This window comes from Manacus vitellinus, unplaced genomic scaffold, assembly GCF_001715985.3.
Source record: "Manacus vitellinus isolate BGI_N305 unplaced genomic scaffold, ASM171598v3 scaffold_30_pilon, whole genome shotgun sequence".
Classification (NCBI taxonomy): Eukaryota; Metazoa; Chordata; class Aves; order Passeriformes; family Pipridae; genus Manacus; species Manacus vitellinus.
Window position 1 is genome coordinate 4,882,439 of NW_021940291.1, and position 71,417 is coordinate 4,953,855.

At 40.5% G+C, this 71,417-nt stretch overlaps 2 protein-coding genes across 2 annotated transcripts; both read left to right on the forward strand.

Annotated features, from left to right (window-relative positions):
* The first annotated feature begins 1,302 nt into the window (after positions 1-1,302).
* On the forward strand, positions 1,303-9,949 carry PSMA1 (proteasome subunit alpha 1). The gene is made up of 10 exons (XM_029961067.1): positions 1,303-1,346; positions 2,317-2,361; positions 4,636-4,737; positions 5,239-5,342; positions 6,163-6,251; positions 6,501-6,571; positions 7,409-7,538; positions 8,202-8,281; positions 8,998-9,102; positions 9,597-9,949. The coding sequence occupies exons 1-10, from the start codon at positions 1,344-1,346 to the stop codon at positions 9,651-9,653; spliced, it is 786 nt and encodes a 261-aa protein (XP_029816927.1). The 5' UTR covers positions 1,303-1,343; the 3' UTR covers positions 9,654-9,949.
* A 1,924-nt stretch (positions 9,950-11,873) lies between these two features.
* COPB1 (coatomer protein complex subunit beta 1) lies at positions 11,874-32,463 on the forward strand. The gene is made up of 22 exons (XM_029961050.1): positions 11,874-11,980; positions 15,080-15,231; positions 15,945-16,174; positions 16,888-17,057; positions 17,707-17,821; positions 18,429-18,521; positions 19,027-19,164; positions 20,138-20,257; positions 20,703-20,810; positions 20,904-21,050; positions 21,474-21,619; positions 22,611-22,707; positions 23,276-23,436; positions 24,130-24,250; positions 24,612-24,839; positions 25,017-25,196; positions 26,257-26,401; positions 27,880-27,999; positions 28,442-28,587; positions 29,857-29,946; positions 30,688-30,843; positions 32,127-32,463. Exons 2-22 carry the CDS (start codon positions 15,141-15,143, stop codon positions 32,184-32,186), a joined length of 2,862 nt encoding a protein of 953 aa, XP_029816910.1. The 5' UTR covers positions 11,874-11,980; positions 15,080-15,140; the 3' UTR covers positions 32,187-32,463.
* Positions 32,464-71,417: the final 38,954 nt, after the last annotated feature.

Below are 71,417 nucleotides of genomic sequence, written 5' to 3' on the forward strand. Positions count from 1 at the left end.
TTTCACAGATCCTGCCTTTTTATCACTAAAATCATGGCTCCTAACGCCACTTGCTGTATAAATACAGCACAATACCGAGACTTGGCGTGGTTTAGTGCTCTATTAAAATTAACACGGTTTTGCCAAAATAAGAGGAAATGTCTGTCTATTGTTCTGTGGCTGTGGGCGGAGTAAACGGATCTTTAGGGAGTCCCTTATTGCTGTAGGAAGTTATTGCAGAATGGCATTGAGCACGGACTGCAGGAATATTTACTGAGGGCTCAGGGAAACTTGAAAGCTCTTCAGCTCACTTAAAACGTTTATATATCCTGTTTCAGCGCCCACCAAACAACACCAAAGAGAGGAAGTTATTTCAGATCAAATGAACTTCTATTGTTAATCAGAAAGCTTAAAATTAATAAGCTAGATAATTTAAGTCAGTCTGTTTAGTTTGGTTTTTTTTATTTTTATTTTTATTTCTTAGACAACACTGTAGCCCTTTCCAGGGAAAAGAAAGGAGAAAATTCTCCACTGACAGGAGAATTTTGCCTGCAGTAATCAAAAGGTTATATATACTAGTTATATACCAGTTATATATATATATATATAGTGTATATATTGTATATGTGTATATATATAAAACCAGTGTATTACTAGTTATATATATGTAAATAGTATATAATATAGTATATAAATTAGTATATAGTTTACATATATTTACGAGTTATACTAGTTATACACATTTATATAGTGTATAACTATATATATCATACATTATTATATATGTAAATTTATATAAACTTTACTACAGACTAATTATAATACATGAAACTACTATAGAAACTAGTTGTATATAATATTATATATAATATATATATGTGATTATATACTATATTATATAGTAGTTTTTACCAATGATATGGCTAGTTCGACTTTACTGTGACTTCACCAACTGGACACTTGTTTTAAAGAAATAAAAACACACCAGTACAGTATTAAATTCATTCTCTTTTATCTTAACGCTTGGCTCTGTTGATCCCGCGGAGGAGTTCCCGTAGTGCTTTTTAACTCACTTTTCAGTTACAACTATACAAAAACACTTCACATCGTCCAGAGCGAGAGCTAAAGTACACAGTTAATTTTCGCCGAGCACTTGTAGCGCTTCATCCTTGACGGCAAAACGACCCATTTAGAAACTTAATTAAGAAACACACGGCAGCACTTTCCTAACTCACCGGTGGGGGCGCCACTGCGCATGCGCTCGCCATCGATGACTCGGAGGAGCGGCTGGCCCGCTTGCCTGGCGCTCCCGCCCCGCTGCCCCATTCGCTTCCAGAGCCGCCCGGTGCCGGGAGAAGCGGAGGATGGTGAGGGACGGCGCGTGGGGGGGATAAGCGCACAGCGGATAGCGGGGGGAGAGGGGTAGGGAACCCTCGGCCGGGCTGCGGGGCCGGCGCGGGGAGGCGGGAGGCGGGCGGGCGGGGCGGGAGGAGCAGTGAGTAAGCAGTTCCCGGGCCACGCGGGGCCGCGGGCGCGGGCCGGGGCCTGGAAAGGAGTGGGGCTGGAGAGCGGGGCCTGCTGCGGTCCGGGGACTGATGCAGCAAGGGCCCTGTGGGGGTGCGTGCAGATATCTCTGCAGGGGGCTGGAGCACCTCTCCTACGAGGAGGGACTGCGGGAGCTGGGCCTGTGCGGTCTGGAGAAGGCTGAGAGGGGATGTCAACAATACACACAAGTATTTCAAAGGCCGGTGCCAGGAGAATGGTGCCACACTTTTCAGTGGTACCCAGAGGCAGGGCGAGGAGCACTAACCGTGAACTAAAACACAAGAAGGTGCACGTCACCACAAGGAAGAACTTCTCTGCGCTGAGGGTGACAGAGCACTGGAATAGGCTGCCCAGGGAGGTCATGGAATCTCCCTCACTGGAGATGTTCAGAACCCACCAGGACACGTTCCTGTATCACCTGCTCTAGGTGAGCCTGCCGTGGCAGGGAGGCTGGTCTGGATGATCTCCAGAGGTCCCTTCCAACCCTAACAATTTGACAAAAGGAATTGAACAGAAGGAAGAATTTTTTCGCCAGAAGGGTGATTAGATGTTGGAATGGGCTGCCCAGGGAGGTGGTGGAGTTACTGATCCTGGAGGTGCTTAAGGGAAGACTGGATGTGGTACTTTGTTGACACGGTGGTGTTTGGTCATAGATTAGATTCAATGATCTCAGAGGTCTTATCCAAACTAATTGATGCTGTGATTCTGTGAAAACAACCAGGACTCCCCTCAGGAACACTCCTCCTGCCCGCTCATTAGTGGCACTAATGAGTTTTGTTTTCTCCATTCCAGTTTCGCAACCAGTATGACAATGATGTCACCGTGTGGAGCCCGCAGGTAAAGCCTTTATGTGCTTTGTCACTGGGTTTTTAACTTGCTTCTTGGGTTTTCACCACCTCACAGGCTGTGTAGGTTGTTGTCAGGTGCCTGAAGTTCCTGCAGGCTGCTCCTGTCTCCCTTTGTAGGCTGTGGGTGTCTGGAAAGCCACTGGCACATCTCAGGACTTCTGGTGTATAAACCTGAGTGGTGCTGAAGTGTGCCCTTTCACCTCAAAGTGCTTAAGGCAGTTGCTTTCTGTGAGGTACAAAATAGATGCTGTCACCTTGGGAGTTGGACTAGATGATCCTTAAAGGTCCCTTCCAACCTAAACCATTCCATGGTTCTGTGATCCATTTACAGATCTGTAATAAGAAGTTGGTAAGTGAGGTACCAGAAGCATGAAAATAAGCTTAAATCTTCCCACTGTTAGGCCCCTGCTAGGTCATTCTCTCTTTTGTCCACTAGATAATACTGGAAAGGAACTATTTAGTTTATAATTGGGAATAATTTTTTTCCGTTAATCGCTTCATTCAAATTGTTCGGGGAAAAAAAAAATCAAATTGTTAAGAGTTGGTATTTTGTGCTTGAGTGAGAATATGCCACTTCTTCAGGTGGGATATAACAGCAGCTGTTTTTCTTTCTGTGCACAATTTTAACTGCCTTGTAAGCCCCTGTTTGAATGCCTGTGTCCACAGGGTAATTTGGAGCATGGAACCTGGGGTACTGACTTCTGTGGTAAAAATTCACAGATCTTCATTTTCTGTATTGAAGTGGTCACATACATTCACATGGAATAAATTCCACGTGTAAAGCTTTTAACCTTGAGAGCTAGAACTTGAAAGTGGCTAAATGCCATATCATTCTGTGCTGCAGTTTGTGCTTCAATTCTGAAGTCTATGCAGATGTGTGTCCCTAGTTTCCCGTGTTGTGGACTGTCAGGGAGGCTTCTTGCTGTCTCTGTAGTTAAGATTATATTGAGCTTTGCACTTGAATTTGAAATTTTCTTACCTCTGAGTTAGTTCCCCACGGTTTATTGTTACTAGAAACGTACACTCGGTGTTCTGAAACTTACATAGGTTGTGTTGAAAATAAACATTCTGGAATTCTAAAAGCAAGTGTCAGCTCAGGTGTTTAATGTTGCCTCTCCTCTCAGTATGGACATTTTAAGAAGGGATACTTATGGAAAATCAGATCCTTGGAAAATGACTCATTTCTATATTTAGCAAAACTAGAGATTTTGAATCCAAATAACAGATTTTGTTCCTATAAAGCTAGTGTACCATTAGTTTATGGGTTTGTACTGCTACTGAAAATCTTCATCATGTACTACTATTGTATCTGATACTTACTTTCCCTACATTGCAATGGAGAGTGTTTCATGTTTTCAATCCTATATGAGGACAACCTTGAATATTTGCCTGTTTTTTTTAGTCAATAGCATGATAGGTGTAGATGCCTTTGTACTGTTTTCATCCTTAATGATTGTGTTTCTCTGGCAGGTTCTGTATCAGAAACTTTAGTTTTAATGTTTTTCATCTTATCTGTTACTTAAAAAATTACTTTTAAAACTATAACATTCTCTTGAGACTTTTAATAGATGTGGCAAAGTCATCCAGCTGTGGGCTGTGCTTGCAGGGCAGCTCTGCCCTGTCTGTCATGGGCTGGAGGGCAGAAAATGAGACACTTTGCCCTCAGTGGTGCCATTAAATGGACATTGTCACATTTTCCTACAAAGCTTCTGGACACCTCTGCAGAACTGTGGGGACTTGATTTCCTTTGAGACCTCTACTCCTCTTTCAGACTTCACTGCAGTTGGCCAATAACTTGTTCAGAAGTTATTGGGGAATGGATGGTGAGACACAGCAATTGCGTAAGACTCATTTCTTCAGGAAACTCGATTAAAAGTTAAGTGTCCAACTTCAGCTGGAAGTTCTGTCTTTGAATCACATCAGGTCAAATACTGATTCCTCTAAAGACAGTGACAAAAGTCTCGTGATTCTTATGTCAAGATTAGTGTCAAGATTCTAGTGTCAAGGTTATTCACCCTTTCTTTTTAGTTTTCCTGTTCCTCTGTGTGCAGTAGTGAGTGACTTAGAGATGGCCCGGTTTCCGTGGGTTAGTGGTGAGGCGTTGCAGAAGATAATGGTGGAGATCCGTTGGTTGTAGGTTTAAACTGTGACGCAGAAAGTGCCCCTGTTGGGGTGGGGAATCAAAGGTCTGAGAGTCCAAACCCATTGAAAGTTGATTCAGAGGATTAACTTGAGAATGATCACCTTTGATTTGTTTTTGTAGGGCCGAATTCATCAAATAGAATATGCCATGGAAGCCGTGAAACAAGGCTCAGCTACGGTGGGGCTGAAGTCCAAAACACATGCTGTTCTGGTAGCTCTCAAGGTAACTTCAAAACTGTGTTCTTGGGACAGTAATGTTCGTAGAAAAGTTTGGGGTTGGCAGATTAGCTTTGTGCAGTCAGAACTTCTATGTGTAATGTAAATACAATCCCAGTTTCCTTTTGCTTGACTACCAGTATAGAACTGAAATATTTTCAATACCCATGCAAAGCAGATTTTCACAAGTTGGTGAAGGAAATGAATGGAAAATTTTTTTTTCCCTTTAAAAGATGATGTCCTCTTTTTTTCATTAGTTATTAAGTAGTAAATATATTCCTTTCTTTTCCCAAAGCTTGAGTGAGTGTCTGTTTTTTCTTCCATTCTGACAGGTTCCTACTGAAGTGAAATTAGGTTTTTCTTGTCTTCTGTTGCAAGTTTATAAATTTAATTTTTTTTTCATTGTTTCGTGATCATATTCAGTTCTTGCTATAAATGTTAGCAGATTTCTCCACGGTGCTTGTCAGACTGTTCAGTTTGCCACATAGCTTTCTCCTTTTATGCATAGAGAGCACAGTCTGAGCTGGCAGCTCATCAGAAAAAAATCCTGTACGTTGACAACCATATTGGTATCTCAATTGCGGGACTTACTGCCGATGCAAGACTCTTGTGGTGAGTATCCTGGTTGTTGACATAACACAGTTCTGCAATAACGAGTGAAAGTTCATTCAGACTATTGCAAATGAGATTTTCTGCTTGGCTACGGATTAGTCTTGAGCTGCTGCTTTGTTGTACTATGCCAAAGACCTCAGTGTGAAATTCTGGCAGATTTTTAACTGGTTGGCAGAAATCTCATTTGTTTGGCCCAAAATTTTGCTCCTTGGTTTTATTGCTAGTGAGACAGTCCTGTCTGGTTTCCTCAGCGTGATGGGGTTGCCAAGCAGTCTGAGAAAGTGCATCATTTCTTTCCCTCTGGCAGCTGCTTCTGTGTACACACACTTTAAAAAGTTACTGAACACACAGAGTGCTGTATGTGTGGGCTTCAGAGGGGCTTGCTTTTACCTGCTGGCCACAGAGTTTGATCAGGTGAGGTAAATGTACACGGAAGGAGGAGTGTTCCTCGGTTTGAAAGGACAAAGAAGGGGTAGGAAGACTTTCTAAAATAAATTTTAATTGCTGTAATATTACAAAGCAATGTTACCATTTGACTGTGGCTTTTTTCCATCTGTTGTCTGCGTGAACTTCTACCTTCTTTGCATTTGTCTGGCTGAAATACTTTTATACTCTTTTCAAACCTGTGGTCAACTTTCTAAATAACAATTATAGGTCATGGTGAAATGAAATTATGTAAAGCCCTTGACCCTTTTTCTCAACAAGCAGAGCTGAAACAAAAATGTTTACCTTAACAGACAAGTATTAAGACAAAACTTCATTGTGTCTTTGATCTATGCATTGGTTTAATTTTTTTCTTTTTTTATTTTTTGCTTTCTAGCAATTTCATGCGTCAGGAGTGTTTGGATTCTAGGTTTGTGTTTGATAGACCTCTTCCAGTTTCTCGCCTAGTGTCACTAATTGGAAGCAGTATCCTTTTTTTTACACTTGCAATACTTTCGCAGCTTTTTACTTGTTCATAAAGTGATTTTCATATGTCACAGCTTAAAACTCAAGTTGGAAAATCTGATTGGAAAATTTTTCTTCATTCACACTGCTCATGTATTCATTCAGAGAATATCCCATAAGGATGCACTTTGGTGCATCTGTGTTTGTCTTAGGAAAATGTTCTGGGTAATGAACATGTGATTTTGAGACTGTTTCCTTAGCCTTCTTCAGAAACCCAGATCCCGACGCAGCGTTACGGCAGGAGGCCTTATGGTGTGGGACTGCTCATCGCAGGCTATGACGTGAGTAAGCTGCTCTGGTCCCCAGTGAGCTGCAAGGAAATGGGATTAGTGAAACTTTGTGCAACAAGTAGATGTTAAGAGGGAAAGACGGAAGAGGCAAACTCATCAAAATTCTCGGAATAAGGAAATAATTGTCTGTATCTTAGCCTAAAACATAGCTTTTAGAAGTGTTAATACCTACACTTATTAGGTATTTTAAGGTGCAATATGAGATACTACAAAAAATCAGGGTTTTTTTCTGTAAATGTTTTGCTGTTGATTTGGGATGTTTACAAACTATTATTCTGAACACTTTCTATTAAAAAATGGATGTGGAAATCATCACTGGCCTCTCTCTTACTTGTTTAGCAGCAAGAGTTTGCACATGCAGGATCTCTACCCTCAAGATTCTTGAAATTTTGAATGGCATGGTTTAGTCTACAGCCAGTTTTTACTTTTCTGCAGATAAGACAGAATGTGTTTAAAAAACCTGCTGCAAGCCATGAAGGAGGGAGATTATATACATAAGCACAGTATAGAAGAGAGAAAGAAATGTTTTTTGTGCCAGCCATCCTGTCTGCATAAAAGCTCCATCTTAATGAACGAAGTATGGAGAAAGAGTTGGTTTTGGGTTTTTTTATTTATTGGTGGGGTTTTTTTTAGAATAAGTTTTGAAGGAATTGTATAAGAACAGTGATATGATCAGCAATATAAAATATGTTTTTGTGCATACATACAGCTGTGCTATATACCTGAAGCAAAACTCTTTCAGAAAATCTCATGTTCAAGCAGCAGAGACTTGGTATGAATTTATACATTTGTTTCACATTCTGTTGGGTTTTTTCTCTCTCTTTGTAGGATATGGGCCCTCACATCTTCCAGACTTGTCCCTCTGCAAACTATTTTGACTGCAAAGCAATGTCCATTGGTGCTCGTTCACAATCGGCACGGACTTACTTGGAGAGGCACATGACTGAGTTCACTGACTGTGAGTAGTGGAACCCTCTCTAGCTAATGGCTTTCATCAACTCTGCAATTTATTTTCTGCTACTGCTTCATTCTTTTGCATTTAGTGAGATGAAGATAAATTTTGGGAGACAAGTCCGGCATAACAGTAAATCTGCGTGAGAATGTTACAGATTTTCATGTCTTAACACGTGGATGCTTTTATTGCATCTAGTGAAAAGAGAAGCTGTGCTCAGGAAGGCAGAGAAAAAAGTGAAAGGCCTCTGCCCTGTTTAACTCAGGGGAAGTGTAATTCTTTCCATAGCAGTGTATGTCAGTGCAAGTATTTAGGTGGTGCATTTAAAGTGTTGAATTCTTTGTTGTATGGAATGATGAGGAGGAGCCTATTGAATAGCTTCTTGGGGGAAAAAAAATCAAAGCTGGAATATCAATGCAGTGGAGGCACTGGAGGCAAGGCAAGTGTCAAAACCAGATGCACTTGACCTCAAATATAGGGGAGGGATGGTTTCTGAAGGAATGCTATTATAACCACCTCTGTGCTCAGTACCACGAGGGAGAGGAGCTCTGGAAGACAAGTTAGCCCAGCTGATTTTGTAGTTCTCAAATAGGAATAGGAAGAAGGTGAAATGAATGTCCAGAGATAATTCCATATAGTCCATAACTGTCTTTCTGATTCCATTTTAAGGCAATCTAAATGAGCTAGTTAAACATGGACTGCGTGCCCTGAGAGAGACTCTTCCTGCTGAACAGGATCTGACCACCAAGGTAAGTTCTAGGTTTTAGGTTTTCTTAAGGAATTTTACTGCCATTGTTACTAGAAATTACTGTGACACAATTCTTGTGAAGTTTGTCTGACAAAGCACTGAGACTTGAAAGCTGAATAGTGGTAGATAATATAATCTCCATTTAATGTCACTAGTTTATCTACCATTTCTTAATTATCTCACATTTAAGTTTCTTAACAAAAATGATGCTTTCACTAAATAAGACATTATTTCTCTGGATGCTTCATTCTATTTTAAGCTTTGATCAGTGTTAATAAACATTACATGCAACTAGAATCACAGCCTTGCTTTGTGAACACAGTCAGTCATTCACTGGGAGGTGAGGGAAGGTAGTGCACCAACAGTTGGTTGAGTATCCAGCATCAGAAAGGTGTACAAATTTCTGACAGTGAATTGAGGAACTGTTGAACAAGACAATTCTAAGGATATCCATTAGTTGGTGTTCTGCTTGTGGCCCTTTTCCATCACCTTGTATTTTAGAACTCTTAAACTATTGAAAATGCAAAATGAGATTAAAATAAGGGGTTTTGAGAAATCGTGTGTATTCAAAGGAAAACTAAATGAAAGAAGTTGAAACCCTTGGATGATTTTTACTTGCACGATTTTGAAACGTGATAGCTTTTGTAAGTGAAAGCTTACAAAAAGGGTTAATTGCAGAAAAACACTTCTCCCTGCTTTCAAAACTTTGTTTGACAGAATGTTTCCATTGGAATTGTGGGCAAAGACATGGAGTTCACCATCTATGACGATGACGACGTAGCACCATTCCTGGAAGGTCTTGAGGAGAGACCACAGAGAAAGGTGTGTGCCTTGGATATAAATGAATAGGCTTTGTTGAAAGATGACATTTAGATATGATCTATTATATTTAAAATAAATTTAACTCTACTACTCTAGTGGAGTTTTAGAAAGGCAGTTTTTAAAATTTGAAGTTACCATATGAACGCTGTATAATCTCAGCTGGAAACTTGGAGGCTTTTTAAATCAGTTTATGCTGAATTTATGCCAGGCTGTTCCAATGTCATCTTCTTTCCTCAGCTTTGATCAAGTACAAGTTTTCCCTGTTTTGCAACAGAAGTGGCTGCTTATGTTTCTCATGCCCTTCACATGATGCCTCCATAGTCTCCTAATTACCAGCTCTGTCCTGCTCATGCTTAATTTGGGTAACACTGCTTTTTAAGCTGTTTGCTGACATGAGCAGCATTTACCACTTGTGATGCTCAAATCAGGATAAAGCTGGTTTGTCAAGCGTTGTCTTCTGCCTTCCTAAAATATTTGTTTTTCCTCTCTTTTAGCCGGTTCCGCCTGTAGAAGAAACTGTGGAAAAGGCTGAGGAGCCAATGGAGCACTAGTGGGTGGATGAGTTCCTCTGTGTTAATGTATAACAATACAGGAACATTTATCCATTTGCTGGTAACTTTATCCTCACCTGTATACATTTTCTGATGCTACATTCTGAAGATTGCTCTTAAAGACACCAACCCACCTATCCTTGAAAGGTAGACAGGAGGTCATACTTGGGTGTAACTGCTTGGACAAGAAAGGTGTAATCATTTTCTAAATAGTACATGATACTGTTTTTTAAAGAAAAGATACTGTCTTTAACTCATAAGGACAAGTGGAAATAAATCACTTTCTTGGACTCTGCTGTGGGTTTGTTTTTATTTTAATCTGAACAAACAGCAATTAAAATACTTGTGTCATATCAAGATGCCATCATGTGTCTGACCACTTATCAGAGTGAGTGTTTACTTGCTGTACAGAGATGTGGTGCTCTTGGAAACTGTTGAAGTGAGAGGACCTTAAAATGCCTAAAAACCTGTAAAATAGTTGTGGAACAAACAGGAGACGGCGTGTTTCCCTGGGTCAGCTTGTCTCAAACTGAACATGAAAAGACACTTGTGATTGTGAGTGTTAACCAAGAGCGTTGCAGGCTGAAGAAGTGTGAAGCTGCCAACCAGGTTTTGTTTGGTTTTTTCTGGGGGGGGCTGACTTAGTCAACCCCAGCTCATTTGGAACTGTTCCTTTAGATCCATCAGCAAGCCAAGGGCAGCAAAGGGCTTTTAGCTCACTAAGGGCTGAAACTGAAGTAACAAGAAAGCACAAGAAAGTCCCATTTCAGGTCCCCCGAGCTGTGGAATCTCTGCATTCCTGCTGAATGAACAGGTTCTCTGGAGTTTTGTCCCTTCACCTTGTTCTGTACCTGGTGCTGTTTGGATTTAAGCTGAGTGCCACAAAATTTGGGTCTAACAGTGTCTTCCTCAGAGAATCCCAGAGAGTTGGTGCTTCCTAGGTACAAAATAGGTGCAACGCCATATTTTAAGCAAAATGAGCTCAGTGTTATTTTTTTCATTTTCCATGTCAGAAATATAATTATTCTCACTAATGATTGCACTGAAAATTACAAGAAACAGCTTTTTGGGGTGGACCCACATAGGGACCTTATAGCCTGCTCACTGTGTTTTAAAAAAAAGTTGCATCTTGTTTAATTAATAAATTAATAAAAATTAATAAAGCATGGTGCTGTTTTGAACAGGCTTTAAATACTGTCTTGAATCCATGTAAATAGTTCAGTCACGAAAACAGCTAAATAATAATGTCGGGGCTGTGTGTTTGGTTTTTAAGCACTGGATAAAACTGCTTTTATTTTTTCTAAATTTATTTTTATTCTAGTTTTCCCCTATTATTCTTCTATTTTCCCCCATTATTTTTCTATTTATTTCTCCCTTTATTAATTTTTCTCCTCCTTACTCATTTTTTCCCCTCCCTTATTGATTTTTCCCTCCCTTATTCATTTCCCCCTCCCTTAATTATTTTTTTCACCATTATTTATTTTTTCCCCTTAATATTTACTTTTTTTCCCCTTGGGTTTTTTTTCCACTTGGGTGATTTTCCCCCTTGTTCCCCCCCCCCCTCACTTATTTCCCCTATCTGTTTTTCCAATTACTTAGTTACTTTCCCTAATTATTTACTTTCCTCAGTTATTTGTTTTCCTAATTATTTATTTCCCCTATATATTTTCCCCAATTATTTATCTATTTCCCCAATTCTTTATATTCCCCGATTATTTATTTTCCTCAATTATCTATTTTCCTCGATTATTTGTTTTCCCAATTATTTCCCCTATATCTTTTCCCAAATTATTGATTTTGCCCAATTCTGTATTTTCCCCGTTATTTATTTCCCCTATATATTCCCCAATTATTTATTTTTCCCGATTATTTGTTTTCCCCGATTGTTCCCGCAATTATTTATTTTCCCAATCACTTACTTAGTTCCCACCTTATTTATTTTTTCCCCTTACTATTTCCCACTCTCCCTTTTTTTTTTCCCCTCTTATTATTTAATCGCTTTCCCCTTATTTATATAACTATTTCCCCCTTATTTGTTTATCCGCGCGGGGTTTTTAACCTCAGTTTTAGCTGCTGTTTTCGGGTGTCCCGGCAGACCCTCGCGCCGCGCGGGGGGGAAATCCCGCGGCCGTGACGTCACGGGGGAAGCCCCTCCTCGCGCGGGCAGGGCGGCACCGCCCCTTTCGCGCGTGGGCGCGGGGCGTGTCCCTGCGCGCGGCCGCCGTAGGCTCGATGTGGCGGGGCGGGCGGCGGCTCCACGTCACCATCGGCGGAGCGGCCGCGCCGGGGCTCAGCTCCGCTCCGGCACCGCCCGGGCGCCGCGCTCGGTACGGGCCGCAGGACCCGCCGCAAAGGCCGGCCCGGGGACGAGGAGCGCCGGGCGCCGCGGGTGCGGTGCGGCCCGCCAGGCCCCGAGGCCTCAGGGACCAGCCGGCAGGGCCGCGGGGCGGGTCTGGGGGGGTCCGTGGCGCGGGGGGCTCGCGGTTTGCTCGGGGGAAGGGCGGGCGGTAGCATCGAAGGGAGTTTTGCCTCATGGGTAAAAACCCCCCCGGGTTTGAGCTGGGAGTGGGTGCCTGGGACACGGAGGGAGAAATATCCCCAGGGCGGCTGTGGATCTGTCGGGATTTGTTAGTAAACGTTTTTTTTTGCGCTGTGCATTACGGATGTGCATCAGTAAAGCGATGCGTCCGCAGGGATTTGTTTCACGGGGTGCCCCCGTTCCCGAGGCTCCGCAGGGATGTAGGTGGCGAGCAGGCGTGGCTATTTCCTTCGCTTGATAAAGTGTAACTTTCGATTTCCGCTGTAAATTTCGATTTCCTCTCCTTGCCCAGAGAAGCTGTGGATGCCCCATCCCTGGAAGTGTTCATGGCCAGCTTGAATGGGGCTCTGAGCGACCTGGTCTAGTGGGAGGTGTCCCTGCTTGTGGCAGGGGGGTTGGAGCGAGTTTAGGGTACGATCTTTAGGATACCCCCCCGAACCAAACCATTCTGTGACTCAGTACAGGTGGTCAGAAATTTTGTTGCTGGAGCAGCACCTACATCTGTGTCCGTGGGGCCTCTCTCTAAGATCAAGCTGATTTCAGGACAAGGAGGAAAACTGGGTGCTGGTTCTCCCTGCCACGTCTCCCAGCTCTGTGTTTTAGCAGAGTTGTTTTCACTGCTGCTTCTCAGAGCCTAAAGTACACTCATTTATCATGCTTCAGAGACATGTTTGACTGCAATTTTTGAAATTTCTGCAGTTGAGGTCTTGGTATGAGTAAAGATACCTGGTCTGCTTTCGTAAGGCTGTGCTTTGTGGTTTGTATGAGTCGTTCTTGTAGGTGAAGGTGCTGCAGGGCTTTGAGGCAGGAGTTCTGGCTAACAGCATGGAAAAGTAAGCAAAAAAGCTGCTGCTGAGGCAAGAAAACAGTTGTATTTCTACAAACAGAATCAATAAGGTTGGAAAAGACCTTCAAGATCGAGTCCAACCTTTGACTGATCACCACCTTGCCACACCATGGCACTAAGTACCATTATACCATGGCACTAAGTGCCACATCTAGTTTTCTCTTGAATGAGTTGTTTATGTAGATATTTTTAAACAATAGCCTTGAAGGATCTAATCCTTAAAATAAAGAATTAATAACAGAAAGAGGCGGCATTCTTTGAAAAATTTGTATTGCAATTGTTTTCTGGGGTAGTTGCTGTGGTACTGTTTTAGTTTGTTGTTTTGTTGTGTGGAAAGAAGCAGCAGCCCAAGTTAGCACAATTTCCTGCTCACTGTTCAGTTTGAGGTTCCCTAGGCGCCCATTTGATGAGAAATGAGACTTTGGACCTGGCACCAGCTTGTGTGCTGCCTCAAGTGCTCATTCAAACACTGCAGCTCCATGTCCCAACTTCCCTCTCTCCTCAGAGCTATTTGTAGGGAGGTACTTTTAGCCATACTAGGGATGGGTGTTTGTTGGTCTGCTGGATTTTGTTTGTTCCTGCTTCAGTAATAACATAGGAGTGGAGAGTTTACAAGGTTTGCACCTCAGAAGTTGTCTGCACAGATAAAAGAGGTGATGTGGGGTGTGAGCTGGTGTCCCCAGACAACAGGCTTCTTAAACTGACCTGTTATTGAAAGCTTTATGGCATGGAGGTTTGGCCCTGCCATCATGGAACCTCGAGGAAGAGCAATCTGCAGGGAAAGCACAGCCTTGAGTTGGAGAGTTGGGTGTTTCCATCCTTATGTAAATCACAGCCTTTGGTGGGGATCATTTGGTTCAGTTCTGTTGGCGCTGTTATTAGTAATAAAAAATGTATAAAACAAATATGCCCTTACACATTATTTGACTAATGTGTGGTAATATAATTTAGAATAAAAAGGCATCTTCCTTGTTTTAATCATTTGTTGAACTCAGTCGGAGACTTCCAGAAAATTAATAAAATCTTATTTGTTTTGACACAATTTCTGTAGAAAGTACAAAATTGCTTATGTAATAAAAAGTAACAGTTTTCTCTGCTGTGCCTCTCAGTGTGGCATCATAGCATTAAACAAGCAAGCTGAAACTTGAGCGTTTTTTAGGTTGATTTGATCCTAGATGTCTATTATATAAGGAATAAACAAACATGAGAATGAGAATTGATAGAAGAAAAAGGTTGATTTGATCCTAGGTACCTATTATATATGGAAGAAACAAAACATGAGGCTGAGGATAAGCTTAATTGGTAATTTTATTACCTGAACTGTCAGCCACACATCAGCTCTGATAGATCTGTAACCTTCTCATACTTTTTCACCATAAAAATACGTACTTTCCTCATTAATGTCTAGCAGAGATGGTAGAGTTGAGATGCTCTGATGATCCTTGGCAGGCAAAATGCAATCCTGCTTCCCTCTCCACCATGCTTTCTTTTCACCCATCCTTGGTTTCTGCTCTGTTGGATCTTGTACTCATCTTCAGAGCTTCCTCCATAGACTGATTCAACTTGCTAATCAAGTCAAGAGAACTGTATGACTGTATCTTTTTTTTTTTTTTTAATGTTTTAAAATCTTTTAGCTCATGTCAGTTCACCTGGAGGGGCACAGGACTGCAGTGAAGGTAATGGGGATATGTAGCCAGGATCAGGGAGTGAGTATATGAGGGAGAAGCTGCTGCATCCTTTGGGCTACAGTCAGGTGCCTCTTCACTTCTGTTAGCCCTGGCTGTATTGGGAAGTAGCCTGAAGTATTGGGAAGATTTCTTTCTTTCACTTTTTTTATTGTCTTTGGAAAATCTTGTGCTCTTCATCTTTGTGGTGCTAACAGGAATATTTTAGTGTAACAGAAAAGTGAGAGGGCTTTTGAATGTGGCTTCTCAAGAAACCCAGCAGTTCATTCAAACCATTAAGTCAGTTGTGATAATGTTTTCGTGTTTGTTAATAAAATCTGTTAACTCTGGGATGGCTTTGTTTGCTTGTTTTTAGGTTGTCTGATATTTGTGTCAAAATAATTCTTCCCTTGAGAAAACTCCTGTAACCAAGAACCATGACTGCTGCAGAGAACGTGTGTTACACGTTAATCAATGTTCCCATGGATTCAGAACCACCGTCTGAAATCAGCTTAAAAAATGACCTAGGCAAGTATGGACAATGATTGAAGGATACTCCATCTCACCTGAATTGTGATATTCTCTCATTGTGCCTTTCTGAGAATATTGTTTACGTTTTATAAACTCAAACAAGTCAATTTGATGTTTATTTTCTGTTGCTTTTTGAAAGGTGTACGTTCCTCTGTTTGTTGTGGTTTGAGAAACTTCATGACATTATCTTATGTATTTTAGTTTTGTTGTGTGTGTCCCCCCGTCTGTGCAAAATTTGAATTTTTTTTTTTATTTATTTTTTTTTTAAAGTTTTAAGTAATACCAGTTTGGGCAAGGGCAGATTTAAGCACTGTAATAAGCAATAGGTTGTGTTGTCTCTTGTTCAGTGCACTGCAGAATGTGCTGGCAGAAACAGCAGTGATAGTGTCTAGTATATATATGTATGACAACAGAGCACATTGTAGTGTCCTGGTATAAAAGGCTGTTTAAATTTAAGTATTAAAACAGCCTTGGAATTCGTACTCCTCCAATTCCAATATATTGATCCTAGAATTAAGTCTGAACTCCATGCTTATTTTTAAATGTCTCTTGCTTCCTCTTTATCCTATAATAAGAGGGTATGAATTTTATTAGTATGCTCTGCTGCACTCCTTCAGAGAGGTTTGTGTCTTCTGTCGCTGAAGATTGGTATTCTTGTTAAACTAACTGTGACATGTCAGCCTTCCTGACTTCATTTCCTCCTCCTCTAGAAAAAGGAGATGTCAAGTTGAAGACTGAGGCCTTGAAGAAAGTAATCATTATGATTCTGAATGGTGAAAAACTGCCTGGGCTTCTGATGACCATCATACGTTTTGTGCTGCCTCTCCAAGATCATACCATCAAAAAACTGCTGCTTGTCTTCTGGGAGATCGTGCCAAAGACCACTCCAGATGGCAGGCTCTTGCAGGAAATGATCCTCGTGTGTGATGCATACAGAAAGGTAGCCCATTGTTTATTTCATTACTTGTCTGGATCTTTACAGCAAGTGGATCACTTTGTGTTATTTTATCAATGTAAAAGTAGTTTATACTCAGCATTTCCTTCCTAGAAGTGATGTCTCAGTGCTTCAGGGCTGGATAACTGTAGATAAGCAACATGGCTACTGACAAGGGAATTTTGTGTTCTTTTACTGTTATAACTTAACAAAAATGTAGTTTCTCTGTCAGTGAATGTCAGAGGTGAGTAATGTAATTACTGTCTTCATGGTATCTTGGGACAAGCCATGGCTCATAAAGGACACTGTTTTTGGAATGTGGTATATTTGGGACACTTCTAGTAAAGGCCTTCAACTTTGGGAATGGGTTGGAAGCAGATGAGCTAACACACACTAAAGGTTAGTATCCAGTGTATGGAAATGCCTACAGGCTGAGCTTTCGCACCCATGGTAGTTGGGGAAAACACATACAATGCAAAAAAATACTACAGGCTTTGTAAGTGTTACTGCACAGAAACACCTGTTTTTAAATATTGGTACATATTTAAAACACTGAGGCAGCAGTGTTTTAAGAACGTATTTAGTGAGAAGACTGAGGTGTCACTGTGGGTGTTGGGAACTTGTACCTTCGGAAGGCTGTGTGGGAGAAGGCTAGCAAGCTAGCAAGTGCATTCATCTAGAGAGTCTGGCATTTCAAATATGTTTCCTGTTGGTTTTAGGATCTTCAGCACCCAAATGAGTTTATCCGAGGCTCTACTCTCCGCTTTCTCTGCAAGCTGAAGGAGGCAGAGCTGCTGGAGCCTCTGATGCCGGCCATCCGCGCCTGCCTGGAGCATCGGCACAGCTACGTGCGCAGGAACGCGGTCCTGGCCATTTACACCATCTACAGGTAAAGGCCAGGAACAGTGGGAAACTGTGGGTGCAGAAGACCAAGGCCAGCTATAGTGATCTGCATAGTTTTTGAGATCTGAAACATTTATTTATCAATCACTGCTGTGGGTTTTGGGCTTTTTTCAGTTTGTTTGCTTTTTCTCCTCTACCTAATGGACTTCTTTGGAGAAACAAAAGGTACTGCTGCTGCTTTCTCAAGTATGATAGAGGTCCTTATATTGCAGGTTAATTTGCATGGGCAAATGCCTTTCTTGATGATCTAAATGTTATTATTTGTAACCATTGTCCACAACCATGAATAGGGAAGAATTCTTGTAAGAATATACATATATAAATTTATTTGAGCAGGACGTTTTTGATGTGCTGCAGTTACATACTAAACATTACTGCAGTTTTTACCTTAACTCTGTGGCTGTGTGTTGCTATCAGTTGTAATCATTGATGAGGTAGTGTTAGCTGTCATGACAACAAACAATTTTTTAAAGCTCCTTGAGTCTGTTTGCTGTTTAAATAGCTGCACAAAAGCTCTGGATCACTCTTTTACTCTTGAGTTTTTGTAAATGTTTGTCTTCAGGGTATGCACTTAAGCCTTGGGTTCTACTCCTTATCAGTAGCTCTTTTAATTAGGATTTTTTTTTTTTTTTAAGAAACTTTGAACATCTTATACCTGATGCACCTGAATTGATCCATGATTTCTTGGTGAATGAGAAAGATGCAAGCTGCAAAAGAAATGCATTTATGATGCTGATTCACGCAGATCAGGTAAGAATACTTACCCACAGACTCATTTGGTTTAATAACTTGAAAATGTGCTGGGTAACTAGCCAGGAGTTTGTTGGTAGCATGAACTATTTGTATTCATAAAAAACCCCACGTTTGACAATGTTAATACTTTTTTGGGATATTTGGTACTGAAAAAGTTAAAGTAGGTCTTCAGTGCTATCTTCATTTTAAAGGAGAATTACTGTGTTTGGTGAAGGCATATGCTGGTGCCGAAATCTGTAATTAGTTTTGGCAAGGGAGCATAACCAGACTGAGAAGTGCTCTCTTATCTACTGTTTTATAGCTTTTGTAGCTGCATGAGAAGGAAATTGCAGTTTCTGTTTAGTGTTTTGGATTATTTGCTCTACAGGCAATTGCCTCTTGTGCCTGATTACCATTAGTTTTGTCTCTCTTTTGCAATGTGCAGACAGAACAGATTAATTTGCTCTTCGGGTTTACAGTGTTTTCCTAAATTGTTTTAATTTCAAGTTGAAGGGTCACATAAATGCTGTTTTGTAGTTTGATTTTAGAATGTGTTTTGATTTAAAATTCAACTGAGTGAGCAAACTCAGTCTAATTTAAAATAATTTATCTTTTATTTCTGTAGGATCGAGCTTTGGATTATTTGAGTACCTGTATTGACCAAGTCCAGACATTTGGTGACATCCTGCAGTTGGTTATTGTTGAACTAATTTACAAGGTAAAATGGAAATGTTGTGGCACGTTAGATTGTATCAGACTGCTTTTTAGAATGGATAGAATGCTGCTGGAAAAGGTTTTATAGTCCATGTCAGGAATATGTCATTGTTTAATACAGCTGAATAAGATTTGTCTCTTGAAATGATACAGGCTCAAGTATGCACAGCATAGAGCAATATGTCTCACCTGATTTACTGTGATGGAGACTGTGTATTATCAGTCTGGTTTCATGGGCATCAGCAGGGCATCTCTTACAGAAGCTGGTAGAGACTGTGCCTTTCCTTTTGATCTGAGATTTTTAAGACCTGGTGGCATTGCACTGAGTTGTCAAGAACAGCTTTTGAATAGCTTTTGTAATTAGATTTTACAGCTGTGAATGCCCCAGAAAAGGTTGTCATCTTTTGCTCAGTTCTCTCCTTGTTGTAAGATAATGGAGCAGGTAAACTGTAGGATTGCAGTTTCCTTTTTTCTTTATGTGCCAACTGTGCATCCTTCTTCTTGTTGAGGTCTGTCATGCGAATCCATCGGAGAGAGCTCGGTTTATTCGCTGCATCTACAACTTGCTGCAGTCATCGAGCCCTGCAGTGAAGTATGAAGCTGCAGGTACTCTAGTTACACTCTCCAGTGCACCAACAGCAATCAAGGTATGGAAATGATGTTTTCAGATGTTCACTAGCTTTTAGTGCACTGAAATGGGTGCTGTGCGCTGCATGTAGCTTGAAAAAGCAAAGGCTTTAGTAACACTTCACACGCGAAGGTCTCTCTTAAAATATCTCTTAGAATTGGTCACAGAAAAAGACTGAGACTGCTTTGCAGACCTAGAGCTAGGGGACTTCATGTCACTTTGGTAGGGGACAAGCATGATTACTGTGCAGACTTGTACAAGGGTTGGTACCAATCTGCAATCCTCTTGGCATAGTTAGCAAAGCAGACTAAAGCTGAAGATTTTCAGAGATTGAATTGCTTTCTTTAGTCTTTATTCCTGTTTTCAGACCAAGGGGGAAGCATAAATCAGTGAAGATTGGTGTTGATTTCTAATTGATCTGGGGTTCCTAGGTTCATATTTGTACAACTGATTATTTAAGAGCACTCAGAAGTTTTGAAGTTGTATGGAAATTTCAAAAATAAAATATGCAAGTCTAGATTCAGAGTAAAAGCACTGTAAATAGTAGTTTCAAAAGGTCAGGGGGAGTATGAATTCCAACATTCTTGCTTTGGTATATCATTTTTGTTGAGTAGTCATTAAAACAATATCTAGATAGGTTAACTGCCAACTGTTTTAGGTTAGTTTTCATGCCCTGTTGTGTACTTCAAAGCTGACCCAAAGTATGTCAGGTAATCTATCTTATTATGTCTTTCTTTGAATTCAAAATCCAGTCTGTGTGTTGTAAGCTGATGCAGTTGTGAGCCTTCCAGTGTGATTTTTGTAATGTAGTGGAATCCATTTATAATGGACCAGAAAATTTTAAAGTCTGTTCTCAGGTTAATTTCTGTGCCAAATCAGAGTAGCTGCTTTAAAAGTAATATAAAAGGACTATTTTCCAGAATTTCTCTCAGAAATTTGCTGGTTTGTCCTCTTCATTAATTAAAAAATTATTTTGATCCTTTTAATTTTAGGCAGCTGCCCAGTGCTACATAGATTTGATTATTAAAGAAAGTGATAATAATGTGAAACTGATTGTCTTGGATCGGTTGATTGAATTAAAGGAGCATCCCTCCCATGAACGAGTATTACAGGTATGTGAGCTGTATCTTTTCCTGCAAGCTTTAGGAAAGAAAAGCCTTCAATAACAAAGCTTTCAGGTTTTGTGATGTATGGAAAAATGTACTTCTGAAGTTTACATTTTCTGTTGGAATGTTTTTGGTAGAAACATATTGGATGGACTTGTATGTTTATGATTTCCTGCTTTTATTGTCTGTATAAGAATTATCAATAGCAAATGCTGTCCTGATCTTAAGGTTTAATGATGTAGCTTGCATGGTAGACTTCTATGAAAATGTAGCATGTATTAAATGAACATTGATAAGGTCCTAATGCCTGGGATATGTTGCTTGCTTGTCAGCAGATTACATATTATGTATCCAGAAAGGCTTTGAAAATCATTGAGGACTGAAATTAGAATTGCATGAAAAGGAAATAAGTTAAAACAGCAAATTACTTACAATTTTGTTATTGTTTCAGGATCTAGTTATGGACATCCTCAGAGTGCTGAGTACCCCAGATCTAGAAGTGCGCAAAAAAACCCTCCAACTGGCTCTGGATCTTGTGTCTTCGAGAAATGTGGAGGAGGTAAAATATATGTATTTTTGATTCATTAAGCTTTTTTTTTTTCTTTTGAAAAGTATGTCACTTTTTTGAGTTTTATTTGATTTTTTTCTGCAGCTTGTGATTGTTCTGAAGAAGGAAGTGATTAAAACTAATAATGTGACGGAGCACGAAGATACAGACAAGTACAGGCAGCTGCTTGTTCGGACACTGCATTCCTGTAGCGTTCGGTTTCCAGACATGGCTGCAAATGTTATCCCAGTGGTATGCAAATGTTTAATTATATTGTCATTAAATAGGTTCTAGCTATACCCAAAACCTAGAGAATTGCTGAAGTGTTCCTCACAGTGGCGTCACAGGAAGAAATATTATTTTTAATCCCTAAAGAAATACAGGACTTTTGATGCTGTTAACATTTGTCTTCTGAGACTTTACTTTTAAATGCTTTTGCAGAACATGAGATGAAGAGGCCCTTTACTTAAAATGCAGTAATTTTAATCATTAGAAAACTAATTTGGGATTATGATAATTGATAATTGTTTGTAATGTATTTAAGGCTGTTTGACTTCAATTTTGTTTAATGGAAGACACATATGCAGTTTTATTTTTCTGAATGTACAAGGCAAATATTATTGTACAAACTTATCTGTGCTGCTGTTTGTGCTCATGTTCACTCTTCTGTGCTAGCTGATGGAGTTCCTCAGTGATAATAATGAAGCAGCAGCTGCTGATGTCTTGGAGTTTGTGCGGGAAGCAATCCAGAGATTTGATAACCTCAGACCTCTTATTGTTGAGAAGATGCTTGAAGTCTTTCACTCAATTAAATCTGTCAAGTGAGTCCAAAATACAGTATCAAACCAACATTGGAGCACCTTGTGGCTCACTCTCATTGAATGTATATTGCCTTTAAATATGTACCAAAATTCTTGCAAACCCCACACAAAGAATAACTGAAGCTGAGATATTTTGGGAGTAGATGATTTCTAGGTACAGCCTTCTTGTACAAAAGTAATTAAGTGCTTTTTGCATTGAATGAAGAAAACAAATTCAAATTTCATTTCTATATGCAACTGGTAATTGTATTTCCACTTGCTAGGAGATAATGTTGTTGATGAAGGCCAACCATAAAGTGATATATTTGTTAAAACAGAGTTAGTAAGGCGTTCGCTCTTGTAGGCAACTGGAAACACTTAGGCTAGATTTATTAGAAAACCCAGTCTAACATAGACCAGGCTTTGCAACCTCCAAAGCTTCTTTAACACCTTTCAGGGCTCTAAAAACTCTCTTTTCTGGTGGATCTGTAATGCTTAAGTCATATGAGAACTTCTCTGTATGAAGACAGCACTCTGTCATTCTTGTAATACGCAGAAAACTCTGAATCTTATCTCCATCATCATCTCGTTAAGTGTGAAAAAAAAAATCTCTGAAACTTTGGTATTCTTTTCCTAATCTTCATTCATCTTCTTGTTTTTCATTTTCTCCTCTAAAATGGAGAATTTAGTTTGTCTTAGTTAAGTGGAGAATTTACAACTGACTTTATTCACATACAGTAGAGTTATTTCACCATGATCACAATGAAATTTAATTTTGTGTATGTCAGGATTAGCATAGATGGAAATAAATTTGTACGAGAGAATATATCTATTTTGATGTACCTGTTCATGAGCTTACTAAAGCTGAAATTGTTTTTGATCAAACCTGCTTTTTGTCACGTGTCCTTTTGGATTTGTCAAGACTGACCTTTACCACTGAACATAAATCACTTCTTGATGCTAGTTTGAATTTATGATGAAAACATGACTTAAGCTACTGTTCTTGTCTTAGGATTTATCGAGGAGCATTATGGATCCTTGGAGAATATTGCAGCACAAAGGAAGACATACAAAGTGTAATGACAGAAGTGCGTAGATCACTTGGAGAGGTGTGTGTGTGCTTTGGTTTTTTTTGTGTTTACTAGCTCTTTGTGGTTTTTCTTGACGTTATGCAGTGGGTTTTCTAGGAAGAAGATATTTTTAACAGTGTTTTGGGGACTTGAGATGTGTTTATGGCACTGCACAGGAAATCTTAAGTAAAAAGAAGTTAGGGTTTTGCGTTCGTGATCAATTTTCTTTCAAGTCTCATACTTGAGCTGAGAATAAGGGATATCTTTTAAGAAGGGAGATGAGAAATTCCTTATTTCAGAAAATTAAGGCTGCTTTAAGGTATAATTTAATTATATTCAGTGGCAAAGAAAGAGTGCTTTAAGTGGGTTGTTCTGAGAGGGATTTAAGACAATCTGTGCAATTTGAGCTTTATTGCATGAGTAGGAAACTTCTGTATGTATTTCAACATCTGCTTATCTCCTCAAATTCTCACAAAACTGTTGCATTTTAGCTGACTTTTTGCTTATAAGAACTTCAATAATGCAGATAATCTTTATTAAAACCTTCTGCAGAACAAAAATACATCTTTTATTTTAATTGTAACAATTATTTCCTGCTCATTTCTAGATCCCAATAGTAGAATCTGAAATCAAGAAAGAAGCTGGGGAGCTAAAACCTGAAGAAGAGGTGTCTGTGGGTCCAGCCCAAAAGTTGGTTACAGAGATGGGCACTTATGCAACACAGAGTGCTCTCAGTAGTTCACGACCTGCCAAAAAGGAAGAAGACAGGTATTTAAGACTTCATACTAGGCCAGGAATGACTTGGTTGATTTTGTGGGGTTTTTTTTCTATTTGAGTTGTATTTTCTCTCAGACAGAGTTCAGTGGTTGAGGGAATTTCCTGTTTTAAGGTATTATCCCTTATTATTAAGGTTTTAAGGTAGAGGGTAGCTAATAGGATGTTGCCCGATTGCTTAGGATTTGTACTCAAAGCTTACTGTATCAAAAAGGACTTTATTAATTATGATATCCTAAATTCTATTTGGTTTTTTATGTGTAAAGTTCTCTCACAATTTTAGTTGGATACAGGGATGTTGCCTTTAGATTAAAACATTTTCTTCTCTTGATATCACCTTGCAGTACTTAATACTTGCTATAGTTTATTTTGTTGGTAGGTAGAACAATTGTTATATTTCCTTAGTTACTGCAGATGGGCTACTTCATCTTGACTAGTCATTATCATCTCAGTGCTACAATAAAATTATTATACATTACACCACTCACTCCTTAGTCAGTGTGGAAATGACTATGTGACTTGTGAATGTATCTGGAAAAAAATACTTTGAGAGGGGAAAAAAAAACCAACCTTCTGGGATGTTTCAAGCTTGTTTTGCTTGTACAGTGTAAATGTTAAGGTATGAAGAGAAGTAGGCTGAAGGGTGTCATCCAAAACTGGTTTTCTGATGATGATTTGTCTTTGCAGACCTCCATTAAGAGGATTCCTGCTCGATGGTGATTTCTTTGTTGCAGCTTCCCTTGCTACAACTTTAACCAAGATCGCTTTACGATATGTGTCACTAGTTCAGGAAAAGAAGAAACAAAATGTAAGTCATCTCTTGTGTTTTCACTGTACATGCAAGGAAGAGCTGGTTGTTGCCTCTTGATTTTAACAGATGCAAAATGGGTTAAGTCCAAAGTGAAGTACCAGTTATGTGATTGGATAATAATAATTTAGGTCACAAACAGGACATACTGTTCTCCAGCCACTCTATCTAGATAGTCTCTAAATCATGCTGCTTGGTTTCTAGATAATAAGTACTAAAAAAATAAGTAATTCTGCTCAGACTTTTTATGATTTGATTAATGTGCACCTTTTTATATATAAGTCAGAAATAAACATTTCTGTAAAACTATGGAAAATGCAATAACCTTCTTCCATTCTCTTTACTTTGTCCTTCTTCTCAGTCCTTTAATGCTGAAGCTATGCTGCTGATGGCCACTATTCTCCATTTGGGAAAGTCTTCTCTTCCCAAGAAGCCAATTACAGATGATGATGTGGATCGTATTTCCTTGTGTCTGAAAGTTTTGTCAGAATGTTCTCCTCTCATGAATGACATTTTCAACAAAGAATGCAGGCAGTCCCTCTCTCATATGCTGTCAGCCAAGCTAGAAGAGGAGAAACTTTCCCAGAAGGTGAGCTATTATAAGTGTGTAATCAGAAACACTTGTAGTTTTTGATGGATGTTCACATCCAAACTGGTCCAAGAAATGTCACCATTTGACTCTGTGTAAGTCAGCCATTATTCAGCTGTGTTTCTGTGCTAAGGGGTGGAATTCAGTGTGAATTCTTGAATTATTCTCTTCCTGCAGAAAGAATCGGAGAAGAGGAATGTGACAGTTCAGCCAGATGATCCCATTTCCTTTATGCAGCTCACTGCTAAAAATGAAATGAGCTCAAAAGAAGACCAGTTTCAGCTCAGCCTTCTTGCAGCAATGGGAAACACACAGAGGAAAGAGGCTGCTGATCCTCTTGCTTCCAAACTTAATAAGGTAATGGGAAATTAGTGTTTTAATTATATACACGTTGTGCTGCTTATGCACAGGATGAGCTTTGGGAATCTTAGGCTTGAACTAAAGAACAGACAGCGCTGGCTGATTAAAAAGGCACAGGTATTTCCTGGTTGGAATCAAGACACAGAGTAAAGCCCTTGTGCTTGTAGTTGTTACCTTCTTCACGTGGGGAGGGAGGAATAAGGAGGAAACTTGGAGAGTGCTGAGCTGGTGGAATGTGGAGAAGAAATTGAAATAATTTGCGGGTTTGAAGAGCCCAGTAAGGTTCACAGGGAAGAGAGTAAGGACATGAGTAGAGATTAAGAACCCCTTTCTTTCTTTGGCTGCTATATCCTATTACCAAGTGCAGTGCATCCTTATCTTTAGACCTTTTTTTTGCTCCTGGTTACTAGGACCTGCACAGAAGGTCCAAAGAGAAGAAATCTCTTCATTCATTCATCAGTTTAAAAAACAAGCTTTTAAAGACTGGTTGAATTGTTTTTAAATTTAAAACTACGTTTTAATTTTAAGTCAGCATTTCTTTGTCCTGCTGATCTTCTTAAGAATAAATGGCCTTACAGTTCATATTTTAGCAACCTAGCAATTCAGAATACATTTCATCTAGAAAGGTTTTACAGTTGTAATCTGTATACAAAAGGATATGTGAAGGAAGGATGCAGTTAGTGTTCATTTTTATTAAAAATATGGACAATCACTGTGTATTTATTTGTAAATTAATGAAATCTATTTGTTTTGGAAGACTTATGCAGGAACTCTAGATTTCCTAAACATCACAACTTCTTTAAATACTGCTTTCTAGGTAAAATTTGTGGTGATTTTTTGAGGTGTTTTTCCCATTTTTCTTTTGCTTTCCGGTTTTTCTTACTACTGAGTAAATTCTGTAAAATTAAAAGCTCTTTGCACACTTGCTTGTTTTGAAGGCTCATATTAAAGAATAATGGATTTAACTGTACTTCATTCTTATTTCTTGGTGATTGTTTGACATGATTCTATGTTTAAAACTGTTCCATGACATTAAACACCCTGACCTCTGTCACAGGTTACTCAGCTGACAGGTTTCTCGGACCCTGTGTATGCAGAAGCGTATGTCCACGTCAACCAGTATGACATTGTGCTGGATGTGCTTGTTGTCAACCAGACCAGTGACACTCTGCAGAACTGCACCCTGGAGCTGGCCACGCTGGGTAAGGAGAACTGGTGGAAACAAAGCAACCATGAGGTGCTGGGCGTTGGCACCCAGTTGTGAGGAGTTTCTGAGACACTTCGAAATACTTATGAGTTTATGCCAGTTTCCATTTTGGAAGGATGTTTTTGAATGCCTTTCAAATGTGTTTTTTTATATTTGGTGGAAGATTTTTATGTGCTGGCACTGACAGTACCATCTGATGATACAAACTGCAGTCAGATTTTGTATCTTTTCATGGCTTTTTCACTAAGGAAATAGCATTACATTTTCCCTTCTCCTTTTTCCCTGAAATACGGACAGGTTTTTTGATATACTTATTCCCCATTGTGCTGTTCTTACAGACATCAAAAATAAATTTCCAAAAAAGGACAAAATCTCAAGTTGTATGGGGCACATGTCAGGCAGAGAAAGCCATCTGCCCTGGGGGGTTTTTACACTCAGACTCAGGTAACACTGCATTAAATACTGCATTTACTCAGCTGAAACCATTGCCTGCACCAGCAGCTGTACCAGAGTCTTGCTTTAACAATACTGAAGCTTCATTAACTTCTTTTAGAGGAGCGACTGGAGCAGATAATCTAAGAACAGTGACCCTTTTCTTATTAGTTGTCCTCTACTTTGGCAGTCAGGAGTTGAAATATGTTTACAATACACCAGGAGAACACGTTACATACTTTTAATTATTGTAAATATGACTGGAGGGGCATAACCTTTCTCCCGAACTTCTAAATCATTTCATCAGACTAATGATGGAAATGAATAAAATGAATATATTACTTAATATTTTTCTATTTGTCAGCTCAGTTAAGTGGAATTCATTTCCCAGGTGATGTCTTCAGATGTGGTGCAAGAGCTGACTCGATGCATCACTCCTGTGTGTAGAGCTCATGCTGTTCATGCTGCGTTCTCAAGTGGCAGTTTAGTGGAACTAAGGAGTCTTTCACAACTGCTTGCTAAAGGATTAGTAAAAATGCAACCCTTAGTGCTTCCTTGGAGCACTTATATTCAGAGTCAAGGTGATACTTTGACCTGTTTATAAATAACTTAGTGCATGTAATACTGGACGTTGAACTTTGGTTTTGAGGCACTTGACTATAGGATTAGGTCTTATGATGTTGTCAGTGATTAAAACACAAGGTAGAATTAACCATTTCCTTGTTAAAAAAATAATACTATACTCAATCCAAAGCCCACTTAAGCCAGTATTTGCATTTGTTTTCAGTGGGGTTTGGGTGAACACAGTAATATTTTAACCAAAATTTTGTATGTAATGTAAATTACTTTGTCTTACAGTTAGCAAACTGTAAAAAACCCCACATCAATTCCAAATCAACTAATATCTTTATGGTGGTGGTTAGTGCAGCTCTGTAGATACAAAAACTGATTGACAAGAAAATAAAGTGTTTTTTCAAAAATCTAAGCTTGTTGTGTACTGCTAATGTTCCCTGATGCCCATCTCCCAATTTCTTTACACAGGTGACTTGAAACTTGTGGAAAAACCATCTCCTCTGACACTGGCTCCACATGATTTTGCCAACATTAAAGCTAATGTCAAAGTCGCTTCAACAGAAAATGGAATCATTTTTGGTAATGTTGGTAAGTAAAAGTTCAGTATGCAAAATTAACATTAATATGAAACATTTCTTAACTACTTAATGAGCCCAAAAATAATTACAGCTTCATATGCTGGGAAAAGAAATGAAATGGTCTACCATGCATGAATATTTTGTGGTGATTTAAAAAAAAAATCCATATTGCTTTTACTTAAAATCATGGTAGAACATGCTACCTTTAGAATGATTGTCAGTGTGATACTTGAACCCAAGCCTCTGAGTTTGGAACAAGTTGGGCAGCCCTGCCTGAAAGACCAACACACTTAACTCAGAGTTCTGTGGCAACTGGGTAAAGCTCTTGAAGAGGACAGAGGTCAGCCATGAGACTGAGCAAGGGTTGAGTGCTGTTAACTGGCAGGTGGTAACCTTATTAAGTGCAAATTCACTTTTTTAAACATTAAGGTGGTTTGTGTTTTATATTGCAGTGTACGATGTCTCTGGAGCAGCCAGCGACAGAAACTGTGTGGTTCTCAGTGATATCCACATTGACATCATGGATTACATCCAGCCTGCTTCTTGCACGGATGCAGAGTTCAGACAGATGTGGGCAGAGTTTGAGTGGGAAAACAAAGTTAGTTTTATTTTTTGTATGTTATTCGGGGTTTGTTTGTTGATGTGGTATAATTCTGTTTCTTGTTCTGCACCAACTCATTAAATCAGCATTATCTATTGTCATATAAATCTTATTCAACATCCACATTGGATGTTTGCCTCAAGTAGCTCTTTCTCTTACTGTTATCTTATCAGTTTCACTAGCTTAGCAATGCAATAACTAGGGTTTTTTTCTTGCAAAAGTAGTATTTGCATTGAGCTTTATCTCCTGTATGGAAGGTGTCCAAACTGATTGGTGACAGTTGTGTATTTTGGCTCAGAGATGGCAGCAGGTATAAGTTTATGCTGAGGCTGCAGAATGACTCATACTGCTCAGCCTCTCCAGTTCTGAATTGCACTGTGTTTTGGGTCACAGAGGACCTTTTAAAGGTCATTTAGTGCAGCCCCCCTGCCATGGACAGGGGCATCTTCCTTTCACTCTGTCACTTTGCAGTACAGCTGTAGCATAGAGTTATGGATGCTGTGCAAGACAAACAAGGTGGTGGGTACACTTTATATTAACTGAGGGTGCCCAAACAGACCTGTTAAAAAAGGGTTTGAGGGACATAATCTCATACAGCAGAGCAATATAATTTAAGAATAGAGTAGAAACATTAAAACAGAATGGAAGATATTTTACATGAACTGTACTTTGTTTGGTACATATATTTACGTGTGTTTGCTTCAGACTAGATTTAAATGTCTCAGGGGAAACTTGTGCACAATAAATTTTAAGACATGGTATGCGAAGCCTTAGAAATTTATAAAGTTGTGTTAAAAAGAAGATTATACCAGACCAGACCAACAATAATCAATATGAGGAAGCCAAGGCAGCTTTGTTGCTAGGAGGGAAAGATAAAAGTAGTTTTTATCATTAGTTAAAAGCAATCTTTGGACTAGATACCTCTTTTTTTGTGTTTTGGCAATGTGCACACTGTATTCAGACAAGAAGTCCACTATTTGCTCTGGAGAGTCTACATGTTTGGCACAATATCATATTCACCCAATACATTTTGGAAACCATGGTAATAGCATGAAATTCTCCATCTCTAACAACTGGATGGCAGGAGGGGAAGACTTCTTATGATACCACCACATAACGGGGAGTGCAGCCAGCTTACTGAGTGTGCAATTCCTCAAGGGGAAATGCAGTGGTAATCTCCTTTATAAAGCCCCAAAGGAGAGATGGTTTCAGAAATGCCTGAGGTGCTAATTAAAGTAATTGGCTTTTTTTTTTTTCTTCTTGAAGGTAACAGTGAATACAAATATCGTTGATCTAAATGAGTACTTACAGCACATACTGAAGTCAACTAATATGAAATGCCTGACTCCAGAGAAGGTGAGCTATTTCTTGGAGACTTTTAGACACCCTTTTTAGTTTGTGTGCTTAACCATTTAATTTGTTCAGCATTTGTTATTAATATTATTAGAAATGCTTGCTTACAAAATGAAATGGAACATATACTTCAAAGTTTTTAAATGAGTGGTCTGAAATTACTAAAAGCAAATTAAGTTACCAGAATTCTGTGTTGCTTAATCAGCTGTTTCTTCTCCAGTTAGAAAGTCAGAATGTCCGTTTTAATTCGTGGTAGCCAAGCTGTAGTATAGACTTAATGTCACCATCTGTTTCTATAAAGGTTTTTTTTCAGTAGCTCCAAGTTTCTTCCTTCTCTGCCAAGATTTACCTTTTTGCTGTAAAGCAAAATAAATATATACAGTATTTGCTATTAAGGTATAACATGTATAATAGCTATTAGCTAATACATGTATAGCAGCCAGACAAGATCTATTGTTACTGTTTAGCTTCTTTACCACTTTGCTGTTGGTTAAATCCGACCATAAAATGCCATCTTACCTTGTTTTGAGGAATACTGTAGGTTGCATGTTTTCCAATATTAATTCTAGAAAAAGACCCCCACTCTTTCCCAGTGCACGATTCCCACCTTTTACGAAGTGTTGCGCAGGAAAAAAGAAATGTGAACGTTACATACCGACGTGTTAGCCTAGCTAACCTGGGGCGAACCAAAATGTGTTTAAAGGATTTTGGTCTTTCTGAAGAGTTCAAATGTGGTTTCCACAGGCACTTTCTGGTTACTGTGGCTTTATGGCGGCCAATCTTTACGCCCGTTCCATCTTTGGAGAAGATGCCCTTGCGAACGTCAGCATTGAGAAGCCGATTCATCTCGGGCCAGAGGCGCCTGTCACTGGTCACATACGAATCCGGGCAAAGAGTCAGGTAACATGGCTTATGTTGTCTCCTTGTCACGTACCAAATGTACCAAGCACTCTAAAAAACCTGCAGATTGTTGTATGTTAGTTTCTAGTGCTAGATAAATGGGGTTTTTTGGGGGGAAAGGTGAATATAGCAACTATATACTTAGTTTTAAAACTCTCTTTTGCAGATTTTGTGAGGGAGGAAAATCTTTGTAATTGGGTGTGATCATACCCTAAAACTGTGTTGTAGATCTTTTCTCCTAGTGTGTTACCATAAAATAGGCCTTTGGGCCAAGATTTCCTTATTTTATCTGTAGCGCTGCAAATAGGATGTTATATTTTATTCAGTTTTAAATAGAGAGCAAATATGCCTCAGGGTTCCATGACCTTTTTCCTACTAAATTGCACATTTTAGTATCACACAACAAGGAAATTTTGTGCATATAATTGCTGTTTGCTGGAGTTTTTTTAAAAAAACAGCAAAACAAAACCCGGAGTCTTTTAGTAGGAGTATTTTCTGTAGGTATATCTATGAGTCTGCTTTGGATTTTAGAACTTCTACCTCCTTACTAAAGATAAAGTATGGGATTTGGAATAAATACAGTAAAAAACCAGTGTAAAATAGACGTATTTTAAACAGGGTACAATAAAAGATTACCAGTGAATTTTCACATTTAGAGAAATCATTTACTTTGTGTGATGTCACTGTAAAGATTTTGAACTGGTTTAAATTCATGTTTCTGATATGCTTACAGTGCCATTTTTACATAAGACTGCATTCAGTTACATATACCAGCATGGTTTCACCTGGAAATCATTCTGCTATTGAATATGTGGATTTATTCATGCAGTTTCTTATGAGATTTCTTCAGTTGCTATGCAATATTAATGTGGTTCTGTGATTAAATTATTTCTCATAGCTTTAGTGCATTGAGTGTTAGTACCAGCTCTGAGACTTTCAACAGCTGAATTTGAGGAACTGGACTGGCAGTTGTAATTTCTCCCCTGGCAGTCTACTTTCAACTGGTGGGAGGTCAAAAGGCTTAAATTTTTAATTCTTCTGATAACACATGTAACATTTACCAACTCATTTAGGTTTCGTTGTTTCAATAATACATGTAGATCTAACCTTTACCTAGTGTTAAGGAAATGTGCAGTATGATGTGTACAAATAAGTGAACAGCTAGAAATTTCCATGACTTCACAGATTTCTATATATGGAACTTCCATTTTAATATAGATAAGATAAAGTCATTTCTAAGTGAAGTATCTGTGCCATGATTGTCTTCTTTCTTTTCCTTACAGGGAATGGCCCTGAGTCTTGGAGATAAGATCAATCTGTCTCAGAAGAAAACAAGTTTATAAATTTTACCTAACACCTTTTCAGGTCTTTTACAATTTAACCTTAGATATGTGGCTTTTGGGATCCAGAACATCTTGTATTCTTCAGTGTTCTGTAATTGTAGAAGCCAAGCTTTTGAGCTAAAAGCATTCCAGCAGATAATTTATAGGTTCTCCATGATTGATATTGAGCAAAACTTTAAATCTCCAGGTTTTTTTTTTCTTTGTCCTGGAAGTCATGTTTTCTTTGTCTCTAATATATACTGATGCTCACAGTACAATAAACAAATTATGCCAGTTACTGTTTTGTCTGTAAATTATAAGCTCTATATTATCTCATCAGTACTGAATATTTGGTTAGGACTATTTTGCTAAGAAAGTGGGAGTCTGTAATAGCTTAGGTGTTTACAATAATGACTAAACCTGAATTGTGTGAATATGTGATCATGGCTCTTAAAATACTCTGGTATACCTAGGAGAATATATGTTTGCCATTTAAGTCAAAGGCTGTGTGTTCTAGAAGGTTGGTTTAGTAATGTAATAGCTTGGCACAGACAAGTTCGTAGTATCAGAAAGGAGGTTGTCAAAATTTGGCTCTTTCCAGCAAGTTGTAGAACCTTAAACTTTCTGAACTGCTTTTCTAACAGTGTTATCACAAGTAACATAACATTGCTGGTGGTGTTCTTGTTTTTCAGTCAATATGGAAAAGACAGCCAAGTGCAGTGTTAAAGCTGTTGCAGCATAAGCAGTATTTCAGTGAATGCAGCCATTAACCACATATGTGAGCTCAGGAAGGAAGGATTCAGACTGATTATAGTCTTGCAGTGAATTGAACTAAATTGAAAAATTGCAGAAAAGGAGGAATTGTAAGTGAAGGTCAGGTCAGGATGTGGAAGTCAGTTAACACCATTTGGTTCTAAATATTATGCAAATTAACAGTAGATTAAAACATATAACCATTAGATTGAAAACAGTGTTAGCTGAATCTCTTAAGCATCAATTCTGAATTTGTTAAATTGCTGGAAGCAATTACTTCTACAGAAGAATCTCCAGAGCCAGCAGTACTCTTCCAGTTGGCACAAAGTCTGCTGCTGAAGTTCAGCAGCTGTGACCTGCTCCATTAGGATAGAAGAGAATTGAATTAGTATCCTAAAACATTTAAGGCCTTGGTGATGAAAATACCTATTTTTCACTCTGACTAAGCACAGGAAGGAGCACACATGTTAATTCTGAAATGAAAGAATCTGGGCTGCTGTATTTTATGTGGCTAAAGGATGGCCCTAGAAGTGCGATGCAAAACCTGAGACATTCATGTAAAAATTTAATTACTTGTTCTTCCCATGACTACTTTTTGCTGAATACCTTAGGTCTGCTTTTATAAGCATTAGGTTCACTTTTCATTTCAATTCTGTTTTTAAGCTTAGGTATTAGAAAAAAGTAGTTTGCCCACAGTAAAAAATGGGGCAGATCTGTCAACAACTAAAACTTTGTACTGATGCAACTGTACAAAGCTGAATATTTAGTACATAAAAATCATAAAAGCAACAAAAGTCTGCTGGCAGTAGTTATTTTTTAAGCCATTTGCCATCAAAGCCATGCTGTATCTAACAGTACTGAAGTCTGTGTTACTGTACTCCAGTGTGCACCCCTCTGTTACAGGCAAGCCTGTACACCTGCTAAGGCCATGTTGTTTGTTAGATATTCTAGGTTTGAAATATGTGACTTCCAAAGTGTGTTTATTTCACTATTTTCTCATAGGCATACACCTCACACTTACTTCATAAAATAAGAGAAAAGAAAGGGTCTGTGAGAAGCAAGGCTCTTGCCATGAGTTTCTGTGAGCAGAGAAAATAATTGAAAGTAGCTTCTGAAGGCTCTGATTACCTATTGCACTTCTGAGAGCATCGAATGTGGCAATGAAATGCACAGGTTACAGTAACACTTGTTTTGTTTATAAACAATAGATACTGTTAACACTAAGTATCATGACAGTGCAATTTTAAAAGCCTTCACCTGCTATTGTGGGGGTATCCAGCTCTTGTAACAGCAGATGTTAGAGACAGTAAATTGTGGTTTTGCTGAATGACCTGTTTCTTTTGCATGTTTTGAAATCCCTTTTTGGCTCTGCCATTATTTTACTTTTTAATGAAAGCTCCAGCTCATTCACAACATGATACCAGCAAGAGCTGAAGCTCTGGGTGGGCAGATCTGCCTCGGTAATGTAGTTATGTGTCTGCATGATCCCACAGCAGTTGTATTCTGTTCTGGGAAGTTATGCCAGATTCACAAGGATGTAGTAGACATAATCAGATTGTGATCTTAACTGCTTTCTACCTCATAATTTGGGCTGTGGAGGGTGGTGATGGGAGAAAATCACTAGAGGTGTGTTGTGTGTGAGCTTCTGTGAAATTCCATGGATATTGGTATGCTGCTTGGGGGGGTGCATGTGAGGGACCTCATTCTGCAGTCACTTTAAGCCAAACCAAGAGAAGAGAAAATCCTGTAAAAACTCCAGTGAGTGGTTTCATCTCTCCGTGAAGATGCTGTGAGTAGTAAGACACTAACAGAGACTGAGTCATAGCTGTGTGTGAACTGACTGGTTTGAATGAGATGGATTTGCTGACCACAGCCAAGGAAAGGACATTTTTGGAGAAGGGGAATGACTTACAGTGTTTGCTATCGAAGCCTTGTTTCAGTCACAATCTGCTGTCCTCATTGGAGAGTAGAAAAACATCCTGACATGTGCAGACATCCGAATTTCAAGCGACTCTTAGTCAGCTGGGAGGGGCACATAATTTTGTTTAGGATATCTTTTGCTATCTGGATTTTAGGGAAGGACATGAAAACACCTGTTTAGCAGAAGCTACCATGACTTTAGGATTCATTTTCCATCTGCCTTGTGTTTCAGTAGCTCTCCTGCAGAATTGGTTTTATACAGACGTTTTCATTGAGGGTGTACATTTTTTCAGTAGCCTGAACACTAAAAAAAATTAGATATGTGTTTCATGTCTATACTTCAGAGGTGAAATTCCCTTCTTTTTTATATCTTTCCTATTATATTTTGTCTAAGCTTTTGCTCAGTAGCAAACTGATTCTGGTTCTTGCCATCAAAGCCATGCTGTATCTAACAGTACTGAAGTCTGTGTTACTGTACTCCAGTGTGCACCCCTCTGTTACAGGCAAGCCTGTACACCTGCTAAGGCCATGTTGTTTGTTAGATATTCTAGGTTTGAAATATGTGACTTCCAAAGTGTGTTTATTTCACTATTTTCTCATAGGCATACACCTCACACTTACTTCATAAAATAAGAGAAAAGAAAGGGTCTGTGAGAAGCAAGGCTCTTGCCATGAGTTTCTGTGAGCAGAGAAAATAATTGAAAGTAGCTTCTGAAGGCTCTGATTACCTATTGCACTTCTGAGAGCATCGAATGTGGCAATGAAATGCACAGGTTACAGTAACACTTGTTTTGTTTATAAACAATAGATACTGTTAACACTAAGTATCATGACAGTGCAATTTTAAAAGCCTTCACCTGCTATTGTGGGGGTATCCAGCTCTTGTAACAGCAGATGTTAGAGACAGTAAATTGTGGTTTTGCTGAATGACCTGTTTCTTTTGCATGTTTTGAAATCCCTTTTTGGCTCTGCCATTATTTTACTTTTTAATGAAAGCTCCAGCTCATTCACAACATGATACCAGCAAGAGCTGAAGCTCTGGGTGGGCAGATCTGCCTCGGTAATGTAGTTATGTGTCTGCATGATCCCACAGCAGTTGTATTCTGTTCTGGGAAGTTATGCCAGATTCACAAGGATGTAGTAGACATAATCAGATTGTGATCTTAACTGCTTTCTACCTCATAATTTGGGCTGTGGAGGGTGGTGATGGGAGAAAATCACTAGAGGTGTGTTGTGTGTGAGCTTCTGTGAAATTCCATGGATATTGGTATGCTGCTTGGGGGGGTGCATGTGAGGGACCTCATTCTGCAGTCACTTTAAGCCAAACCAAGAGAAGAGAAAATCCTGTAAAAACTCCAGTGAGTGGTTTCATCTCTCCGTGAAGATGCTGTGAGTAGTAAGACACTAACAGAGACTGAGTCATAGCTGTGTGTGAACTGACTGGTTTGAATGAGATGGATTTGCTGACCACAGCCAAGGAAAGGACATTTTTGGAGAAGGGGAATGACTTACAGTGTTTGCTATCGAAGCCTTGTTTCAGTCACAATCTGCTGTCCTCATTGGAGAGTAGAAAAACATCCTGACATGTGCAGACATCCGAATTTCAAGCGACTCTTAGTCAGCTGGGAGGGGCACATAATTTTGTTTAGGATATCTTTTGCTATCTGGATTTTAGGGAAGGACATGAAAACACCTGTTTAGCAGAAGCTACCATGACTTTAGGATTCATTTTCCATCTGCCTTGTGTTTCAGTAGCTCTCCTGCAGAATTGGTTTTATACAGACGTTTTCATTGAGGGTGTACATTTTTTCAGTAGCCTGAACACTAAAAAAAATTAGATATGTGTTTCATGTCTATACTTCAGAGGTGAAATTCCCTTCTTTTTTATATCTTTCCTATTATATTTTGTCTAAGCTTTTGCTCAGTAGCAAACTGATTCTGGTTCTGTGCATACAAAGGAATATCTTGCACAGACTGTCCTATTTGAGGATCCACTTGCAGCTTTTTCATTGCAGTAAAAGCTCTTGTACAGCTGTGGATCTGCTGAATTGTTCAGAACTTTGTATGAGGAGGTTACTATAACCTGTGTTCTGCACACCAGTGTGTATTGCATACACAGTGCTTGGGTTAAGGTGGTGTTATTCCACAGCTCTGATTTCAGAAACTTTGTTAAGAACAGGAATAAATTACCAGGAGGAGTAAATTGAGCAAGAAAGCTTGCTGGTTTTCCATTAAAAGTTTTATGAAGTCATTGTAGGATGCAGTGCTGGCATAGCAGGAGGCCAGTTGTCTCCTATGCCCCTCCTCCTGATGTCCCTGCTGCTGTGAGTCAGGGCCAGGTTTCTTTATTCAGGGCCTCCTGAGAATTTATATTTGTCTTATTTAGTGATAACATGAAAAGCAGGAATGTCCATCTGGCAACAGGTGTGATATAGGCAACTCTCAATTATCTGGAAGAGGAAGGACTCTTCCTAAGAAAGCATGACTAGGGAGACTGGATTCATAGAAATTTTATAGGTAATGTAAAAAAAAAAAAAAGTCAGGCCACAGAGAAACTTAATTTGTACACTGATGTTCAGAAAAATTTGTAAGTGGTTCTGTAGAGGCAGCTTTATGCACCTCTGAGAAATGTGAAGCCTTGTGTGAGGAGTGTTTGCTCTGTATCGTGCACTTTTCAGCACAGAACTGCAGCTGGAGTGTCGAGGAAAGACCCAGTCAGTTAATCCTACTAGTTAGCTGCCCTCCATCACAAAGTTAAGGTATTTTACAAATTCATTCAGGTTTTCACGTGTTGCTACACCAGGGGGTGCTATCTCGCAACGGATAAATTTTGGTAGGGTGTTTTTTCGGTTTGGTTTTTTTTTAACTGTTAAGGAAGAAAGTAAAGGATCTGCTACAGGGATCTGCTGCAATTTTCATCATATAAGCAATACTGAGTAATTCTGGCCCACTCTTGGGGTCACTTTCAGTTGTTTTTTGTGTATTATTAGGTTGCCTAGCTAAGTGTAAGCAGTGCACGGCGATTCACAGCTCAGATTACTAATACAGTACATCTGTTCGAACACTGCCTTCTCTCTGGAGATTTTGCTGTCCTGAAGCACAGTGAGAGAGATTTGGCTGTAAACAGCTGGCCTAGGGAGGATCTCCTGCTTGAAAGACGTGGTAACAAGTTCATTAAGAAAGGGATATAGGTGTAATATAAGAAATTCTAGCTGTAACTTTGCCTGTACATTTGTAATACTAATCTAGGCCATTTTCTGTTTGAGCAAAGCCGTAAATATCCCTTGTATTTCACTAGATATTTCTCCTGATTTTTTTTTGTGTGTATTCTATGGCTTGTGATTTTTAACCTTTTCTAAACTCTACCATTTTTTATTTCATCAGTGCAGTATATTTCATCAGAGGAATCCACAATTGTCAAGAATAGAATGGAGTTTCCGCCAAAATGTGACTTTTTTGTTTTGAAAGGTTGACATAATTCTTATAGCTATAGATTGCAGACATTTCATAATTTGGTTATAAAATATAAATATTTTATATATATATATAAAAATTGTAGACATTTTATAATTGAGTTATTGAGGGCAGTAAAAACCAGTTACTTTGGATAGGTGTAAAATCTGCAGTTTCTGTGGCTTGCAAGTGCCTATTTTGCTCTCTCTTTCACTGGAATTTCATTTAGGGGAAGCAGAACATACTAAGCCTATTGTTATCCTGGCCCCAACACAAAAGTAGTACTACTGGGTCTCGCTGTTCCTACATCTTATTCACAGTGTTTTTCAGGTTTGATGTTTCATGTTTTTTCTCTAATACCTGATCAAAGGTCTAGTCTTCTACAAGAGGTGTTCACACAAGCATCTTTTCATTTAAAATGTGGTCTCTTCTTTTTCTAAGGTTTTACTGTACCAGAAAGAGTTGTAAGAATTTTATCATGCTTCTGATTTCAGTTACTTTCAAAGTTTGGAGATGACAACTAACATACGTATTTGAAAAGGTTAGAAAACCATTTTCTTTTACAGAAATGACCATTTGAATTTCAAAATGCAGTAACGAGTTTTTAACCTGATCTTTCTGAATAATTTCTGTCACTCATATTCAGATACAAGAATAAAGAATTACTTCCACTGTGTTGTTCTTAAGCTATATGTAAATATTTTACTACTTTGTAGAAATTTCACTTAGATGTGATTTCCCATGTACTTTCATTTTTTCCTTCCTTGATTTTAAATACTTGTCACTGGCAATGGTAGATCTCTACATGACCTGTCCAGAACTACCATGATGTGTTGCATAGGTGTCCCTGCTTTTAATTGTTTTTCAAATGAAATTCTGTGATTTTTCCAATCTCCACTGAATTCATTGGTGCAAATGGGCCAGTTTCCTCTTTGAGCTATGACTGAAACACATGGGAGGGTCGTTTATGTGCAGAAGCATACACCACTTAGCAGAAATTCTTTTTTGGGGCCAGGAATGGTGGATGAATGGTATAAGACTGCATAAGCCCCTTCAAACTCTGGAGAGTAGCATTGTCACTTTAGAGGTGTCCCAGCTTGTTGCAGGGTTCTCCCTTTTTTACCTGTAGAACTAAAGGATGTGGGACCTGTGGGCACTGTGAAAACCCCTGGGTTCATTTGTTTTAGTGCGTGGGTTTAGGTGTGAATCTAATTTGTACCTATAATAGTCTTGTGGTATGCACTTGACCTTAATGCAGTTTTCTCCTGGTGGGACTGGGCTGAAACTGTGAACCAGGGCACTGTCTTGGTGCCTCACTTGCATCGTGGCTGCCAGGACCTCCAGCAGTTAGGTCTGTATGTGTGATGTGCACGTGGGACCAGGACCTGGCGACAGCTTCATTCCTAGGTAAGACTGAGCCTGGACAAATGGTACCAGAAAGGCAACAGGTCAGACCCAACCAAAGCTATCTCCAAGTTGGTGTCTTCTTGAGCTTCACTTCAAGCATTAACTAATCTCTGTCTTTCCTACCTCAATCAGTGGCTGCTGGTGGAGAAGTAGTTGGCATTATCCCATGCACAGACATCACTCAGGCTGTTCCTGTGCCTGTCAGTAAGATGCTACTCAGTGTCATGAGGCATCTTGTCAAGATGTACAGTTCCTTGTACCAGATGGGATTTATGCTCTGGGCTTCGGTCTGTTAGGGCTCTAAGCAACATCTCTGCTTGTTTACAATATTATAATATCTGAAAACTGCAGCTTGAAATGGCCCACTTAATTATGTGTTACACACAGATCTGATACCAATGTGTAAGGCAAGTGTCCCAGTTTATTTGGTTAGTACAGCTGAGGTTGTCATCATGTAGAAAGTGATGGTGTTCACTGGCTCCTTACAATTAGATCCATATATATTATTTTCCTAAGGAGAAAGAGTGAATTCTTATTCTGCAATAGCTATGGTTCTTTGAAATGTTGTCATCCTCAAGGATCCTGTATCCCTTCATCCATGATTGAGCTTGAGGGAGAAGAAGAGAAGGCAGCTTGAATCTATAACTTGTGGCACATGCAGCAAAGCAGATATTACTGTCTGCAGGGTCTTACACCTGTGCCCAGGGAGTCCTGCTGACTGCACCCACTCCTAACCCCCCTATTTCTATAAATCCAGTCTTCCCCAGTTTACTAGGCTACATTCAGGCAAGTGTTTACCTGCTCAGATAGCACCTACCTGCCAGTAAAAGCCCCACTGCAGGAGCATTCTGCTTTTCTGGTTCATCCAGCATGGACTCAGTAGAGGTTGTCTCAGAAGAGCAATATCATCCTAAACATGGTAGCTGGCTCCCTGTGCCATCCTGTACTGCCCAATGAAACAAATGTCTGTCTCTTGCCTAAATTTCTGGCATGTAGAAACCAACAAGGCGATTGACAAAGGTGACATTTTCTTTCTTGTGGTTTACTTACATAATGTAAATGTTTCCATCATGGAAAAGGGATTCCCCTTTCGCTCAGATTATGAGGAACTGCCTTGGATTCCTATATGAGATATTTTTTTTTTTAATGCCATATAAAACTTTCTTTTACAAAGGTGCAAGAAAATAACCTATTAAGACCTTAAGGTATTTGACCTGTCCATACTCTAGTGCTTGTATTTTAAAGCAGGTAAGACTACGTTAGTGCATCCTTAACATGAGATACAATTATTCCAGGGTTTGTGTGCCTACTCCATAAGTAAGAACAGGTGTTTTTTCCTACGCCTGTTCTCACTTACGCTTTCAGACACGCAAGTTCAGCAGTGCTACTGTATGCAGCCTTAATAAATGCGGACGTTGCCGTAGAAACAGTGTCACTTCGGGAGAGGTATGGAATGCCAGAGAAACCTGTTCTTGCAGCATGCAGATGCTAAAAGCAGATGAAGACATTTATCAGTTAATCAGTCAAGCTTAATATTTGTGGAAAATACGGATCATGTGAGGCTATGGAATGCATTTGTTAATTAAGTGAAAAACCAGGAATTGTGTGCGTTCCAACCAATTCCTCATGTGTTACTGTACAGCATGAAGATACAAGCCCTAACAAATACATACTTTCATTTCTGGAAGCAAAGTAGCCCCTAACTTCCCAGGTTATATATATTAAAGCACATAAATAACAAAGATGCAAATCTTGTTCAACCTTTGCTCTTTTTTTTACCAACATATTTTTGCATTACCAGTTTTCTTGGAAATTAGTGGAGTTTGTAATTGAGGTAACAATGTTTTCTAAAGCTTGTAACTAATTTTTGTAGCAGTATTTAATGGAAGCTATATGGGAGTAGGTCTTGAATGAAACAGAGTTCTGCAATTTTTTTTTAATATAGCCAGGAAATCACCTTAGGGCCTCAATTTCACAGCTGAGGAGATATGTTGCCTCTGTTGTGATGAGTTCTGAGATCTGTTGGTGAAAAGTTCTGTATGAAACCTCAGTTGCTGTTGTGCTTCTGCAGCAGTATCCACTTTCTTCCTCATCAATAAATGGGAAGTGGGTGAACGTAAGCAGGTTTCAGAGAAAGCTCTGGGTGGGTGCAACAAGACAGAACTGGGAACTGGATGGCTGGGAACACATCTTGCAATGATGTTCTGGTAAGCAGCTGTCTGTCAGAAGAACAGAGACTCTGCCAGCTCTGTGCTGTGATTACATTTTGCTGTAGTTTAATATGAAGACAGTAAGCTCTCAGCACAGCAAGACTAGTTTTTGACACATGAAAAAGCTACTAGACAGTTGGGTGTGTGAAGGTGTTGTTTAGCAGTAGCAGGACCAATTTGCAAGAGTGTCAGCCTAATGTGTTTCTGGTGACCTTTCCCATGAGGTAAGGAAAGGAAATGGATAGATAATTGAAAGCTGGGCTTGACAAGTTTGTCCTGCTGCTCTCATGCTGCCTGAAGCAAAAAGACTTGTGCAACACCTTGTTTGTTACAGTGAAAGTGTATTTTCTAGCTCTGTTTTCCAATTTCTGTCTTGAACAGAAACAGGCACAACCACTTTTGGAGAGCAGATGCAACAGTCCTGTTGACATCTGTAGGCAGTAGTTTGGAAGGTCCTTCTCTTTTAATACTTATCATGTTAAATTATGTTCACATCCCTGGATGCAGAGGGCCAAATCCACTTTTAAAGGGCTGTACCAAGTCTCTATTTCAATGCCTTTGAGGGGATCCCTGACCCTCCTGGAACACCCTTGCCATCATCTTGTCCAGGGGAACACAGGCACAGGATGAGGAAGAGGCTGGAGCCGAGGCACAAGAAGGGGCAGCGGAAGGGCACAGGAGAGCAATCTTCAGGAATGGAGCCCTCACCTCCCTAACTCTTCCCCTTCTTTCAGGCCAGTCCCCAAACAGCCATGTTTCATGACATACATCCCCGTAACAGTGGTCTCCTGATGTCACAAGCCGTCTTGCTGCCGTTTGTTCTGGGCCTTAAAGGTACAGGGAGCAAGGCAGTTGGCTGAGTTTAGACCCGCAGGTTCCAAGGATGCCTGAAATCAAGAGGTCCAAGACCAAAACGTGTGGCTGCCCATCTTTGTGTGGCTGCAGGAACCTCAGAGGAAGAGGGGGAGGTTTCAGATGGGGTGCAATCAGCCCCATGTACCGTTTGGCTCATAGTGTGGAGCCCACAGAGGTGGGTCCATCCACGCATGGATCAAGAACAGATAGAAGTGGGTCCACCTCCAACACAGCTCTCCTGACACTACTGACCATGCCAGGATTCCCTTCCATATCACCATGGCACTAACATCACAGGAGCACCAAGCCCAGCCTCTGCACCTGCCATCAGCTGGCAGTCCCATTGCTCCCCTCCTGGCCGTCCTGCCAGCTCACCCATTCCATCTCCCAGCAGCAGCAATCATTTGTGTTCACTGCCAAGGGTAGTGTGAGCCATGCGTTGGACTCCATGACTTTTAAACGTTCCTTCCAACCCCAACAGTTCCACGATTCTATGCTTCAGTTTACTGCATCAGTCTTTGGTTCCTTCAGGTTGCAAAAAACCAAGCTGATCAAGGGAAGCCTCGAGGACTAGATCTTGCTGTTGTAAGGAGAGTCTGCAAATTGACATATACTTCACCCAAGGAAAGGCAGAAGGGCTCTATTCATTGAAAAAGGGAAGAGCAGTGAAGTGGATCTTCCTCCAAAGAACACTTAAATGCCCCTTGAAAGGTTTAACTGACCCCTCTTGATTAGGCTTTTGGGAGGAGTTAATTTCTTCAGCTTTCTGTGATACTATCCAGTATCCTGTGAAAAAGGTTAGTGTCCCTGAACTGTTCAGTTTTGAACTTTACAATATATTTTTAAAGTAAGCTAAAATTGCATTTGATTAATTAGGAGCTTGGAAATGCAATGACATCTAAAGAAATGATGCTGTCTGTTAAGCTTCTGGCAATGCTCGTTCACAAAGGTTTCTGCCCTAAAGCATTACTACATGGACAGTGTGAATGACAGTGGGAACAGAGTTATGCTGTGGTGCGGGTCTGCATCATGTGATCAGAGTTTTCCTGGGTGATGTAAGTGATGCAGGTATTACAATCACTTGTCTCTTCATGTTTTTTGATGGCAGCCTTAATTGTGATATAGCTCTAACATTATAGGTTATCACGTAAAATCCTTTCATCTGACAAGTATGTTGAATTGGTGCCAGTCACATAGAGGGCTTTCATGTAACCATTTCAAAATCCATCTGAATGGTGTAGATTTCCCAATGGCAATCCAATGCATTTTTGTTTGACTGCTTGTATATATGTTATGTCCCTGTGTCCGAAATTAATTCTTGTGCTTATGACTGAGCAAAAGATACCCATCTCTCTAAAGCTCCACTAGGTCTCAGCTTTCATAACTTAAGCAGCTACTTGGAGAAATGGGTCTTGTCTTAGTTCTTTCCATGCAGAATTTGAGTTATGTAATGAAAGCAGGATCTAAGCTTGAGGATAACCAATGATCATCTCTGTCCTGCAGTTTGGATCCAAGGAAATATCACCTCATGCACAGCTACACTGCAATGTCAGCAGTGCAGTAACTGAGTGTTAATTCAAGTTTCCTCGGTGCTAGGTTTGAGACTAGTACATCAGATCAGACAAGGAAGGTTGTCATTCCCTAGAGGGTAGTCCTGAACTGGTGAGGAAGCTTCCTGGTGTCCCAGTTGGAGCCAGAGTAGAACTTCTTGGAAGCATAAGCAAGATGGAATCTTGAAACCTGGAGCACAAGAGGCTTGGAGCTGGCTGAGGCTGGACTGTTGCTCCCTGAGGGAAAAGGACAAGGAGGAATGGACCCGAGGGCCATGGGAGGGTTGTATTTGTTACATTATCTGCAGACCAGGTGCTACCCATGGTTGGAGTAGCAGTTATTACTGGCTGTCTTGTTGTCAGGGCCCCAACTGATATCCTTAGCGTGTACCCTTGTATCAATTGCAAATTTGCCGAGGAGGGCTAATGTGAGGTTGAATTTTAAAAAAATACATTTGATTTGTTTTAGTAGTGTGTTTCAGGAGGGTGTAGTGGTTACTTTGTTCTGGAAAGCCTGTTTCAACATAAAAGCTTTGCAGCTCTCGTCTAAAAGGGATTAGGGGTCTCTGCCAAGGACTGTGTTGTATTTTGAAACCCAGGTACTGTATGTTTCCTTCCACAAATGTTCGCTACTGTATATAATGTAGCAGCATATAAGTGACAGAAGGGTGTTCTTTGGTTCTCCTACATCAGTAAAACCTACAGGGATGAGCACTTCCCCATCCACACACAGGCCCATGTACTCTCAAAGCATCTGAAGCTTTTTAGAAGGATCTATAAATCTAAATTTTTTAAAACTTCCTGAAAATTAAAAATCAATCAATTTTCTTGATCTCTGTCAAGCCAGTAATCCTATGGAAGTACTTTCTGTGCCCAAAGAGAAGGACTCTGACAGGAGACAAATGCAGTCATTTACCCTGGCAGACTCATTCTCTGCCTGACCTCACCCCAATGGCATTTTGAAAGTGTGGGCACATTATTTTGTTCAGGTGAATCATTCAAAATTACCGTTTGTCCGAAAGAGTTTATCAAAAACTAATGGGATTTTGCAGAATAAATGGCTTCACAATTCTTCATCTAGCAGATTGGTGCGAGATGAAATGAGTCTGAGATATTTATTAACTTCTGTTGTTAGCTCTGAGTATAAGAAAGGTATGGGCTGGAAACTTTTGTACGGGAAGTCTTACACTCTTTACTTATCAGTGAGGAGTTTTTAATGCACAATCAAAATGCCAATCATCTAGTTGTTTGCTGCCTATTATACTGTTTGTAATGCCAGAAAACTAAATGAAGAATTCAAATTTTCTAAGAATAATTTTCTAAATATTATAATTTTTAGGAAATTCTTTAGAATATTACTTTCTGAACAATTCATCTTTTCTACCAGCTCAAAACACTAGTAGATGCCTAGTTCCTGAGGGGCAGGAGAGGTGTTTCTCACAGAAGAAAATGGCAGCTATGATGCTCACCCTTCTCTGAAATTTTATGAAGCAGTTCAAATACAGTGTCAGGTTTTGATACCAGATGTAATTATACACTACAGGCAAGTGTATATTTAATCCTGTAAGGTAGGAGTGTTAAGTAGGCAGGATAGAGTTTGCATGTATGGACTATTGCGTTCTTTAATGATGCTGGAGCAGGCTAAAGCTTATTCTCTGCTTTCATATCTGCATGTCAAAGCATGAACACAAATCAAACTCTTCACTGGTACAGTGCAAATGTGCAACCACAACTTAATTGGTGCGAACTACGTCAGCGAAGGGGAACTCGCCTTTCCCAAAAGGGACCCCTCACACTGGGCTTTAGCCAGAGCACTGTGTTAACTAGACAAACTCTTCCCACTGTAAAACTGTGATTTGAACCCTATGTAGATTGTCAGATAAGCTTTATGGAGACAGGGACGGAGTGTTTGTAAACATGCTAGGCATGTTTGGACCATGATGTGCATGGGTTAAGACTGCGTTATCTGAGCAAGACCTTAACACAGGCTTTGAAGGATTTTTGCCTTCTCTTTACCTACTGATATGTATATTCTCATTCTCCAAGGAGCAAAGAACTGGGAGAAAGAAACAAGGGAAGAGTGTGTGTAGGATGGGAAATTCCTTTTAACATTCTGTAATTTTCCATAATCACCTGTGTTAGTGGTTTGCTTATACTTTTTTTTTTTTAAAAGCACTTAAGAGGCCCAGAATAATAACAGACAAAAAGTGGAGAACACAGTATCACTGAGAGATTGTTTTAATTTTGATGGTCAACAGAAAGACCGTTCAGTGGTGCAAGGGAAAAACAGATGGAAGCAGTCACTCTAAAATCAGATGAAGCCAAGATTAGTATTTAGCAGAATGGTTCGTTTTTAATAGACCATTGCTGGAATACGACTGTTGACTCCTTCTGCCTGCAGCTTCTACATCAAAATCCTATATACATTCATTAAGTCTAGCTTCCTCCTTTCTTACTGGCCTTATTCATTAGTGAATGCTGTGGGTTCCTTTATTGCATCTTCTTCATCCTGGATCATTATAGGGTCACTAAATGTAATTTTTCCCTGTGGGTATATATTAGCTGTTCCTGCTCATTTCACAACACTGTAATTATGGAGAAACCAGAGGTTTCAAATTATGAGAACAATTTAGTTTAATTTAGATTCAGTGTCAGCTGTAGGGGAAAATCCTTTTATGCACCCACCTTGTTAGTTGTATTTTTTCTGCTTTGTTTTTAATAGAAAGGGACCTGGTTTTACTGATCCAGTGCCTCATACAAGGCGGGAATCCTGTAACAGCATTCCTTTTTCATAGGCAGTTGGCTGTGAGATATTAGTACATTTTAAATTAAATTGTTCTCCTTTCACCAGGCAAATGCACCTGAGGTCCTGAGCAGCAACCAGTGAGCGTAGTGGTTGGTTCCCTGGAGGACAGTGCTGTGTGTGATGGTGCTGGCTGTGTGCATGAAAGAAGTGGGGAATGTAGCTGCTCAAGGCCTCTCACTCTGCTTGGGATTTTCCTTTCCTCCTTTGAGCAGAGCCGGGTCATGGCATAGGGAGGGTGCTGCTAAAAGGACTTGTGTTTCTCTCTTGTGCTGTGTGTGCACTTGGTAGCAACAGCAGCTTCAAAAAGATGACAACTGACTCCTCTGTTTTTTGGAACAACTACTTCTTTTTTTGATGATGCTGGCATAGAATCGATTTCCCATCAATGACAGCTGAGAGTGGACTGCCCATGTTTTGCTTTTTAAGTTTTCAAGGTGGGAGGCAGCACACCTTACTTTGCATACACACTCTCCATTACAGCACATGTCCTCATGCTGCTTGTATTCCTCTGGATGTCCCAAGGAATATATAGTTGTGCCCTTGGTAGGGAGGGTTGCCAGCAGATGTTATCTGATTCTGAGAGAGATAAGAAGGGGAAATATGCATCTTTCACTGGTCAGCAGCAGAAATGACCCACTCCAGGTTTAGTATTACTCTGATTGCACTCGTGTGGTTGGCATTTAAACCCAAAGATGACAGGTACTTCATGGTACTTTTGACAACAAATAAAGCAGGTACTGAGTGTGGTTTTCCACACAGTGCTGCTGTTGAACCTTGGTTGTTTCTGCCCACAGCACCTCCATTACTTCAGTCCTTAGACTCTGTTCATCAGGAAATGGCTACTTCGGGAGTGCTGCAGTTGGAACAAATCCCTGAAGTGTCTGAGGGCTGAAGCCCATTTCACCTCTACCCATGCATCAAATATGAACTCATGTCTCCAGCGACTTAACTTTCTGCACCACTAGTCTCCATCCCTCTCTGTAATGCTCTTATTTCTGGATGGGTCACAGGGGATCCTCTCAGGCTTTTAATCTGGAGCTTATTGTTTAAAGATTTATTTGTTTTGCAAGACTACTGCCACTGCTGGTCACAAGCCAGCATCCATGGAAGGAAACTGGACAATTGGAACAATGTCTACTTTTTCTCCAAGAAAGAGTAGCCTTACCTGTGAAGAGACTGCTTTGAAGGATTCAAGTAATTTCCAAATGTCATCTTGAAACTGCAGATGCTTAATTGTTTACAGTGGAAATGTGTAAGAGAAAATGAGGTGTGACCAGCAAGTCCCTTAATGATGCAGAAAAGCCTTTTTTTTTTTTCTTGGTAGGAGTGCCTTGTTTCCATGGCTACCCTTTGCTAAGATTCCTGCTGTTGGGATCAACTTTAATTCTGCAAGTACCAAAGGATGCCCAACAGTGGATGGTTTGGTCTCAGGCAGGGTGTGAAGGCAAGATTTTCCCCTGCACATGTTACCAGCACCTATATTTCTGGGCTCTGCTAACCCCTCCTCCTTCTCCCTCGTTTTAAAGAAAGCAATATCACATTTCTTTCTGTGCCTTCTTCTCCCTCCAGCAGACTTCCCCACTTCAGGGACACACTGCCACAACAGGCAAATTAATTAAGCCTGGAAACCATAAAGAAAACACCAGTCTTTTTCCCTGCTGCCAATTCAAGACAGTATAGCCAAGGGAACATTGGAATTCTTGCCCTGATCCCTCTGCTCACTCAGTGTTCAGCCTGTATCCTTCTAAAAAACTCCAAACAGTCAGAAAACCCAAACCCCAACCAAAACAAAACAACCCCTGTCTCTTGGAACTGCGCCTAATTTCAAGTCAAGATATGAATGTTGATGTTTCTGTCTCGGATTTTTCCCGTGATTTTTTTCCTTTTCCAGATTCTCCCCGATGCAGACAGCAACAAGTTGATGCAACGTACTGGTAAATTTTGGTTGTTAGTGTAGCTGTATCGAAATGCCATGATCTCAGGAGTGTTGAGTTGTAGATGAAGTAGTAATTTTCTACTTATTCACAGATACATCTGTAATAATAGGAAAAAGTTTCTGAAAGGCTAATGGTGGTTTGATAACATTAGTAACTTCTAAAAGTTTGCTTGGGTGTTTCCATGAGTTTTTAAGTGTGTCACACATTGATCATTTGATCCCCTCTCTCTCATCTGTATTGAAATTGGATGTTCTTGTCAATGATGTGTGTCCAGAAGCAGCAGACTTCAAACCTATTCATGGGTATTTCTAATTTCTCGTTATCTTTCTCCCTTTGGAACTGATTGAATATAACTGGGGCTGGGGCTTTCTCTCTTGTCACAAAAAGGAGCAAAGCTGCTTGCAGCCTTTCCTCCTACTTATCTATTTCTGTAGCCATGAGGTACAAGAGAAATCGCAGCTTCTATTTTCTTCAATTTTCCGCTAAATTTCCTTTGAAGGTTATCTTCCCTGGAGGCTTCAACTGATCCATTTTCTTTTCATTTCCTTCTCTTTTTCTCTTTTCTTTTTTTTTTTTTTTTGGCACTGCGTAATGTGTTCGTGTAAAGAAGAAAGGACAGGAAAAGAAAGTGTACCTTTCTGTTGGCATAAAAACTCTTTGGTTCTTACTCTGCTTCTAGGCTTTCTGCTTATAGAGCCATGCCTCTCTTCTGTGCTATAAAGGGGAATGCAACTGTGAAGGATGCTGTTTGAAGTAATTTTCCTTATGGACTTTGAAACAGGCCCTCTTGTAGCAGGCCTGTTGTCCATATAGGTTCATGTAATCATAGCTCTTTGCTTAATTGATTTAAAGTCATTTTTAATTAACCCTTATTTTTCTAATTCATCTGGAGTCAATGCAGCTAAACCACATTTATCCCATTTCGTAGAAGGTATGAGGTTAGGAAGGTTGTTCCTGCTCCATAAAGATGCCCCTGGCTGCTCCTTTGCTCGAGGATGGGAGATCCTGACACTCCTGCAAAAGGTCTCTGCCAGAACCAAGCAGCTGAGTGGAGAGCAGAGCTGTGCTGGTGGTGAGAGTCATGCACGTGTGTGTGTGGCTGTGTCGTGTGTGCCCTTACTGTGGCTGCCTGCTCCCGAAATGGGGTGTGCCTGTTTGTGGTGTTCCTGGCCTGAGATACCTTTCCCTATATCCCTGCAAGGCAGTAAAGATTGGTTGTATTTGCCCTGTTCTCTCTCCAGATGGGGCTCATCGAGAAAAGTTTAGAAGCCTTTGTCAGTTACAGAATTAATTGATGGCGTCTTTTCCTGAGCACACTCTGCCCTCAGCTTTTACTTATGCCTTCAAGCAAATTAATCTTTTGATCCCACTTTTTCAGCAATCTTTCTGGACTTTTTAATATTTTCCTACTGTTTCTGAGTGTATCTGTGAGCTGTCTGAGAGTCTGATTAGTATTTAAAAAGCATTTATCTGCACATTTCATAGCATCAACACATAAATAACCAAACCAATGGGTAGGTCCCAGTCTGTACCTCAGACCTAATATGGAGAGATTATTGCATCTCTTCAATTCAGAACCTCTCTTATCCAAAAATCCACCTTAAGCATACTTAGAGTTGTTTGTGTTAAAGGAAGAGTGGATGCAATGCATTTCAGATCAGCCTTGCTCCTGTCACATTCTATTTGAGGGGGGCTGTAGGATGACTGGCACCACACAAAGTCTCCTCAGATGCAGGCACTCTATGCTAGAACCTCTGTCTCATTTAAAACTGCACTTTATATTGCCACCAAATTTCCTTAGCAGGACAAAGGATTTGGCCTGTTTGTTTCTCAGTTGAAAAGCACAACCATAAAATCCTTGAGAAAAGCAAGTCTTCTGTTCACAGCAGAGCTAATGTAGCTTTCCTACATGTTTGTGTTCTATATCTCCATCACATGTTCATATCCACACTGCTTTTCCTTCTGCTTTTGTAAGACTTTCTAGTTCCCTTTCTGTATTTCTCTGGAGAAGCAGCAGCATTTTAGCTAATGCAGAGTTGTGGAGGAGCTGACTGGTAGGTCAGTATTGATGCCCTTGTTAGTCTAACTGCTCCTTCATAATATCCATTTTTCCTCTCTGTGTGACTACTTGCTTGGGTTTCTGTCCTCCATCCAGCTGATTTGCATGAAGAAAAAAAATAATCTCAAGTGGTATGTCAAATTTGGCTGAAATTGGTATTAACAGGAGTATCAGTTTGCTGCTTACGCTGAAAAACTAAAGTGTGCTCCTTTTTGGCCTCAAGTCATCTTATGTTTTATTGAAATATTTGCCCACGAGCCTTAAAGGGTACCAATAATTGAGCTTTCATCCTCATTTTTTTTTTTCTGAGGAATTTTATTTATTCATGGGGGAGCAATCTGATAGCTTATATAGCATATAGACCATGGGTTATATGACTTTAGTAGAAGGTCATTGTGCAGAAGATTAATAAAGGTATTTGACTGTGTTGCATTTCCTCTTTATTCATTGTATGAACAGTGTTGACGTGTGCAGTACACTGATACAGATTGTACTCTTTCATCCAAGTACACACAGTCCTATTCTCCCTATTTTTTGCCTTTAAAGTGAAGCACTTGTAGTTGTGAATGATGTGATTTATTTTATTAATGGTATCTTTGCTGCAGGCTGTAGCATTGAGTCTCTTTGTCCCCATGAAGTCTTTTTTTATGACAATGATAATATATGACTTAGTGTTTGTTTCAGGAACAAGGAGACAACTGTATTTTGCTAGTACTTATTTTTTTCAGTCTCAAATTCTTTGGCTATTCCCAAAATAGACAAAATGGGCTGAAGCATATGCAAAGACCCTCATTTCAAACTTAAAATTATCTATCGGCACACTATTTTAAAGTGGAGACAACAGCTCAAGAAAACCAGTGCATTCCTTAAGCATATCCTTAGGTTTTGTTGAAATCAATCTGAGATTCCAGGCCAAGTTCAGCAGCCTCAGCCTGTTAAATTTCTAAAGTTAGATAGAACTATGGATTATCATGTTTGTGGACTGCACATAGAGAGAGTGCCCAGGACCCTAAATGGGGTTTGCTAGCGGGGTGAATCCTTTTCTCCAGCTGCAGCAAGGAATTAGGATGCAATTGTATAGGCTGGGCTTTGTCCAGGGTATCAGGAAAGCCTGCTCAAAGAGAAAATGCTGTTATTGACCATGCATTACCAGGGCTGCCCTTTACGGCCCTGTGTAAGAAGTGGCAACACTGCCAGAGTAATTCCTTCCAAACCTCATCCTGCGGTTCTGGCTCAGCACTGGGTCAAGCCCAGCTCTCATCAACATCATTTCCTGCCCACGCTGGTGCCACCTGGAGACCTTCCACTGCAAATATTGATCCAGCTTACACTGCTTTTGCTTATGAGACCTGAGGAGATGACAGCGTTTGGCCTTCTGGCTGCAGGCTATTACAAATGATTACAACATGAATCAGATCCTCCGCCTACCTGCAAGGTACCGAATTTGGAATTCTTTTCCATTCCCTGCCCACGCAGTCTTTGCCCCAAAGACTTCTACCTCTGTAGAGAAATATGTCACTGGAGGGATCAGGCTGGCACTCTGCCTTCTGGTTTGTGTTTCTGTCTCAAACACATTATCATTTTCTGTTCATTATATGCATGTGATAAGGCCTTGGGTGAGTGGCAATGTTTGGAGATCTTTTGGCTCCAGCTGTGTCACTGCTTGTTCAGCTCAGTGCAATGATTCACAGGTCTGTATTCTTTGCACTGAATCAGACATTAAAGATGCAAAAGGTCTGTTAGGTCATCTAGCACGCCCTTTGGTGACTCTTCCTTTCAGGATGTAAGTGCAGTTTTTGTTCTGCTAGGAGAAAAAAAGGAAGCACTATTACACAGTGTCTCTGCAGGTCTGGATTGCTGTGTGAACCTGGGGCTCTTTGGTCCTTTGTGCTCATGGAGAGCTTTTGGGGCTTATAGATTCAAAAAATTGGTGTTGTTTCTTTTTGCCTAATCACATGTGAGTTGATGCAGCAAGAGCAGGATAAAAGGCACAGTGCATTGGATCAAGGGAGAAAAGCTTTCTAAGTAGTGGGGTTTGGGGATTTGTGTCACCTGTTTTTTTCCATCACTCAGGGACAAACAGAAAATGTGTATCTTCCCTGGCTTATTTGTCCTGACATTTCTTTTTCTGCTACACTAAAAAGCATTGTTAGAAGTGATACTTCTTTGATGTGCATATCCAGGGTTTTGTTGATTGTCTCACTTAAAAGAAAAACTGGTGAAAGAGAGAGGTACTGCTAGGAACAGATCTTGTTTATTTGAGAAGCCAGTAGTCCTTCCTTCAGCACCAGAGAACCACTGGAGATGAGAATGTGATTCCATGCTCTTAAAGCAAACATCTTCCTTTGCTCCCCAAGGTGTTTTTCATGATTACACTGCTGTGCTTGATCAGGGTTACCTTCCTTCTGTCCTGGCTCTCTGCCCCTCTTTGTCATTGTGTGTGTACCTGAGTGCCCAAGAACCAAGGCAGGACTCAGACAAATAACCTCCTGCCACATTCAGGTTTCTATCTAAGCTTGTATTTTTGCTTGAGTTTGTGTGCTATATTTTGGAGATTATTATTTCAAGTGTCAGCTCTCACAGAGGAATTTACTGACTTTAAACAAAGGCCAGTGTTGAAATCACATTGTTTTAGTGAGGTATATATATCCCCAGCTACAATCAAACTGGATGATTGCTTGTGTTTCAGTAAGACCTGGATAGAAGTTTATCTTACATGGTGGGAATCAAATAATATGTGGAAGAATTCACTGTTTGAGGAGACACTGCAACAAAGACTAAACAGAAGCAGTGAATGTGGCAGCTTCAAAGCAGGAGGAAAATCAAGCTGATAGCCTGACTTAGAAACCCATCTTTCTCAGGTGTGCCTAAGGCCTAAATACTCCATCCCAGTACTTCCCAGGTACCCTGTTGTATAATTTAAAGAATGTTGAAAACAGTGAAAAGAGCCGGTGGCTTTAAGTCCATAATGCAGGATTCTCATTTCACTTCGTTTCATACTAACGAGACTTACTGAATGAGAGGTGAAGTTACCAAATCTAACACAGGAGCCTTTCTTCTCAGTGGAAAAGGGAGCTGCTGCCAGCTTGTTTGGATAACAGCAGCTATCCAAGCCTGTGTCTCAGAGTGTGCTTTAACCCTAGCAACTGCAAGTTCCCCAGCTGGGTTGCAGCAGGCACAACAGGAGTGCAAGTTTGCAAGAGCTTCGCATCTGACCTTCTCACTGGCTGTGGTGTGCTGGCAACCTGGACTTTCTTTTCCTCAGTGAGAAGTACATCAAAGAAACAGGTGTACATTGGAAGTTACGGGTTAGCTCTAATTTGTGTTTCATTTGTTGGATAGCAAGACAAAAAGGAGAACAGTGAGGACCCTTCCTCATTTTCCTAAACAGGTTTTATAAATCCTCTGAAAGTGTTCTACCTGCTCAGAAGAGGCAACTGAGATTTCAAACAGTCTCTGACCTCTCCCAAACCCAAAAATAGCCTAACGATGCTCTGAGGCAGAAGAGTGCTTGTACCTCTCCCTGGCACAGGCTGGTCTGAGCTGGAGTTGCTCTCTCTGCTGCTGCTGGCAGTGTGGTGGCACTGGTTGAGCAGAGGCACCAGCAGCCCTGCAGGCTGTGAGGCACTGGGAGGTCAGGGCAGAGCCCACTGGCCCAGTTTGGGCTCACAGTTGAGGACAGAAATGGAGAAGGGAAACTGTGCACGTGGTCTGCTCAGAGCAGGACATGGGAAGGAGGGAGGGCTGATGCACCCCCTGGCCGATGCGGCCAAGGGAAGGGCTTCGGGAGAGCCAGGAGGCCTTGATGGAACCCCAGGACCTTCAAGGACCCAGCTGTGAGGCCAGGTAGGATATCATTAGGCTTTGGCTCAAGACAGTTGGAGAGTTTGAAGTGGTGAGGGTGGCTGGAAACCAGGGTGGTGCATTCCCCAGCCCATTTGTGCACGGCTGGGCGAAGTCTCCCTTGTCTGCCTGCAACCAGCTTGTGGGGCCCCTCCTCTCCTCCTCCTGCTTGGCTGACTTCGCTTAGTTTCCTCTATCATCTAAAATTCTGAATTTCTCTCACCTAAAACATGGTAGTTTACTTTTTGCAGCTCTGTGTTTCACATCTTCCTCACCTTCATCCTCACCATCTGCTGATCGAGCCTCTTGGGCAGTTGGGTTTTTAACTTGCAGCAACAGGTGTGCACTTGGGAGCGCTTCTGGACTCCAGCATTTTTTTCAGGGCTATGTTGGTGAAGACATCTGGTGCAGGTAGCTCGGTTTGCAAGCTGTGGAGTGAGATGAGATTGAAATGCAGAGTGAATTCTGGGTGGGAGCCCGAGACAAGAGGCTGTGAACTGCCAACAAAGGGCACAAAGATGGGTGGCACTCATCAGGTGAATGGACACTGACAGATACAAAAGGAGCCGGCAATTGCTGACCTTTTGGATGACAAAGGAGGTGAAGACTGGTCCTGCTAGCAAGACGGATAGACACTGAGAGGGAGGGCAGGAGCCGAAGACTTGGGAGGAAGGTAGGAACAGCAAGACTTGAAAAGCCCAAGGGTTCCTTTGTTGGAGATCCTCCTCAGAAGCACCCAGCTCAGGCTTGTTTCTGTGTTACTGCACCATGAATACTTGGCTTTATGGAACAAGAAATCTGAGACTCTGCTATGGAAAACCTGGGGCCAAACCGGTAAGGAAACCTGGTGTGGCTGCATGTGAAGGGGGGGGGGTGAGGAGTAAAGTGGAACACCCATCAGCCCCGTGGAGCTGCCCACTGTGAAGGGGCTTCGGTTTCAGCAGCTAAAGTCTCTGGTGTTGGAAGTGTGACTGCCACAGAATTGCATGAATGGTCAGATTGGAAAGTTTCCTTTACAGCTAGAAAGGATGCCAAAGCTTTTCTTCCAGTGGAGAGCTTCTTTCCTTCTCTTCCTGAGGGAATCTACTCTGAGTCTTGTGTCATTCCATCTTTCTTTCTCTTTCAAGGAAAGATCTACCATCGCTGTAGGAATCTTCCCTGTGTGCCTTGTGCTGATGGCAGTTGTCAGCGTCAACCAGCCACTCTTCTCCTCTGAAGAGAATGGAATTGTTCCTGAGAGCAGGGGAGAAATCATGCAGAGGATGAAGGAGCGGGAAGTGAGCCTCCAGTTGCACCAGTTGCGCTTAGAGCAGGAAATTGCAGCCCAGGAAGCCAGACAGAATGCTCTGGAAAGTTCTGCCTTGGAACTGGAGAGAAAGATCCGACAGCATATGTGGAAAGTCCTTTCCTTGGTCATCTTCGCGCTGATCAAGCTCTGCAGGCACCATTTGCAGGAAGTGATTTGCCAGCACAGCAGAGAAGGGGAGACTGAAACAGTGTACCTGGGGAAAGCGTGGAAAGGAGTGGCCTTCCTGACAAAGCCCTTAATGTTACTCAGGGGCATTTACATTCATGTAGACAGAACTGTAGGACACCTCTGATTACTTGTAAATAGACTAGTTCAATTACCTTTGAAATTCATTCTAACACTAACAAAACTTTGTGCTTTAAGGTATAAAGAATTTCCTTTTTTTTTAATATTGATTGTTATAAATATTAGGCTTCTGCTAATGAAAGAAGACAGACTAAACCAAAGGAATAAACTTCTCAGAATTGTTTGCTTACAACCAAATGACTTCATTTCATCTTTTGACTCTTCCATTTTCCTTGCATCGTGCATTATTGCTCCAGACTGAACTACAAACACCATAGAAATAAAAAGCATGTTTGAGAACATGACTGTGGATGTGAAATATATCTTTACTACACTAAATTGATAGAAACTTAGATGGTTCAGAAAGAGGCTATAGACATTTTAACTGAAAAACAAGGAAAGAGCAGTTTAGCACTAAGTTTCCTTCAGTAATAAGGAAGGCAGACAGAATTATTTGCTTCAAATGAAGTCTTACACTGCTATTCAATGCATCTCAACTAAAAAGTGTGGGAAAATCTATTTACATCAGTGAAAAAAGTATTTAATGTTCAGTTTAGGAAGGTAGAGTAGATAAGCTAAGAAAAACGCCTCAGTATGTTTAATGCTGATAACCGGCCTTCAGTGATGAGGACAAAACTTTCCAAACAAATCGAGGCACCCACACAAATACCATCTTTCCAGGGCTCTTGACTGAACACACAGGTTCAATAATGTAATGTGCTCTTCCCACAGGGCTTTCTGTGTAACTCTGGATTAAGACTGTAATATTTGTGCTTTATTTCATATCAGAAAGAGAAATGGAAGATTTTTCTCTCTTTTTGCCCATCTTATCTATGCCAGTTTGATGGGAGGACATTTCTCCATTTGTGCAGGTGTTAAACCTAAGAAAGCCAGTCTGTAATACCAACTGAAGGTTTAAATGCAAATAAAGCATGTTCAGTAATTATAACCAGCAAGAAAAGCCAAGCTCACACCATATCTGCATTTCAAACCTGCTTTCAAAACAAAGACTCAGGCTACACTATCCCTTTTCCTACCATGGGGATGTGGCTACCAGCATGGAGGATAACAAAATAGTGACTTTTGTCCCCTTTCTGTTGTACCTCTGCATCCCCCTTCCCGTAGTGCAAGGGCACTTTAACCCCACCCTGTTTCTCTGAGTAAGTGATGTGTGAAAAATGAAGGAGGGGTTGGTTTTGGTTTTAGTCAACAGCAGAGTTTTGTTTTTTATTTATGTTTGAAGGAGTAAAAATTCACACCCAATTTCTTGGGTGATCTTGGTAGGAGATCTTGCCAAAATTCTTCTGGTCATGCCTCAAGGCTACTTGGAAATTCAGTTATTGGAATTCATGCTAAAGGGTGAAGACCTGCATCTGAGTAATGCTTTTTATGGTTTTTATAAGTCTATGAATCTATCCTAAATGTTTTAGATTTTTGTTTAAAACAATTTTTTAAACAGGGAAATCTTTCCCCAGATGTTGATGACCTGAGTTTGTAGTTAAGGGGCCCAACAATCACCAGAGGAGACACTTCCCAGAGCGATCCAGTGGGGACATTTCTAAAGGCTGCATTTATTTTGCTGTAGGATCTATTCAAATGAGAAATTATTAAGTTTCTCAGCTCAGATGTTTTTGTTTTGTTTTGTTTTGTTTTGTTTTACTTACCTTTTCTTTACCAGTGCCTGTGAAGTAGTCCTAAGGTATTGTGAGAAGTCATAAAATGTTCCTTTCTTCTCTGAGGCTAAGCAGGGTCCATCCTGGGATACATCTTACCTGGCTTATTTAAGCATATCTTTCACAGAAAATGAAGCTCAAACCCCCATGTTTTTACTGCCTCTGCTTGATTATATCTAAAATAAGTAAAATAATACGAACCTAAAAATAGATAAAATTATTTTTACTGGAAAATGTTTGGCTTGAAGTTCTTAGTCTTTTCGTTGATGTCTGCCTCCAAAAGGGCAGATGAACCTTGCATTTCCAAGAAGACTATAAATATAGAGCAGTGCAATCTCATTTACTAATACTATGAAGCTAATTTAGCTGTAAATTCAATCTTGCATCTATCTAAACCATCAAGAAAAAAGTCACCATGCTGGGAGACTGACTTCCCAGCAAACATCTAAACAGGAGCACAAGTCTCCACGATTCACTTCCTGTCAAATTACAAAAGTGGTGTCCTCGTGAAGCTTTGAAATTAGAAAATCTTTGTAGATTCAGGACCTACTGTTGTCTGAAGGCACCTTCACATGCATCCTTTCAATTTCTCTATGGCTTGTGATCTCTGTGTGCTTAAGGATTATGGAATTTTCCTGCAGTTAAAAGCAGTGTCTCCTCAGTTATTAATTAAAAAAAAAAAAATGAAAAAAAAAAAGATAATCATTTGATAATCTACCTGGTACATTTCCAATAAGTGAGTGATAATATACTATTCTAGATATCTCAAGCAACTCATTAAGCCTTTCAGCACTGAGCAGGGCACTAATGGATGCAGAATAAGTCCCTACTAAAATGCAATAATCTTTACTGGAAATGGTAAGCCTGTGACAGTATACTCTAGTGTAGGGTGGCAGGAATCTACCTGAGGTGGAATTTGGTGAGACACACAATTTATTGTCACTGGCTTACAAAATGTTCCAGGAATTTCTTCTGATTCTTTGAGCTTTCCCTCACATCACCTGACTTTGACTCAGAGCCCAGACTGCAAAATGTAGTTTGGTTTATGAGATAAGGTTTTCAATTTCAACCTTAACAGAATTAGGTATTGACTTGACATTTATACAGATTCTGACTCGTGGGATGAGTTGACTGATTAAAATGAGGAGAATCAATCTAGCAGAGTGTGAAAAAACAATGAATAATGAAGAAGTAATGGTTGATAGTAATTATGGAAGATTATCTCATGTCTGTAGCTCTATAAAACCTCATACTGAATGATCTGCAAAAGTCAGAAGATCCTTCAATGGAAAAGCAGAAAATTCTGATGAACTTCTTAAAAGTGGTTGACTTGAGATTGTATTTAGTTCAGGTCTTGTTACATCAGGTGAGTATTTATCAGAGGTATACAATATGAGTTCCCACCTTTCTCCTCCAGTGAAGAGGTAAGGGCAAAGCTCACTTGCATATCTGTTTAAAATTTAAACTCTACTGTGCTTTTTTCATATTCTTTAATATTACTTTCTATTATATAACTTTTGAGTGACTCTTGAACAAAACAAAACAGAAATGATGAATAGGCCCTGTGGCAAATTGTGCCGTGGGGGCCACTGTCGCAGCTTTTAGAAGACAGAGTGATTGCAAATAAGGAGCTGCATCCTCAAAGTCTTGGCTTCCTGTTAGACTTCATTCTCTTTTTTGTTGCCCATTTTCTTGCCTATCCCCTGTCACTCTTTTCTCTTTAGTGTCTCCTCTGTGTCAGAACCAACTTCTGGACTGTGAGCTTCTCCAGTGAAACTGTCTGACTGGGCACAGGATTTGGCTAGCATTTTTTAATTCTCATTAGAAGTGGTGTAATTTATGTTATTTATCTCTATATTATGTTCAGAAATAGAGTCTTAATTTCTGCCTGATATTCCCAGGCAGTCCCTTAACTAAAACAGTAATCTGGTAGTCATGTGAAACCTGAAAACTAACTTTCTAGAAACAAATTTTTCAGCTTTTGTTCCTCTCTGTAAAACATATGATGATCTATCCTTAGCCCCAATCTACACCAAATTATTCACTGGAACCATGGGGAGGCAGCATGAGGAAACACTCATGAGTAAAATCTCTCCAATAGCAGCAGATGGGGGGAGAAAACTGCTTTGCTCCCAAAGGCAAAATATCTGGGCACAGAGACAAGTATCATTTATAGCAAGAGATTATAATATTTTTTTTTATTAACTAGCTTCCCCAGGGGAAATGCTACTTGCTTGTAATGATCTATTTTAGTGAAACTGGGAAAACTGTGAAGCGGCTCAATATTAAAATGGACACTTCTCCTAGACATCCTTCTCTCCTTTACACTCTTCTATTTATTTTACTTCAGTGTCTTCGCTTTATTCCCACTGATGGGAATGATCATATATTATATATTGGAGTATTTTGGTGTTCAGAGTTATTTCAGCTCTGGTTTTATTCACGTTCACTTCCCACTCTCTGTTGTTAGCTTAAAACCTCTCTGGTTTTAAAGTTATTTTAACCTTTGATACTATTTCCCACCTTCCATTCCCTTCCTCCATTGCTCTCCTCCTTAATTTGGCCTTTAACCATGCCCTTAGTGACATACTGAACTTTTAAATCTTCTTCCTCTCTCTGTTTGCAATGCCTAAGGAAAGACTCTAGGGGACAGATTATGTGTGAATAACAGTGTCTGAGGAGAAGCCTCAGAACACTTTCATACTTTTCTGATGCACAATACTTTTTTCTTCTCTTTACTTATGGAAAACGAGCCACTGCAATCCTCAAATGATGTTCCCAGCACACCTACTATCTATTCACCTTAACTGGTGGGATAATGGGTTTTCATTTTGTCCTCTTGGTGGTGATGAGCATCAGGAGAGCTCATCACTGCAAAATCTTATTGTGAGGGGCAAGTAGATGATTCTAGCAGAGGAGTCTAACCTTGATTACTTTCATCTCCATCTTCTATCCCTGGCATGTGCTACAGCTCTTAGAAATTCTCAGCAATTACTCCTTTCCTTAGTGTTCCTGCTACTTCTGGTTTTACAAGTGCGTCGAATATAGCTTGAGGACATGTTTAATGGACACTGTATTAGAATGATACATGACCTCTCATCTCAGACATTTATGATCTCAAAAAACCTTACAAGAACTGTAATTCTGTCCTCAATGTGCCTGAACAAAAATCTCATTTTTAGCATGTTGCAGCTGAACAAAGGAGATGATGTCAAAGATGCAGCATTTCAGCGAGAAGGGATGCTCAGGAAAGCTTTAAGGAAAGATGGGGGGAATGGAACGATGATGGAAGTGAGATTGTATCCATCACTGAAACTGGAAAACATGAACACAAAGGCAAGAGACCAGCAGAGGAATTCCTTGAAAAAAGAAGACTCCAAGACAGTGTGAAGGGAAAGATGATTTGCTATTAAAGCTCTACTGTGATCAGTTTAGGGTGAAGTAAGGAATTGCTGTGAGGGGTTTGGGAGGTCATGGAGGGAGTTCAGCAATAGTCCTATTGAATGGGGATCAAGTTTTCATAGCGAGAGATGTCTCTGGTGAGATTTTAATTAAGAAAGTGCTAGTGAAGCGAGGAATCAGATGCTGTGACTCTTGACAATAATGGGTAGCAGGAAAGACAGAAAGAAGTAGGTGGAGAGATAAATAGAATCTATTTGCCAGAGATTTGTGACAGGGTGGACATGAGCTGCTTTTTATTGAATAAATAACTGTCAGTGCAAATACTGTGTAAGTAAATCTACTCTTTATCCCCAACGTGTATGTTAGTTAAGTCATGGCTGTCTGTTCCAGGATTTCAAGTGGAGGTGAAGGGCTATTGCAAACCAGACTGCAGTTCTGCTGTCACATGTGTTCAGTGTCATCATGTGTGCTGTGGATTTATTTGCTCTTCTCCTTCCACTAATTCTGTTTCAGCTACTGAAGGGAATGAGGGAGGTAGTATTCTTTGTGTTGTTGGTATTTGTTTTATGTGTTTTTTAAGGGAAGGCAAAGTACCAGTTCACTAGTAACTAGTGCAAACTGCCTTCTGGGCAGGTGCTGTCTGGAGATGAAAACCTCAGGAGGTTTTGCTCTGTAAGGATATATGGATTGAATTGCAGCCCTTGTGCTTCACCTCTCCTAGGCTTAATCTTTAAAATATTAAGTAAATACAAATATTAGTGGCTGGATCATAGAATACCTCCTGTCTTGAGTACCTATATTTATAAATATTATTTTTTTTTATTAGTGAATTAAATCCAAACATTTCATCACAGCAGTAAAATCTGAAGAACATTTCTAAAAGCTGGAACACAACCACTATGGCAATATTGAAGGAAGGTCCTGGGGGCTCTGTAACAGTGCATGCTCCATTGTTCATGACTAAGATAAGGTGAGTGACCATGTTGCCTTGAAGAAATCTGCCTCTTCGTGTGACTTGTGGCTTGCCCTCCTGCAGTGCAGAGCAAGGCTGTCTCTATGTAAAGGTGAAAGGGAATTGCCTCTGTTTATCAGTCACAAAGAAATAATGTGCTTAGTGTGAACTTGCAGATTCTTTTCAGATAAAGACTAGGACACTTAAAAAAATAGATTTATTTCCTGTTTCTTCGTTTATCCTCTTTAGGGGCTGCAGGAGCCTTTTTTTCTGTCATATTTGATAGCTCACAATTCTTGTTAACTCTGCACTAAAACCTCACCAATTTCAACCAGTGTTGCATTAATCCCTTAACAAGGCATAGATAAGATGGCACTCTTGGGGTGAATTGCTGAGTACTTTGCTTACCTTGCTGTGGTTTCCAATTTCCCTGTTCATTGTGCTTGCCATGGTTACTTTGAGCTCAGTAACCGAGTATTGAGATCAAAACAAATTCATCTTAATCTCAATGTAGTGGATCAGTAAGTGGTAGAATTACCCGTCTATAATTCAGTATGGAAAAATCTGGGAAACTGTAGCCCATTACTCTGATTTGTTTCTACAGTTGACTTTGTATCGCTGTGTATTTTCCTTTTAATATGGTAATCGAATGATTAGAAAACCCAAGAACTTGCTGGTAGTCACACTCCTGCACTCATGTATTTCTGTAAAAAGCATTTCAGTGCCTTCTGTGTGTATCCAGTGTTTTAATTGTCTAACTAGGGATTAATTGTCATCATTTTTACTTCTGAGAAAGCCAAACTGACATGTAAAAGACAAGGACATGCTGAATACTTTGAGATTTTACGAAGGCCATATGAACTTGCTACAGCACTATTTTAAAATACTACATCCCTAATATGTAAGGGCTGAACTGAAACTACTAGCACAAGTAGCCACATCTGACATTTCTAGGGGGAAAAAATGCCGTTTACTGAAAAAATTACCAAGTTCACAGAATCACAGAGCAGGTCAGGTTGGAAGGGACCACAGTGGGTCATCTAGTTCAACCTCCCTGCTCAAACAGGGTCATCCCAGAGCACATTACGCAGGACTGTGTCCTGACAGTTCTTGAATATCTCCAATGAGGGAGACTCCACAACCTCTCTGGGCAACCTGTTCCAGTGTGCAGTCACTCACACAGTGAAGAAGTTCTTCCTTATATTCTGGTGGAACTTCCCATGCATCATTTTCTCCCCTTTGCCTCTTGTCTTATTGCTCAGCACCACTGAGCAGAGCTTGGCTCCATCCTCCTGGCACCCTCCCTTCAGATATTTATAGTATTGGTGAGGTCCCCTCTCAGTCGTCTCTTCTTGAGTGTGAACAGGCCCAGCTCTCTCAGCCTTTCCTCATAAGAGAGATGCTCCTGTTCCTGAATCACTTTGGCTGCCCTGTGCTGGACCCACTCCAGAAGCTCCATGTCTCTCTTGTACTGAGGAGCCCAGGACCGGACATAGTCCTGCAGATATGGCCTCATGAGGGTTAACTAAGCATGTATAAGCATCTATAACTAAGTTATACCTGTGAGTAAGGTGTGTGGCAGGCACACAAGGCTTCTTCTCAATGCTGCGTGTAGTACTTATGAGACTCTGAGGGCATAAGAACATCCTTATGGCTGATAAGTAAAAAGGGAAAAGGTTCATCTGATTCAAATTCCTGGTGGTAGGATCATCCTATTTGTCCTGGACTTTCTCCCTCAAAGTCCAGCCTTTTAAGGGGTCTTGCTAGCAGCTTTCTTACTACTTGCTGCAGACCATGGCTGTCCTGTGGTGAATACATGCTGAAGGACACGGGAGGGCATGGCTGTGACTGGCAATGTGTGGTGTTGGCATAGCTGCCTGGGGAATGTGCAGTCTGCTGTACTTTCCACAGCACCAGGGGTCTTGTTAGTTACTCAGAAAAAGTAAACTGCATTCAATGAAGTTCACCCTGGTATTTTAAGGATGAGAGTTCAAATCAAACTCGGTCTTACAGAAAAAATGAATGATCTGTTGAGACAATTAAACTACGAAATGCCACGTTGTGCTATTTTGGCAGTAATCTGAATCATGACACACCTTCCCCCATTTGTGTGGGAGAGATCTCAAGTGGAATGCAAGATTAATTATTCGGTGGCAGTTGGGGTTTTTTCCACCGGAGATTACCTCTTTGCACAGCTATGAGCTGCTCTTGGTGGTTCCTGTCTGTATCCCCAGTAAAAGTATGACCCTATATTACAGAACCGAGCCAGACACAACTATCAGGTAAAGCTTCACCTGGTGCAGTAAATGGGGATTGTTTCTATATATTTTGCTGTTCTAAACTATTCTTATTTAGCAGTTCCCACATGACCTGCTGTATTTGCTCAGAGACCAATTTGATTTCAGAAAGGTTCTGTGCAGTCACTGCAGCCTGTGTTGATGTTATCAGCTGAGAAATGAGAGTCATAGATCTTAATTCTCACTATTAAGGGGTGTCAAAAATACACAGCAGGAGCCCATATGTTATGTGTACATTACTTAGACCTGCCTGTTATCCCTAGGGCAGCTTTTTTATATATTGAAGCACAAAAATAATATAATCATGCTGCTTGTGGATGTAGTATCTATAACTGTGTCCAACCCATTCCCACATGGCGAGAAAAGGTGGTCTTTGCACTATGCCTCTTGTTATTAAATACAGACTGACATGAAAGAAAGAAGTGGAGAGGATGAATGCATGCTCTGATACAGCACCACATTAAAGGTCAAAAACAAAACTGAAGTTTGGTCAACATTAGACATTGCTCTGCTTCTTTCTGGAAAAAAAAGCCTATCCTTTACTCTCCCCGCTGGAAAGCATTAACACTTCATTGCCCAATTATGTATAAAGGTTCTCTAATACTAAGGCAAGTGCCAAAAGAAGAGTTGAAAAGCCTGTAGGGCATAGATGAATGACAGGTTTGTTTTTATTACTTCCTACAATGAAATGAGAAATGGCTTTACTTTTCTGAGAGTGGGAATTGCAAAGAAGTTTAGTCAAATATGTAGTGTGAAATCTTGTTTTCATCAGAGTGAGAAGCATTTTCAGCAAACCTGAAGGCATGGCTTAATGAAAGTACTTGGAACACAAACCCTTTTAATCACTTTGAGCCTAAGTGTGAAAAATATTAATGCCAGTACTAATGAGAACGTCTATAATTTCACTAATATCAGGTAAATCTAAAAAAAAAGAACAGCCCATGCCTTTTGGCCGTGTCATTGAATGACTTCTGGTGATGTGATTTCTATGTCCCTCTTGAGGAGCAAGCTGAATTCGCTTCCTCCTGCCTTGGGCACTGTGCTGCTGTGTAGGAGGCTCCCTGACAGCAGCCGGACAGGGCTGCAGCTGCAACCACGGGCTCTCCTGCTCCCAGTCCCTTTGGGGACAGAGAACACTCCTGGCAATACTTGGTTTGACTGTGCTTGTGATCTGATCTGGTGCCAAACTGTGATAAGGACTCTGCTGTTCAGTTGTATCTCAAAGCTGTACCACTGTCTTGTCCTTGGTCTGTAATTCCCTCACACCAGGAGCAGTTCTGTGTGTGCTTTGTGCAATGCTGGCCATCAGCTGCGGGTACAGATGCAGGTTGCCTTGGGTGAGGGTGTGGACTGGAGTGGTGCCCCAAGTTGTCCCCATATATTGCCTGTTGGTGTGGACCACAGGGCAGGGTTGGTGCATGCAGACTTGTCCTTTCTAGAGGAAACCAAACCACTTTCAGGTGGATCTTACTGTGTGTCCCTTCCTAAAGTGTTCAAAGCAGCACCTGGGCCACACAGTCAAAAAATTCTCTAGAGTGGACTGAAGTTCTCTAGGAGATTCTGTGACACTCTGAGGTCCTTTTCAGGATGCACCAAAGCCCAAAATATACCAAGTCCTTCCTGTTTCCAGCTGACTGTCAGGCCCTGAACCTCTGAAACTCGCTGCTTCATCTTCTGTAATAGTTAGCCTGCCTAATCTTTTCCCTGCTTTGCTTGCTGTAACTTCTGCTACTGTTGTTTCGTAACATCAATACTTTTCTTCTTCCAGGGGAGCCAGCACAGACCTAGAGCTTGAAGGAAATGGCACTGCAGTACTATCAGGAGGTTGCTAGCTGGTAATGAGAACAAGTTCTGGATGTCCATGTCCTTGAAGACCTGAGGAAAGAACCATGCAGGGTGGTGACATGGTAGCTGTTCCACATCCTCAGAAATGGTACAGACACCTTGAACATATCTTCCAGGGAGAGTACACTGCTAAATCAGACACTCCCTTAGATGTCTGTGCTCTGGACAGCCCATGCAGGAGAGTCACAAGGAGAAGTTATCCTTTGGATCCCCACAGAGTGCTCCAGAGAAGAATAATCCAGGAAACCTCTTCAGCCCACTCCAAGCCCCAGCCTGTATCAGCGATCCACTGTACCACTACTATTCATTCCAGCCTGAGTAAGTGGGATGCTTTTCTATGAATTTCCTTTTTTGAGCCACTGTCATGGAGTACAAGTTGTATTTTCTGCCAGGAGAGTTTCTGGTTCCGCTGGCTGTGCTCCCAAGAAGTGTCAGGTAGGCCTGTTAATGGAGCACAATGAAGACTAATATCTGCTGTGTCCTCCTCTCTTCAGAGTCCTCTTTAGGTGTGGGCTGAAGGACACAAAATGGCAGCAGGTTCCATACCACATAGTGACCATGTGGGAGTCTCTCCACGAAAGGAGAGGCTTAATAACATCTAGGGTGCAGGTGGCCTTTCACTAAGTTCAGAAGGCAGAGCCACTGAATAAAGGGGTTGGCCAAAAGCCTTGGTAAAAGGGGAAATGGCCAGCTTCTCTAGGTATAAAAAAGGGAGAAAATGGGACAGGACAGAAGGTCTTCTGTCACTGTGGACAGGAAGGAAAAAAGATTTCCTTGGTGAAGGGTGCTTTTTTTTGTCCTATATGATCCAACCAGCTGGTTCCTCCCCTTGCCTTTCTAGCCTTCATCAAGTCTTACTCCCCCATCCATATGAGCTGCTTACACAGACTTATTCCTTCTGCCCCTTTCTCCACTGCCTCCCAGGAAGCAGACAGTAAGCAAATCTCTCCTCACCCTCCCCCCTTTCCTGAACTGCATGGCACAGCCACTTGTCAGCCGCATTTTTCTCTAGCAAAACACGTAGCCCTCAGCCTGTGATGTTTCCTGAGGGTTGTGGAGGCAGCAGTCACAGATGCATTCCAGAATGTTCAAAAGGTCAAAAAAGACATAGAGGGCCAGGACAGACACAGTCAGAGAAACCATACTTGCTCAGAAGAAGCAGGGATTGAAGTCCCATGGGGAGTGAGGGTAAAGAAGGCACACCTAAACTCTTCCTCTAGAAAACAGAATGGGATAGAAAAGTCATTGGACTCCACCTTACCCTGCTCAGTTGACCCCATTAATGAAGGCATGATCAGACACAGGGGCATCTGGCTTCTCCACTTATCCACAGACTGCAGAAGATGAGCATAAAGCTGCTGAAGAAATAGTTCTTGCTCTGGGCCAGATGGAAAGACTCAACCAGTTCCTTGCAGAAGCTGTGTAGGACACAGCAGCCATCAGGGCTGCACTGATTTGTGCAGCCTGTGCAGTTTGCACATTTGTGTCTAGTCTGTCAATCAGGACCTGCCATATTGTAGTCAACAAAAAAAAGCACATTCCATTTACTCATAGCGTCTCGTAGCATGTGGTTAAACTAGCCCTGTTCCCTGCTGTTGTGTGGGTATGGCTTCACCACCCGACAGCAGAGAGTCTCCTCATCATGCTGTGAATGATCCTGCTTGGAAAGAAGGTTTCAGCATCCCCTTTGAACCTGATGCTGGAGGAGGGGCAAACACATATCATGAGGCCTCCTGCTGCAGCCTGCCAGGATGTCTGTAAGTGTGTGCTAGTGGGTCTGCTGAGGCAGTGCCTGAGTCTGCACTAACCTCTGCAGTCCTTGCAAGTTATGTAGATGAAGCTATTCTGGGATAGGCCCTGGATGGCATAATCAGATTATCAGATAGGGAACCTCTGGAAAGCAGTGTCTTGGATGCTTCAGTGATACCTCTGACTCCTGCCATCCAAACTGAGAAGGTTTGGAGTGTGTCTGCAGGATCTTTAACCATGACTTTGCCTGCGTTGGATTTGTCCCCCACAGCCTACTTGGCCGCTGGCTGGTGGGACTCAGAGGTCACAAGGCTCCAAGAGGCAGCCACCACGCAGTGCAGCCGTAGTGCCAGCACATTTAATTTTGAAATTCTGCATCTCACTGCTAGTTCACCCACTGGTTCAAGCTCATCTCCTCGGCCCAGAGCCTTCCACTGACAAAGGCCACAAAGACTTTGAGAAACTCAATGCCTTTATATTCTTTTCCAAGCAAAGGCTGTTCAGAGCCGGTTCACTCTGGATGTCCTGAGCAGCTGCCATGGCCTCTATGTGAGGCTTCCTGTTCTGCCTCTGCCCACAGCCCAGCTCAGTTCTGGGAGGAGGCCTGGACAGCAGGATCCACGGTGTAACCTGAAATAGGACAAGGAATGAGTCAAGCAGAAATATGCTCAGAAGCAAAAAGCTTGTGCAAAAGGTCTTGTACTGGAGAGGATGGCTGGGGTGTGATGTGGCAGGTGGAAAAACAACTTGCAGGAAGGTGTAGGTTCAAACCTCAGCAGGGATTTTTGGTCCAGGGAAACAAAATGTATGTTATCCAAAATGGTACAGCAGTGCATGCTGCAACTGTAGGGATCTCAGCACGGTTGAATTTAATCTCCTGATCCACTCCTGTTTCACTGCATTCCTTGTTAGCAGGCAGTGCTCAGGCGAGAACTTAAATGTTTTCATTTGCAGGGAGCCAAGTGGGCAAATATTTTCTTGCATCTTGTAAGCTGTTTTGAAGAAGCACGAATCTAACACACTAGACCTGATGCCAGATCCAGGAAAACTGCAGGTCACTTTCTGTGCTTCCCTGCACGGTTCCCATCGATGTGATAATGTGAGAAAAAGTGGCTGGTTTCCTGCTCGAGCTCTGCCGTAGCCAGGGATGATGTGCTAACCTCGGGGTCGGATATCTTGCCAATGCTCTTGTCAAGACTGGAGGTGTTATTTAACATTGTCTCTGCTGATTTTCGTTTTCACCACTTTTCTTTTTGTCCTGTGATTTTTAAAATGTTGCTGGTTAAAATCAGGCCTTAGCCTTGACAGTGCTTTTGGAAAATGTCCACACACAAGTTCTACCTGGGGAACCAAGAAATTATTTAGTTGGGTAAGAGTTAGCTGGAATATTACTCATTAGCATTCATTTACTATGAAGTAGTAGAGGCAAGTGCTGTTTTAAGCACAGGATTAAGTTCAGTGAGTGGCGAATGCCCACATTTCACAATGTAAGCCCCTCAATGTGACTGTTTATTCTATGTAATAGAAAGATAAAGTTAGATTTAACAGTAAGTTTAATTATTATGACAGTTTTTTGCATTATTATTTTATGTGACTACTACTATTTTAAAATATTTTTTAAATATCTTTTCCTTTAATAGAAGATTTGACAGTGAGCCAAAGCATCTTAAAGATTTTGCTTTATGGCATTAAGGACTTCTAAAGACGGGAGTCGGAGTTGCTAGCAACAGAAAATCCTAAAGATGTGTTTGTTCAATTTTTCTGAAGAAAATTATTTGGCAAGTAGAACATTTGTCTTGCACGATGCTTATCAGAGAAGACAGAATTTAAAAAAATTGTACATTGAACAAATAGTATCTGATTACATACAACATGTTCTGCCAGATATTCTGAGACAGCACCAGAAGGCACCACATTTCAAGTGGCAACAACATGTCATGGAAATATCTGAAAAGTCTCCTTCTCAGTGAAATGTCTGTTTACCATGCACTTGTTATCAAGCTGGCTTGTTTGCTTTTACCTGAATTTCCCCATTCTGCAATCGTTAGATACATTTTCATATTTCAGATAGATTCTGATTTTCAGTGACATAAGAGCATAAACAAGCATAATATAATTTATTTTAAAATGTATGTTTAAAGGTAATTACTTCCTACAGCAGACATATTGATGTCATTGATTCATATTGACTTCAGTCCTTTGTTCTCATATAAATAAAAAAAGACAACAAAAAGAAAATCTATTTCAACAGCTTCTTCACCTGGTGGTGAATTAATAGGCTGATTTAAAGGAAGATAAAGAGTGTCTGGAGAAGAAATAAGTGAAGGGCTTGTGTTGTTTATACCCCTATATGGCTCAATTGACTGATGTAGTCTTTCTGGGTATCCTCAGGCATATTCCTTAGCGTGTTTGTGCTTGAATGCCCTGTCTGTGAATGGGATAATAATATTTCTTCTGTCTATTTAGATGGTAATTTCCATGTGACAGAAACTGGGTCTTACAACATGTTGGTGCAGAATCCACTGGTGTGATCCACTAATACTGGTTCTTTAAATTGGTGGTAATAAACAACTTGTACAGATATGAAAATTAAATCTTAATTCCTCAGCTGACATCTCAGTACAGCCAAATTTCAAATATTTGAACAAGTGCTTTACTTCTACTTGGTAGTAGGCCTCACAGGTCAAAATGTGAGGGATTTGGCAAAGTCTGCTAGAATCATCTTTGAACCAAAACCTCAAGTGCCTCTGAAACAGATAGAAGATATTCTGAATATAGGGCATTTTGCTATATCTATATGGTTATATGTATATGGTTTCCTTGAGGTATGTAGATTGGGGTAGGAAGAAAAAGATAGGAAGAGGAGTTGCTGAGCCTCTGAAACAGACTATTTTCTCTCCTCCAGCAATTATTTTTCCATTCCTATTTCCCCATACCTAAATTGGGG

Bases quoted from the DNA above. Each gene is read 5' to 3' on its own strand.
- COPB1 (XM_029961050.1), top strand. From the start codon at position 15,141: ATGACTGCTGCAGAGAACGTGTGTTACACGTTAATCAATGTTCCCATG. The intron at 18,522-19,026 runs GTAAAATGGAAA...CTTCTTGTTGAG, and splicing joins TTGTTGAACTAATTTACAAG to GTCTGTCATGCGAATCCATC. The intron at 26,402-27,879 runs GTAAGGAGAACT...TTCTTTACACAG, and splicing joins CCTGGAGCTGGCCACGCTGG to GTGACTTGAAACTTGTGGAA.
- PSMA1 (XM_029961067.1), top strand. The intron at 2,362-4,635 runs GTAAAGCCTTTA...TTGTTTTTGTAG, and splicing joins TCACCGTGTGGAGCCCGCAG to GGCCGAATTCATCAAATAGA. The intron at 6,572-7,408 runs GTGAGTAAGCTG...CTCTCTTTGTAG, and splicing joins TGCTCATCGCAGGCTATGAC to GATATGGGCCCTCACATCTT.